General features: G+C 40.3%; 1 protein-coding gene and 3 long non-coding RNA genes across 4 annotated transcripts; 1 reads left to right on the plus strand and 3 right to left on the minus strand.

Annotated features, from left to right (window-relative positions):
- Positions 1–12,818: 12,818 nt before the first annotated feature.
- On the minus strand, positions 12,819–14,261 carry LOC131022679 (uncharacterized). The gene is made up of 2 exons (XR_009101385.1): positions 13,505–14,261; positions 12,819–12,992 (listed from the first exon to the last, which is right to left on the minus strand). It is a non-coding gene; the product is annotated as an uncharacterized LOC131022679 (long non-coding RNA).
- A 9,079-nt stretch (positions 14,262–23,340) lies between these two features.
- Positions 23,341–24,592, plus strand: LOC131022680 (uncharacterized). Its single transcript, XM_057952194.1, has 2 exons — positions 23,341–23,894; positions 24,335–24,592. The coding sequence occupies exons 1-2, from the start codon at positions 23,463–23,465 to the stop codon at positions 24,407–24,409; spliced, it is 507 nt and encodes a 168-aa protein (XP_057808177.1). The 5' UTR covers positions 23,341–23,462; the 3' UTR covers positions 24,410–24,592.
- A 2,800-nt stretch (positions 24,593–27,392) lies between these two features.
- Positions 27,393–29,072, minus strand: LOC131022681 (uncharacterized). Its single transcript, XR_009101386.1, has 2 exons — positions 28,256–29,072; positions 27,393–27,658 (listed from the first exon to the last, which is right to left on the minus strand). It is a non-coding gene; the product is annotated as an uncharacterized LOC131022681 (long non-coding RNA).
- A 7,767-nt stretch (positions 29,073–36,839) lies between these two features.
- Positions 36,840–40,024, minus strand: LOC131022682 (uncharacterized). The gene is made up of 3 exons (XR_009101387.1): positions 39,527–40,024; positions 37,705–37,783; positions 36,840–37,107 (listed from the first exon to the last, which is right to left on the minus strand). It is a non-coding gene; the product is annotated as an uncharacterized LOC131022682 (long non-coding RNA).
- Positions 40,025–60,180: the final 20,156 nt, after the last annotated feature.

Genomic DNA, 60,180 nt, shown 5'->3' on the forward strand with positions numbered 1-60,180 from the left:
TGAGCATGGCACTGGCGAAAATATCATCATAACCTATACCTTCACACTGGGCATAACCTTTCGCCACCAGTCTAGCTTTAAAAGCTACGACCTTGCTCATTCGGACTTATCATTCTCTTGTATACTCACTTGCAACCTATGGCTTTACGGCATTCTGGTAGCAAGATTTTCTTAGTATACAACCATATTCTTAATTGATTGCTCCATTGAGGCGTGCCAGAAATCTACATTCTCGTCTTCCACTAATTCCAAGTAGATATCTGGGTCGATTCTCTTATATTCACTACCAGAGACCGAATCCAAAGATTCTCCCAAGAATATAAATCGATTGGGTTGTCCCCAACCCTCCCACTACAATGGATCTGTGGTGGCACATGTGTGTCAACAGTGCGTGCAGTGTCTTGTGGTACAAAAAACTCTTGCACACTTGGCTTGGGTGATGAAATCGCCTGTCTAATGTCTTCAATTTCTTGAAGCACACTACCTGACTTGGATTAGTAATTATTCCCATAGTCCACTTCTAAGAATCGTGTGTCATTGCTAATAACCACATTCTGATTCTTTAGGACTAATTGCAAAGATGCATAACTCATCATCGAACATATTTTTCCAAGAGTGACCTATTTCTTCTCTCCACCACACCATTTTATATAGGGATTACATGGTGTAGTAAACTGGGTTGGAATCCCAAACACTGACAATGAATCAGAAAAGATCATTCCTAACACATTATTGGCCCTTTATCCCCTTTGTCATGAATGACCTGGTCACCATCTTTTCCTCTATACAGGATTCGCAGGTTCGAAATAGTACAACCTGGATTGTATCCAATGTACTTATTTAGACACAAGCCTTTGGATCCTATTAAGATAGATGTGACCTATTTCTAGGGTATCAATATATGTGTAAGATCCTCATGAGAGATTAGCCTTAACTTTTCTCTTTCTTTTGTTCGATGATGTAAATGCAATATAATGTGTAGACAAGTTATAGTATGAAGAGAGATGTTCAAAATACCAGAATAGACAACTTTGTCATTTCTTATGATAGAAACACCACTATCAAAAATGACATAAGATCCATCTATTCAAAATTTTGGAACATGATAAGGAACTCTCAAAAACTAAACTATGTCTTTAGAACCTAAAGACAAGGCTTCAATTGCAACAACTGCGACTCTAGTCACGTTGCCTATGAAGACAATCATCTCATCACTTCTCAGCTTCCTTGTCAGCTTAAAAAGCCATGCAAGGTGTAACAATCATTATCAGTTTCTCTCGTTATCCACTACTCACAACTGAGTAGAAAAAGAGCTGATATGTCTCAGTTACTATAGCAAGTGAAGTACCTTAACCCTTTGCCTTGAGTATTGAAAGAAAAAATCTTCAATACTCAATCTTATCACACCACTACTCCCACTATTTCCCTTGTCTTTCTTGCCCCTTGGACCCTTCTTCTTCCCGTCATTCGACGAAGAAGATGGCTCTCCTTTGGCAATAACAAGTGCTTGCACATCTCTTTCCCACAACTTCCTTAGCCGTAACTAGAGCATTCAACAACTCAAAAGAAGTATTATCTTTCTTGCTCATAACAGCATTGAGGCGGAAGTTCTTAATTAAAAGACTTGGGAAGAGAGTTCAGGATAATATCGACTTTTGCCTCACCATCGATACTCCCACTGAGCAAGTCAAGTCTGTCAAAATTTGCATGACATACTTGTGCACTGAGCTGTGCTCACTCATAAAAATAACAAGATTACTCTCATCAAATTTAAATGAACAGCTCAGTCCGACTCTCCGAACACTTTCTTGAGATTCAGCATGATGCCAGCATCGTCCATGCCCTGATGTTGAAGCTACAAGGTTTGTGACATTATACTCATAATATAGCATATAGCCACATTATTCGTCTTATGCCACCTTTTATGTAATTCCTTTTTCTCATCAGTTGACTATTGTTCGGACCATAAGAACGTGGAGTAGTAAGCAACACAAAAATTGTGTTAGTTTGTGATAAAGATAAAAAACCAAAACTGCGTTTCCATTTTATATATGTGGACCGGTTAAAAGACTTTGTGCAAGAATAAAGAAACAGGAGACATAGACATATCTGAAAGTAACGAACATAAAGCACATAATTCGTAACAATAATATTGTAACCTTTTGATAAAAACAATATTAATGAAACCTCCAACTGCCCAAGAAATCTCACGAGTAAGCCACGTTAGGGTGGTCGTTTACACATGAATTCCTCAACCAGACTATTTACCTAGTCGTTTAATTTCCATCCATGTCAACTTGACCTTTTGACAAAGGAAATTAATTGTTGGACTTAAACCAGACCATATCATATTCAAGAAGGGACTCCGTTGGGGAGTTGTACATTGTACTTGAAATGATATCTAAACAATAACCACAATTTAACCTTGATGATTAAATTCTTGAAATTAGCATACTCACTAGGACCATACCGCTTTCAATTTAATCTCTTGGCTATCTTATTTAAAATCCATCCTCTAAAGTACTTATGAAAATCATACGAGTAAGTCACGTTAGGGTGGTCGTTTACCGCATAACTCCCACTACTTAAATGGATTTAAATATTTTTAATAGAAATCTCAACTTAACAAACTTGTGAAATCAAATATGAAGTAAGCCACGTTAGGGTGGTCGTTTACTCATATTCTCAAACACTTTGTCTTGAGACCGCATGTGGAGGTCTACATAATTTTAAGAATAAAAATTATTTAGTAATAACCACAATCTAACTTTGAAATTAAATTCTTGAATTTGACATACTCACTAGGACCATGCCGCATTCAATTTAATTTCTTAGTTATCTTATTTAAAATCCATCCTCTAAAGTACTTATGAAAATCATACGAGTAAGCCACGTTAGGGTGGTCGTTTACCGCATAACTCTCATTACTTAAATGGATTTAAATATTTTTAATAGAAATCTCAACTTAACAAACTTGTGAAAACAAATATGAAGTAAGCCACGTTAGGGTGGTCGTTTACTCATATTCTCAATCACTCTGTCTTGAGACCGTTTGTGGAAATTTAAATAATTTTTAATCATCTATAAAATTATCAACAGCTTAGTCTTTTTAATTCAAAAGGTTTGATCATGCTCAACACATAATCCTAAACATGCTCATCTAGAACGCAACATGTAAAACATGCTCAGAATTCTAAAACATGCTTAAGAAAACGATAAACCTAGCATGCTTGTCTAAGCGCAGTTAATAAACACATATTAACAAGCAGAGACAAAAACAGCATGCAAAGAGCATAAAAGATTAACACCACGACATGCAAAGAACAGAATTAAAACAATAAAGTTCTTCGTGACCCATTCGTGGAACCCCATATTTCTAATCTATTACAAAGAACAGAAAAGAAATAAAAACAAAAACAAACAAAACTGGCCCGAACATCTCCTATCAAGCACGTGTAGGAAAATAGGGTTTGGGCCCCCTAGGGTTTGACGAAACTCGCGCCACCTAGGGTTTGGAATCCCCTAGGCGCCGCTGCCGCCCGCACCTTGACAGCAGCCGAACGGGCGCAGCAGCAGCAGTCCCAGCGCCGAAGCCCTCGGCGCGACAGCAACAGCCCGGCGCGGCTTCCCTCGGCACGGCAGCAGCCTCCTCGGCGTCCAGCAATAGCCCGCAGCGTCCAGCAACAGCAGCACAGCAGCAGCAGCGGCACGGCAACCTCAGCTTCTGGTCGCGGCAACCTTGGCAGATCCGGCGCGAGGACAGCAGCAACGGCAGCAGCGGCCGCGGCGCTCCTGCCGGGCGCGCAGCGCGCAAAACGCACACGCGCAGCCTTCGGCGCGCACAGCCCCTGCTCGCCGCCTATCCTCCCTAGCCCTACCTTACCTGACCAGCCTTGGTAGCCCACGGCGTGCAGCAGACAAAGGGCAGCAGCGGTGGCACGGCAACGCTCAACCGGGCGCGTAGCGATCAGCGCGCAAGAGCGTGCGCGCGCGCAGCCCTCGGCGTGCGCAGCCACCACCACTCCTTAGTCCAACCGCAGCCATCCAGCCCGGGAGTTTGTGCGCGTGCCGTGGCGCACGGGGCTCGCGGAGTGCGCAGCCCTTCGTGCCCTCGGCGCCCGCCGCCTCCCGGCACTCCAATCTCCGTTCATTCGATGTTGATTCGTCGTCGTCCTCGTCTCGTTCCTCAGTTTTTACAGATTTACAACGGAAAAACAAATACAATTGAAATCCTAATCTAACCGCGGATTTTCTCGCGGTGAAAAACGATTACAATGTCAAAACGACGTATCCCACGAATCAACAGACCACGAAGAACAACAGCAGTAAAAACAACGCACATTATTAATCGTACATAAATTAATAATAGAGCCAAGAAAATAATCCTGAGCTCTGATACCAATTGAAGGAATATTAAATTGAATTAACGTTCCGTTTGCCCGATGATCGTTTCTTGGTTATTATTAATTTACCATACAACGACTAAATCCTAATATGCTCATATGAATTTAACAGTTGCACGTTGGAGTTCAGAAATACCTGAAGAATTCAGAAGAATTCGTCAATCTGTCGCTGAACAGGTCAGCCAACTTCAACGCTCCGTTTGACCCCTCAAACGACCTCCAATCGTATTTTGTGCAGAAATACGACTTCTTCGTCTTCGAAAGAGCTTTCCGTGGCCGCCTGCTTCGTCTGAATCGGAGTTCTGTGGAGGAAGTTATGGCCGTTTTACGGAGACTGCCAGAACTTGGTTTCCTGCGAAAATCTGACTCCAGCTCTGATCTTCTCGACTGTATCCCGCTCAGCTTTCACCGTTGGATGGACAACGATCTATGAAAGTCCCAAGAGAGAAATAAGCCCCACACGTTTTTCTTCCCTGCGCCCCACAGTTCTCAAAACCCTAATATTTTATCAGTGTGTTTTCCTGAGAGCTGACAGCTGTATTTAATAGAATTAAATACGTAGGAGGCGCCAGAAATAATGTAGGAGGCGTGTTCTCTCTATACTAGGGCTAGGAGTCTTTGGGCCAGTCCAGGGACCAGATACAAGGAATAAAGATGGGCCTCAAATAAATTAATTTATCTATGGTCAGCCCAGACCATAATTAATTTATAAATATCAGTTCATTCCACTAGAGAACCGATACTGACTTACCCCTTTATTGCCGGTGATGAGTCGGGGGCTTGTATTTAGACTTATTAAATCTCCGTATTTAAAATATCCGACATCCATTAATTAATTAGAGCTCTGACAGCTTAAATTAATTAATCTCTTTATAAATCCTTAAGCAGTACCACTCAAACTTTATTATTACGCCTGAACTCAATCAACCTGCAGGGTTTAGCGTAATAAACCTTATTGAGCTCCTTAAGGGGATGTCATTATCCTATACCGGATACGGGTACTAATACAGATAATCAAATATCATATATTAACCGCTATCACCCAAGATACAGAGTACTCGAGTTAGTATATAACTTTCACCCATAGTAAGTCAAAGTGATATACGAATTAACGTATATATCTGAATACTTATTAGTATTAAGATCTTATAAGTCACCGAGATCTTGATTCTTCACTTAAGTCAGATAGAAGAATACATCGCAACTGTGGTCCTATCAATACGTAATGACGTACCAGTATAGACAAGTAGCCAAGACAAACTACTTCCATTTATACTGCAGCCTAAACCAATAACTTGTCCTAGAGTTATTTCGGCTGTGATCATATTATATCTCTTAAGGTTATTCCAATTATATGGTCTTCTGTGATCTACAACACACCATATAATCTACTTATATAGAGATAAAGAACATACATATGCAATCATGAACACAATCAGATAGGAGATTAGATAGTGAACTTAGGAAACATTGTATACAAGCATAAAACGTTCTTGCTTTCAGTATACAAATCCAACAATCTCCCACTTATACTAAAGCAAACTTTTAGTATACAATGCGTCTATTTACCAATCACCTAACACTTCTCCCACTTATACTTAAAGTTTCCTAAGTGGGTGGCATCAATCTGGCATCAATCGCATTCCCATCTTTCAATGACCATTTGCGATAAGCCTTTTGTGAAAAGATCAGTAGGTTTCTCCAAAATGTGAGAATTTATTCTTTGAGCACATAACCTCGATTTACGAATAATCGTATAACTTGGTACTTACTCTCCATGTGTTTGACCCCTTGTGGTTCTTGAATTCCTTAGAGTTTGCAACTGCACTTGAGGTACCACGAAGGTGATGCTCTCACGCAAACTAGGAATCACTCTTAGACCCTGGAGGTAGTGGTCAAACCAAAAGGTTTTACCTCCCAAGGAAAACACATAGCTCGAGGTAATTATTCTTTGTTCCGGTCAGCCTGGAAATCCGAAATCATACAATCCTTAACTAGGAATATACAGATATCTTACAATCATGCTAACTGCATAGCAAATATAAGATCTCGTACATAGTAATCCATACATGAAGCTATCTACTGCGGAAACGTAGAATACTGCCTTCATTTCCTCAACCTTAAAAGGCATCTTAAGACATAGTCTTTAGATTAAGGAACGCCATATCTAAAAGGTAGCAATCCCTTCTTGGCGGTATTCATACTAAAACGAGTATTCTCAGTATCAATGTAAGACACTCGAGATAAGCCCAACATCCTTTTCTAGTGATCCCTTATTACTTTGATCACAAAGATGTATACTGTACCTCCTTAGTCTTTCATATGAGATTGTTCGGATAACCATTACTTTATGTCTTAACAATAGCTCCATATTGTCGCCAATTAGGAGGATATTGTTTACATAAAATGCAAGATTAACCACATCACCGATGACACGAGAGCGATTGACACGAGATGTTTCTCTCCCTCCCTCACGTAACCTTGATGGTTTAAGTGAGCTGCTATGGGTAAAAAGATCCGAATGTTCTGAGCATGGCACTGGCGAAAATATCATCATAACCTATACCTTCACACTGGGCATAACCTTTCGCCACCAGTCTAGCTTTAAAAGCTACGACCTTGCTCATTCGGACTTATCATTCTCTTGTATACTCACTTGCAACCTATGGCTTTACGGCATTCTGGTAGCAAGATTTTCTTAGTATACAACCATATTCTTAATTGATTGCTCCATTGAGGCGTGCCAGAAATCTACATTCTCGTCTTCCACTAATTCCAAGTAGATATCTGGGTCGATTCTCTTATATTCACTACCAGAGACCGAATCCAAAGATTCTCCCAAGAATATAAATCGATTGGGTTGTCCCCAACCCTCCCACTACAATGGATCTGTGGTGGCACATGTGTGTCAACAGTGCGTGCAGTGTCTTGTGGTACAAAAAACTCTTGCACACTTGGCTTGGGTGATGAAATCGCCTGTCTAATGTCTTCAATTTCTTGAAGCACACTACCTGACTTGGATTAGTAATTATTCCCATAGTCCACTTCTAAGAATCGTGTGTCATTGCTAATAACCACATTCTGATTCTTTAGGACTAATTGCAAAGATGCATAACTCATCATCGAACATATTTTTCCAAGAGTGACCTATTTCTTCTCTCCACCACACCATTTTATATAGGGATTACATGGTGTAGTAAACTGGGTTGGAATCCCAAACACTGACAATGAATCAGAAAAGATCATTCCTAACACATTATTGGCCCTTTATCCCCTTTGTCATGAATGACCTGGTCTCCATCTTTTCCTCTATACAGGATTCGCAGGTTCGAAATAGTACAACCTGGATTGTATCCAATGTACTTATTTAGACACAAGCCTTTGGATCCTATTAAGATAGATGTGACCTATTTCTAGGGTATCAATATATGTGTAAGATCCTCATGAGAGATTAGCCTTAACTTTTCTCTTTCTTTTGTTCGATGATGTAAATGCAATATAATGTGTAGACAAGTTATAGTATGAAGAGAGATGTTCAAAATACCAGAATAGACAACTTTGTCATTTCTTATGATAGAAACACCACTATCAAAAATGACATAAGATCCATCTATTCAAAATTTTGGAACATGATAAGGAACTCTCAAAAACTAAACTATGTCTTTAGAACCTAAAGACAAGGCTTCAATTGCAACAACTGCGACTCTAGTCACGTTGCCTATGAAGACAATCATCTCATCACTTCTCAGCTTCCTTGTCAGCTTAAAAAGCCATGCAAGGTGTAACAATCATTATCAGTTTCTCTCGTTATCCACTACTCACAACTGAGTAGAAAAAGAGCTGATATGTCTCAGTTACTATAGCAAGTGAAGTACCTTAACCCTTTGCCTTGAGTATTGAAAGAAAAAATCTTCAATACTCAATCTTATCACACCACTACTCCCACTATTTCCCTTGTCTTTCTTGCCCCTTGGACCCTTCTTCTTCCCGTCATTCGACGAAGAAGATGGCTCTCCTTTGGCAATAACAAGTGCTTGCACATCTCTTTCCCACAACTTCCTTAGCCGTAACTAGAGCATTCAACAACTCAAAAGAAGTATTATCTTTCTTGCTCATAACAGCATTGAGGCGGAAGTTCTTAATTAAAAGACTTGGGAAGAGAGTTCAGGATAATATCGACTTTTGCCTCACCATCGATACTCCCACTGAGCAAGTCAAGTCTGTCAAAATTTGCATGACATACTTGTGCACTGAGCTGTGCTCACTCATAAAAATAACAAGATTACTCTCATCAAATTTAAATGAACAGCTCAGTCCGACTCTCCGAACACTTTCTTGAGATTCAGCATGATGCCAGCATCGTCCATGCCCTGATGTTGAAGCTACAAGGTTTGTGACATTATACTCATAATATAGCATATAGCCACATTATTCGTCTTATGCCACCTTTTATGTAATTCCTTTTTCTCATCAGTTGACTATTGTTCGGACCATAAGAACGTGGAGTAGTAAGCAACACAAAAATTGTGTTAGTTTGTGATAAAGATAAAAAACCAAAACTGCGTTTCCATTTTATATATGTGGACCGGTTAAAAGACTTTGTGCAAGAATAAAGAAACAGGAGACATAGACATATCTGAAAGTAACGAACATAAAGCACATAATTCGTAACAATAATATTGTAACCTTTTGATAAAAACAATATTAATGAAACCTCCAACTGCCCAAGAAATCTCACGAGTAAGCCACGTTAGGGTGGTCGTTTACACATGAATTCCTCAACCAGACTATTTACCTAGTCGTTTAATTTCCATCCATGTCAACTTGACCTTTTGACAAAGGAAATTAATTGTTGGACTTAAACCAGACCATATCATATTCAAGAAGGGACTCCGTTGGGGAGTTGTACATTGTACTTGAAATGATATCTAAACAATAACCACAATTTAACCTTGATGATTAAATTCTTGAAATTAGCATACTCACTAGGACCATACCGCTTTCAATTTAATCTCTTGGCTATCTTATTTAAAATCCATCCTCTAAAGTACTTATGAAAATCATACGAGTAAGCCACGTTAGGGTGGTCGTTTACCGCATAACTCCCACTACTTAAATGGATTTAAATATTTTTAATAGAAATCTCAACTTAACAAACTTGTGAAATCAAATATGAAGTAAGCCACGTTAGGGTGGTCGTTTACTCATATTCTCAAACACTTTGTCTTGAGACCGCATGTGGAGGTCTACATAATTTTAAGAATAAAAATTATTTAGTAATAACCACAATCTAACTTTGAAATTAAATTCTTGAATTTGACATACTCACTAGGACCATGCCGCATTCAATTTAATTTCTTAGTTATCTTATTTAAAATCCATCCTCTAAAGTACTTATGAAAATCATACGAGTAAGCCACGTTAGGGTGGTCGTTTACCGCATAACTCTCATTACTTAAATGGATTTAAATATTTTTAATAGAAATCTCAACTTAACAAACTTGTGAAAACAAATATGAAGTAAGCCACGTTAGGGTGGTCGTTTACTCATATTCTCAATCACTCTGTCTTGAGACCGTTTGTGGAAATTTAAATAATTTTTAATCATCTATAAAATTATCAACAGCTTAGTCTTTTTAATTCAAAAGGTTTGATCATGCTCAACACATAATCCTAAACATGCTCATCTAGAACGCAACATGTAAAACATGCTCAGAATTCTAAAACATGCTTAAGAAAACGATAAACCTAGCATGCTTGTCTAAGCGCAGTTAATAAACACATATTAACAAGCAGAGACAAAAACAGCATGCAAAGAGCATAAAAGATTAACACCACGACATGCAAAGAACAGAATTAAAACAATAAAGTTCTTCGTGACCCATTCGTGGAACCCCATATTTCTAATCTATTACAAAGAACAGAAAAGAAATAAAAACAAAAACAAACAAAACTGGCCCGAACATCTCCTATCAAGCCCGTGTAGGAAAATAGGGTTTGGGCCCCCTAGGGTTTGACGAAACTCGCGCCACCTAGGGTTTGGAATCCCCTAGGCGCCGCTGCCCGCCCGCACCTTGACAGCAGCCGAACGGGCGCAGCAGCAGCAGTCCCAGCGCCGAAGCCCTCGGCGCGACAGCAACAGCCCGGCGCGGCTTCCCTCGGCACGGCAGCAGCCTCCTCGGCGTCCAGCAATAGCCCGCAGCGTCCAGCAACAGCAGCACAGCAGCAGCAGCGGCACGGCAACCTCAGCTTCTGGTCGCGGCAACCTTGGCAGATCCGGCGCGAGGACAGCAGCAACGACAGCAGCGGCCGCGGCGCTCCTGCCGGGCGCGCAGCGCGCAAAACGCACACGCGCAGCCTTCGGCGCGCACAGCCCCTGCTCGCCGCCTATCCTCCCTAGCCCTACCTTACCTGACCAGCCTTGGTAGCCCACGGCGTGCAGCAGACAAAGGGCAGCAGCGGTGGCACGGCAACGCTCAACCGGGCGCGTAGCGATCAGCGCGCAAGAGCGTGCGCGCGCGCAGCCCTCGGCGTGCGCAGCCACCACCACTCCTTAGTCCAACCGCAGCCATCCAGCCCGGGAGTTTGTGCGCGTGCCGTGGCGCACGGGGCTCGCGGAGTGCGCAGCCCTTCGTGCCCTCGGCGCCCGCCGCCTCCCGGCACTCCAATCTCCGTTCATTCGATGTTGATTCGTCGTCGTCCTCGTCTCGTTCCTCAGTTTTTACAGATTTACAACGGAAAAACAAATACAATTGAAATCCTAATCTAACCGCGGATTTTCTCGCGGTGAAAAACGATTACAATGTCAAAACGACGTATCCCACGAATCAACAGACCACGAAGAACAACAGCAGTAAAAACAACGCACATTATTAATCGTACATAAATTAATAATAGAGCCAAGAAAATAATCCTGGGCTCTGATACCAATTGAAGGAATATTAAATTGAATTAACGTTCCGTTTGCCCGATGATCGTTTCTTGGTTATTATTAATTTACCATACAACGATTAAATCCTAATATGCTCCTATGAATTTAACAGTTGCACGTTGGAGTTCAGAAATACCTGAAGAATTCAGAAGAATTCGTCAATCTGTCGCTGAACAGGTCAGCCAACGTCAACGCTCCGTTTGACCCCTCAAACGACCTCCAATCGTATTTTGTGCAGAAATACGACTTCTTCGTCTTCGAAAGAGCTTTCCGTGGCCGCCTGATTCGTCTGAATCGGAGTTCTGTGGAGGAAGTTATGGCCGTTTTACGGAGACTGCCAGAACTTGGTTTCCTGCGAAAATCTGACTCCAGCTCTGATCTTCTCGACTGTATCCCGCTCAGCTTTCACCGTTGGATGGACAACGATCTATGAAAGTCCCAAGAGAGAAATAAGCCCCACACGTTTTTCTTCCCTGCGCCCCACAGTTCTCAAAACCCTAATATTTTATCAGTGTGTTTTCCTGAGAGCTGACAGCTGTATTTAATAGAATTAAATACGTAGGAGGCGCCAGAAATAATGTAGGAGGCGTGTTCTCTCTATACTAGGGCTAGGAGTCTTTGGGCCAGTCCAGGGACCAGATACAAGGAATAAAGATGGGCCTCAAATAAATTAATTTATCTATGGTCAGCCCAGACCATAATTAATTTATAAATATCAGTTCATTCCACTAGAGAACCGATACTGACTTACCCCTTTATTGCCGGTGATGAGTCGGGGGCTTGTATTTAGACTTATTAAATCTCCGTATTTAAAATATCCGACATCCATTAATTAATTAGAGCTCTGACAGCTTAAATTAATTAATCTCTTTATAAATCCTTAAGCAGTACCACTCAAACTTTATTATTACGCCTGAACTCAATCAACCTGCAGGGTTTAGCGTAATAAACCTTATTGAGCTCCTTAAGGGGATGTCATTATCCTATACCGGATACGGGTACTAATACAGATAATCAAATATCATATATTAACCGCTATCACCCAAGATACAGAGTACTCGAGTTAGTATATAACTTTCACCCATAGTAAGTCAAAGTGATATACGAATTAACGTATATATCTGAATACTTATTAGTATTAAGATCTTATAAGTCACCGAGATCTTGATTCTTCACTTAAGTCAGATAGAAGAATACATCTCAACTGTGGTCCTATCAATACGTAATGACGTACCAGTATAGACAAGTAGCCAAGACAAACTACTTCCATTTATACTGCAGCCTAAACCAATAACTTGTCCTAGAGTTAGGGATGTCAATCGGGCCAGCCCATCGGGTTTTCGGGCTAGCCCTATCGGGTTCCGGGTTAATCGGGTGCGGGCTAATCGGGTTGGAGGTTTTTTCGGGTTGTAAATCTCCAACCCTAACCCTAAACGTTCGGGTTTCGGGCTAGCCCATCGGGTTGGAGGTTTTAAAGGTGTAAAAATAAAATTATTATTTGTATTACATTATTCCTAATGATCTAATGTATAATGTATAAAATATACATAAATATTAAATATATAAAGTCTAAATGTTTGAGTAACACTCTTCTTCAACGTTAATAACATTCGGTGCTCCAACTTGATCCATGTTTTCTTGCTCATCATCTTCACCATCTATTAAAAGAAAATAATATAATTAAAGCATAATATAGTTCGTTTTCATGATAGGGATTTCAAAATGGTGAACAGACCTAAGTGGAATTACAGTTAACCTCTAGTTCCAACAGCATCACTTGAATTCAAATCTAAAGTAATCGAGATGACTAAGATGAGTTATAAACAAGCTGTACATGAGAGAAAATTGATGAAAGCAATCTACAACAGCCACATAGAAAACAGAGATGACATATATATTCCTAGTTTCTATGACCTTTTATGAAGCAGTTGATATTGGTGGACCTGAAACATACCATCCATACAAAATGATGGGCCAGAAACGAGGAGAAAGAGACAAAGCCACACAAAAAGAGAAACACTCAGTAAATTAAAACATCTGATTCCATTAAGTCCAAAGAATCTCTCTAAACCATTAAAACCAGAAGCAATAACCGTGTAACTAATCCCAGAAAAGCAGGTGCAGAATTCAAACAAGAAAAACACAATAGAACCAAAGGTAAAATTAGTACCCAGATCTACGAAATTCAAGGCAGCGATCCTCCAAATCTTTCACGAACACCAATTAAACGCAACCATGCTAAATCCCGGCTGCCAATTCGAAGCTGAGGAGCCCAAACTCGTCGGGAAAAATATCAAATTGAGTGGACAATGATGGATTATATAATTAGGCGGATTGCAAGCTATGCAATGAATGAAGACTGGAATTAAGGAGTAGTGAGCAGCAGTTGCCGCAGACTAGAAGCAGCAGACGGCGACGAGCCGGCGATGGCCGCTCAGCGCAGGTGGGAAGAGGCGCGGCGGTGGCAGAGGAGTGGAGGCGCGATGGCGCTGGGCTGGCTCAGGTTGGAAGCGGCGTGCTTCTCCGGTGGGAGACAGATTGGAATGGATGCGCCGGAGGGGGAGGCGCGGCGCGGCGACGTGGCTGGAAGTGGTGCGGCAGAGCAGTGGCTGAAGGAATGGAAGAGACGAAGAGAAGAGTGGAGGTGGTGCGGCAGAGCAGTTTCTATTTTCTAACTTTGAAATTGAAACAAACCCTAAAATTTAATATTTTTAATTTCGTTTTTTTTTTAAAAAAAATCATCAACCCGACGGGCTGGCCCGACAACCCGACGGGCTGGCCCGCTTCAACCCGCCAGCCCGAACGGGCTAGCCCGATAAGCCCGATTTGTTATCGGGTTGCAATTTTCCAGCCCTAACCCTCTACTTTTGTCGGGTTATTCGGGTCGGCCCACGGGTTTCGGGCTGGATTGACATCCCTACCTAGAGTTATTTCGGCTGTGATCATATTATATCTCTTAAGGTTATTCCAATTATATGGTCTTCTGTGATCTACAACACACCATATAATCTACTTATATAGAGATAAAGAACATACATATGCAATCATGAACACAATCAGATAGGAGATTAGATAGTGAACTTAGGAAACATTGTATACACGCATAAAACGTTCTTGCTTTCAGTATACAAATCCAACATACCGAACTAGCCCAAAGACAGCAACCGGAGAAGCGCCTTTCACCCTGGTATACGGATCCAATGCAGTAATACCAACGGAGGCCAGACTGGAGTCATACCGCATCACTACCTACGACACAGAGCGAAATTCCAAACTCCGAAGAATAGAACTTGACCTTATGGAAGCACAGAGGGACGAAGCTCAAGTCAGAGCAGCGAAGTACAAAAGCATCATCAAGGCGGGATACGACAAGCGGGTCAGAGCAAGGAAGCTAGCCAAGGGCGATCTAGTCCTCAAGAGGGCCGATGCACTGAAGCCAGTAGGCAAGTTCGAGCCTAATTGGGAGGGACCCTTCATCATCACTGAGGTCCTGGGCGGCGGAGCGTACACTTTGTCGGATCCAGACGGCAGAGCCCTCCCCAGACCATGGAATATCAATACTTTGAAAAAGTTCTATGTATAATGTTGATTCAATGACATGACAAATTGTAGACCGAATACTCTTTTTCCCCACAGGGGTTTTAACGAGGTTCGGGGCCATGATATCAATAAAATCGGATACGTGGTTCTAGGGAATTCTCTGGTGTTGACTCATTTACTTTAATTTATTGCTTTCCAAATTACATATTTCACTTAACATGTTCATGCAGAGCATTGCACATGTCACCAGAGGGGGGAGTAGGGTATATACCCACAATCCACAATTTACAAATTCAAATTGCTGCTTAGCAAGGTAAGGGATAAACAAAAATCAAATTGCTACTTAGCAAGATAAGGGAAAAACAAACAACAAAGGCAGGGTCGAGGGCAGAGCAGAGGAATCACTTGAATCGTAAGCCGTGAAAGTTGGTTGCACCCCCAGGGTCTTCCATGCTCCGCGCAGAGGGTTACTGTTGAATTGTAAGCCGCGAAAGTTGGTTGCACCCCCAGGGTCTTCCATGCTCCGCGCAGAGGGTTACTGTTGAATCGTAAGCCGCGAAAGTTGGTTGCACCCCCAGGGTCTTCCATGCTCCGCGCAGAGGGTTACTGTTGAATCGTAAGCCGCGAAAGTTGGTTGCACCCCCCGGGTCCTCCATACTCCGCGCAGAGGGCTACTACTTAACCGTAAGCCACGAAAGTTGGTTGCACCCCCCGGGTCTTCCATGCTCCGTGCAGGGTGTTCTTTTAATCGTAAGCCGCGAAAGTTGGTTGCACCCTCCGGGTCTTCCATGCTCCGCGCAGAGTGATCCAACTAGCGAGAAGGGAAGCAGCGAAGGGAAGCAGCGAGGGGAAGCAGCGAAGGAAAGCAGCAAAGAGAGCAGCGAAGGGATGGCTCAGAAGAAGGAGTCAGAAAAATCCTCGAAGCAGGAGTTAGAGAAACCCTCGAAGCAGGAGTCTTCCATGCTCCGCGTAGAGGGTTACTATTTAATCGTAAGCCACGAAAGTTGGTTGCACCCCCCGGGTCTTCCATGCTCCACGCAGAGTGTTCCAGTCGGCAAGGAGGGAAGCAGCAGAAGAATGCAGCAGAGGAATGACTTAAAGGGAAGCAGCAGAGAGAAATCTTCGAGAGAAGAGTCAGAGAAATCTCCGAATGAAAAGTCAGAGAAACCTCCGAATGAGAAGTCAGAGAAATCTTCGAAAGAAGAGTCAGAGAAATCTCCGAATAAGAAGTCAGAAAAATCCCCGTGGGAAGAATCAAAGAAACCATTAAGGAAAAGAGTCAGAGAAATCACGAACATTCCAGCAAAACAGAGCTACTAGCTTGGCCAGAGGCAGAAGAACCACTCAGAGAAATCATCAACACTTCAACAAAAGTAAAAAATTCTACTCTATACGACAAAAACATTTGTCACATCTCGAGGCTCCGGAATACAAGGCTACAACAACAATAATAACAGCAACATAACATGAAAGATGAACAGATGCATGCACAACCAGCACAGAAATTAAAAGGAGACAGAAGTCATGAAGAAAATTCACTAATAACGCCAAAGCGGCAAAAACTGTACATCAAGATCAAAATAACGCCAAGTATTTACAAATCCAAAATTACAAAAACTTTGACAAAGCAAGGAGGAAGATAGCAGGGCAGTCAGGAAGGGGGAGTAGGGACAGCAGATTCGGGAGCAGCCGAGACGGGAGGATTCGCAACAACCGGGATAGCGGCATCGACTTCAACAACAGCTTCAGAGGCCTCGCTGGAGGGCTTCCCTGCCTCAAGCACTGGCAACGTGCTAGAGTCCTTTATCGCGGGGAGACAGGCCTCCACATCCAACAACTTCAATGCCTCATGCGCATAGTTTGTTTCATCTTTGTACAGGGCATAGAGTTGATCCACCGCAGCAAAGAGGGAGGCCGGATTTTCAAAGGCTAAGGCCTGGAAGCCGGAGGGAAGAGGAGGCTCCATACTGAATCATGAGAACCCCAAAGAGCTATCACCAGCCTGACCCCTCAGCTGGTTCACAAACTTCACCAGAGAGGCGCAGAAGGGAGGCCGGTATACGGGAGCAGCAGGCGCCGGTTCAGAGCAGACCCCAAAGGCGAATTGGGGGAGGGCCTTCTCCAGAACAGGGTACCACCACTCGGGCTTCTTCGGGGACTCAGCAGTGATCCCCAGTAGCCTATTCAGGTCCTCGTCCTTAATATTGTCCATCAGGACATCCATGTCTAGAGCAGCGACTTGCTCCGGGGACGCACCCACCATCTCCGCCGCCTTCATCGCCGTTTGCTTTATCACGTGGGCGAAGATGGAGCCGAATCCCTCAAGGTAGTCCGGAGTCCGCTGAAAGGTCGCCAAGGTACCCTCCAGCATCATATCCAAGAATTGTTGGCCTTGGGGAGACAGGAAGAACTCCAGGCGCTGGTCCCGAGCCCCCAGAGCGTAGCCACGGTTCTGAGCACCTGTACAGGCTCTCCTCCAGCCACGCTTGGCTTCCTTATACTCCTCGTCGTACCTCGCCCAGAATTTGGCGAGGTTATCGTAGCCCTCCTTCTTGGTCCTCTCTAGCTCAGAGGCTAGAGAGGCTTTCTCCACCTCTGCTTGGGCAAGTTGGGCTTTCAGCTCAGCCACATCCGCCTCGGCTTTGCTGTACCGCTCCACGGTACTGGCGACCTCCTCGTCGCATTACGTCGTCCGCTGCTTCTCCGCCTCCAAATCATTCTCCAGTGCACCATAGTCATCGATGCACTGGATCACTTCCCCAACTCGGGACTCCAGCTGCAGAGAAATGATGGGAAAATGTCAGGGCAGAGAAATTGAGAGGTTAGTAGTAAAATCATTTAAACACGGTAAATAATGCAGGGTACCTGAAGAACCAATTGGCTGAGTTGGTTAGCCAACGTTGCCTTTTTTATTTTCTGCGTGGCCTCCCTATCCTTCGGATGGATATAGGAGAGCAGAGCGTGGACAAAATCCCGCCCCTTCAGAGCCGAGATGGGTTTGGAGCCAAAGGCCTCTGACTCCCCTGCGGGCAAGGCCAGTGCCTTGCCTCCCTCGGCATCCACGGAGGTCGCCTCCGCTTCACCTGCTGACCCAGCCTCAGGGTCCACAAACTTGCTGGCCTTTTGCAGGCTCTCCTTGCGTCTCTTTTCTGCAAGGGCCAGCGTGGCGGCTTTTCTCTTCCTTTGGACCAAGCGGGAATCGGGAGTGGGGATGTTGTGGAGTACTTGGGAGAGGGGCACATCGTCCTCAATATCCACCACTGGAATGGCGGATTTCCCTCCGATCTGGCCAGAGCCAGAGCCTCCTGCCCTCTGGAAGTCCGAACTAAATGTGGACAGCACCTCCATATCCTTCCCCTTGCCTGGGGGGAAGTGATGCACATGAGTGGTCCCCCCGGGAGCAACAGGTATCAATTGGGAGACGTCCACCCCGGGGTCCACGGACTGCCCAGAACCCTGGCCTTCCTCGCCAGAGGGACGGTCAGACGCGAGATCGGCTCTGCACTTACTCCTCCATGACATCCCTGCAAATAAATAGGGCTTTATCAACAAAGCCAAGGTAATAAGTAATTTTTACATATTTGCTAACGCTTATTTTTACCTATAGATCCGCTGGGATACAGGGGAAATAGGCCGGTGGCAGCTAAGGCCGAGTTATCTTCAGTTAACTTCTTATAAGGGAAGGGAGCATCTTTATTGAGGGAATTAAGGAAATCTATTATACTCAAGTTAATAGCGGAGGGCTTCCCCATAGCAGGAGGCTTATAAGCAGTCCGAGATTCATGCCATTGCAGCTCTTGGGCATCGTATTGACGCCAGGAGCCACGGTTGGTTTTCACATAGCAATAAAAGGACATGAAGCCCTTGTCGTTGGAGTTGAGGGAGTTGAGGAAGCTGGTGGGGTAGGATTTACGGGCGGCAAAACTATACAGAGGGTGGCCCTGAAATCTTAGGGTTTGGGTTTGAAGGAATAACTCGGCGGTGTCTTGAACGCCGTGGGCTGTGCAGAGAATATGGAAGGCAAATAACCTCCGAAGAGCGGAGGGGAGTACTTGGAAGAAAGGGATGCGAAAATGGTCGCAGGCGCGTAATAGGAGGGGAGGAGGTGGAAGCCTAAGGCCAGCATCTACTTGTGCTTGGAAGAGGGGGATTTTATTCATATGAAGTTTTGTAAAGGGCTCTGAAGCCTTGGAATAGGGCTCGAAGGTCAAGCCCTCCGGGCGTTTACATCTATCAAACATCCTCTGCATCGCCGCCACACCCAGGTGGGATGGAGGAATGGTCTTGGGGGATTTGGGAGTGGAAGGTTGAGGCTCGGACGATGTTGGGGAATCTTGGGGTGAACTAGGGTTGGAAGGAGGAGGAGAGTTAGTCGGAGAAGCTAGAGGAGAGGGAGAAGGGGAGGGGGAGAAGTCAGGCCGGGCAACGGAGGTAGATGCCATGATCATAAAAAACTTGAAAAACGCTAGGGTTTCACGCTCAGTCAGAGCACCAACAATTCCAAAAAAAAAAAAAAAACTATACACTAAAAACAAGTATCGGGAGGGGAGGATACGCGATTTACCTAAGACAAGAACTGGAGCGGAAAGGTTACAAGAAATACGCCGGAACAGGGAAAGGATCGCCGGAAAATCGAGAGAAAATCGTGAAGAGTAAAAAGGGAGAAGATGAGTAGTAAGGATTTGAATCGCCTAAGTATAACTTACGCGGGCAACCACCAACTAGCGGGATGGGCGACACGTGGCACTGAGAAGAAAATCGACGATCAAGGATTTTTACGGAGAAGTGAAGGGACGCAAAGGTTAAAAAATAACCTTGAAATACGGGAAAGTACACTGTGAAAGGACGGGCAGTTAATGCGAATGACGTCAGCCACGCGGGTGAACACTCTGACTAGATTACTCTGCTCCAGAGGGGGGAGTAGCTGATGAGGAGTAATATATGCAGAGCAGAGAAGTGGTATAAGCCAGATGAGCGAGCTTCATCAGAGAAACGGGCTTCCACAGAGAAGTCAGACGGATGGGCCTTGTCAGAGAAACGGTCTGCACCAGAGAAGCCATTCTTGCCAGTGAAATGGTCTTCGCCAGAGGAATCACCAAAAGAGCGGGAAAGTCTCCCGCTTGAGGGCAAATTTACTATTCTGCCCCCGACCACGCAAGACGCATGCTCCAGCAATGAAATTACCTTTTTACCCTTAACGTGTAATCTATAAATAGCCATGAGCTTGTACCTTGTATTGACACGCTATCTTCACTTGCAATACAGCAGCAATCGGATTTTTGTGCTTTCAACCTTACTTTTCTCTCTTGTTTCCCAAGCAACACTAGGTATAATTCGAAATTCAATGATAATACACCAATTAAATCTATACCCGTTCAATCATACTTCACCAGATTGCTTATTGTTCAATTAATATTAGGTTATATTCGATTTTGATTTGTATGTTCAGCTTATGAAATTATGCAGCAGTTTTACACCTTTTAAAATGTCGTTAGATGATTTATACAAATGACATTTAATATGTACGTAAAAATATTGAATTGTATTAAAAATATAAAAATTAAATCAGGAAGATGAATAAATATGTCGTGATAGCTGATTTTATAACTTTAATTACCAACCTATTACGACATGCTAAAGTGTCTTTAATGTTTGTTAAGGTTTTAGCTACAAAAGTACACACGACACAAAAAATTAATGTGGAGATAGATAATATGTTGCAATATCACTTCTATTAAGACACATTCAAACGCCTTTAAAAGCTTTTTTTCTTGTAGTGTGAATTGCTGAGTAACGAATTCGGCAGCGTTTCAGCTTGTGTAGTTGAATCAATGAAGATTGAAGTGATCCTCGAGCTCTATTTATAGGAGATGTCTTGAATAGATCCGTTAGCTGAAATGATCTTCAAGAATTCATCCGTTGGAGATAGATTTGAACTTTGTTGAGGCTTCAATCTTTGAGCTTCATGTGTTTGGTGAGAACGGCTACTTTGAGAGCAGGAGATACAACGTCTCTAAAAAGGTAATCACCAGAAAGGAAGGCTCTGCAGAGAAAGGACGATCCTTGAAATCTCTGCATTCAATGCGGCTGTACTTCTGGAGTGCGTGGCTTCCTTTAAGCTTTGGAGCTTCAGTCCGAGGATGAATGTTTAACTGATACTTGATTTTAGTATCAGTCCGCTGAATCCACGTGGCTCGATTAAGTAATCAATCGTAACTGATTCTTGGACTGGTCAGTCAAATATTAGTATTTGACTCTGCTTTTTATCGTTACATCAGTCGGCAACTTCAGTCTTCAGTCTTCAGAACATCAACTAAACTAGAAAAGGAACTCTAACAGTTGAGTTCGAGCAGTTCTAGTATATTACAATTAAAACCTAAGAATTTTGGTATCATCAAAACTAGGATTAGGATATTTCATTAAGTTCCCAAAAATATCTGCGCGAAGTGTCCCACGCAGAAGGAACCGGAGTTTGGAAAAGGCTTCATCCCGAAGCCTAACAAGAAGAAATTTCGGTCAGACGAACATAAGGAGTACACAACTCCACGAGGACGAGCACCTCGGGCACCAAAAAAGTAAAATGCCCTACAGGAAAAATGGAGTTATATGACTTGCAAAAGGGAATCCACTCACCAAAAAGGAGATGACAAGAGTGAGTGGAACGAAAATGACAGATCACCTCACCAAAAGTGGGGTAAAAATATAGGAAGGCCACTCAACCGACAAAATTGAGTGGAGAAAAAGTAGTTAGCCCTACCACAGTACAATTAAGCTGATAATGGAGTAGGGGACCCGGTCACATGTGAAAGCACTAAGAGGTGTCGGCAATAATGGTCGACAAAAGTAGGTGGCTTTCACCATCAAGAGGAGCTGGCCACAAGGAAGGGAATCTGAGGCCAACTACCAAGCAATTATAGAGGGCATCAGATCTCTATAAAACCCCAAGCTCTGGAGAGAAGAAGATCATCCGAAAATTCACAACACCTTCACCCAACACACACTCTCTCTAGAATTTATCTTTATAATTTTTTAATTTTCTGTTTTCAAAGTTTTTCAGTTCTAGTTTTAGTTTCTTTTATTTTATGTATACTAATATTAGCTACTAATGAGTAGCTAAATAAGTTTGTCTCCTCTCTTAGGGAGATTTTATGAAATATATTAAATATTTTATAATTCCTCTTTAAACGCTTTATTTTGTTCAACTTTCCGGTTTAGTATAAAAAATTCTTTTATTTTCCAATAAAATATTTTACGTCGGAACTTAGTGAAAGAGGAAGGTTGCAACCATCCCTTGTGAGCGCGTGGATGGACGAAGCATTGGGGCAGACGGTCCGTAAAATGCAACAGGAATTGACTCCTGAAGAAGATCATTCGACTAAAGGTATAAAGTTGGTTTATGTTTAGATTAATTTTAAAGTGATACGGAAGCATGTCGGACCCTTATTTTTTAATTGCTTTATAATTAAGGATAATTTTGTCTTAAATGATATCATGTTGGGGTTTTAAGAGCTTGAACTTATGTGGGGGTTTTTCTACAATTTGTATGAATGTAGAGTAGATTTGTAATTATCATGAAAATTGATATGGGGAGTTTGAACAATCTTGAAAGTATTTGATAATTTGTGAATTTTTTAAATTTTGTGGGGAGAATGGATTCTCTTCAAAGTTTGTGATATTACACGCAATTATCCCTTATTTTTTTAAAAGAGTGTAACAATCATGATTATTTTAAAAGAAATTATTAAACATATATTGATGCATTTACATAAAAGAAAAATTAATATTTTGATTTCTTATGTTTGTAAATAATTTTTTCTTTTACTGTGTAAAATAGGTTAAAATAGCTCGTTATCTTTTTCTTTTCTTTTCTTTTCGTAGTATGGAACATTACATCACAATATTAAAAAGAAATTTCGCTTAAAAAGAATTAATTATAACTATAGGCTGCGTTTATTTTGATAGATAAATTTATTCATGGAAAATGATGAATAACAAAAAATTATGTTTTTAAATATCTCTTTTCTTTTTTAATATTTGACACAAAAACATTTTTTCTTCCTTATTTTTACTTTAAGTATGAGTAATATTATCTACTCAAAAATGGAAGGATACTATTATTCATCTTTAAAGTGAAAATAAGGAAAAAAAATATTTTTATATCAAATATTAAAAAAGAAAAAAAAATATTTAAAATTATAAATTTTTATTATCCATCATTTTTAATAGATAAATTTATCCATGATGACGCAGCGAACTAATAAGACTCTTGTAAGAGAATACTTTTAGTCCCCATTTATAAAGGCGAAACTTAGGTGTAAAATGACTTTCCTTTCAAATTCCGTAGAATATGTTAAAACTCTCGAATTGGAGCACACGTGCACTCCACGTGTCAGCACCCCACCCTTCCCCCAACTTCTATAACGTTCCAACACATTCCACATGTCCCCACAAAATCAACACACATATATAAAACATCAACCTCATCATTTTTCTCTTCCACATCAATATCCTAATCCTAAATCAAACTCATCATCCCCTCCGAGAAAAACAAGAGAGAATAAAAAAAATTCAACCAAAGCAAGAAAAAAATGGCGAATTCAAGCGAGGAATTCCGGTTAGCGCTGCCGGGCGTGAGCCACGACGGACGATTGCCCCGCCAATACCTGGCGGAGGGACAGGGGGCGAAAAAAAATATTTCGCCCCCCGTTGAATGGTACAACGTGCCAGAGGGGGCCAAGAACCTGGCCCTCGTGGTGCGGGACATTGACGCGCCCGACCCTGAGGGCCCCCTCGTCCCGTTCAATATCTGGGTGGTGGCCGGCATCCCGCCGGCGATCAAGGGGCTGCCGGAGGGGTTTTCCGGCAAGGAGGAGGAGGCCGGCGGGGAGTATGCCGGGATCAAGGAAGGGACGAATGATCTCAAGAAGCATGGCTGGCAGACGCCGAAGATGCCCACCCCCGGCCACCGGATTGAGTTCAAGCTTCTTGCATTGGACCAGGAGTTGAATCTTGGCAATAAGGTCATGCTCATCCTTATTTATTTTTGCATATCAACTACAGATTTTATCTTTAGATATACGAAATTTTTAAATATTCAAACTTTCAATTATTTTGATTTTTCACATGATAGTTAATTTTAGATGAATCAATGCGATCATGTTTAGCTAAAGTGGTAAATTAATGTCTTCATAGTCTTGATTTTTACAATTGTTGATTTTCGATGAATCAATGCGATCTTGGTTAGTCCAAGTGGTAAATTAATGCCATTATAGTCTACTCGTTAAATCTCGTACATTAATTTGAGGACATTTGACGATGACAAATTAGAATAATTGAAAATTTGTCTATTTTGAAGTAGAAATAATTTGTTTAGACCTAAAATTTTAGGCGTTACTATTATTATTATTATTATTATTATTATTATTATTATCGGTAATGAGGGGAATTGATGGTTGTGCAGGTGACGGCGGACAAGTTATTGGAATCAAGTGAAGGGCATGTTCTCGGCGAGGCCGTTTTCATAGTTAAATCCTAACTTACTTTTTCTGTGCGAAGAAACATCTGTATTTGTAACGAATTCTGCACTTTCCTAAATATTTGTAGCTCGTATTATCATATGTCTATGAATATCGTAGAAGTTTGGGAATGTTTGAATCATAGAAGTTTGAATTTGTTTTCAGCAGAATTTATATGTGAAAATAAACTTGAGTTTGATCCAGATCATATCAGCTCATTGATTCCACTGTTTGGATTTGATTTAAATTAGAAGAGAATATAGATGGAATAGTAGCGTAAGATAAAAAAGTATCACGCATATATATCGGTAATAAAAGATTTTTTGTTACTTTCAGAAGCCTAGTTGGAAATTGCAATGAACCGATTCAGGTTAATTCAAGATATGTAGGGCCCAACGCCTAATTGGGCTGAATATAGCCCACACACTGCGGGCCATGTAAAGAAATCCAATTTGCATACTAGTCCAACTAGCATTGCACAATTTGCACCTATGCGATGCGATGTACTTTTATTAGAGTGATTATTCGCCTAAAAAAATATTAGAAGTATTATCAAAAATAGTTTGCAATTTGACCATATAATATGAATTTTTTTGCTCGAATTTATATATGCTAGGTCCGAATTTATATATGTTAGGTCCGGAGGGTCTCGAATAAGTGTATGGGGCGGGGGAATACACTTATAGGCTATTTTTATTAAATCAGAAGGATCTCAAGATAGAGATCAGAGCGAAACTTTACACACAAACTTAAACGCCTGTTTACTGAAAAGAGTTTTGACCAAACAGGGTTGACGACTAATACTGAAAGACTCTTCAGTAATGAGTTATCAGTTAAATCACTGGAGCTTAACTGATGCACGTAAGGCTTCAGTCGAGTTTGCTAAAACAGAGATGTTATAAATCTTCCTGACTATCATAGGATAGATCAGTCAGACTGATAACATACGCAGAGGAAATACTTTTGTTTCGCAATAGCCTTTGTTGAGCACGTTGTTAGTCTTAAGTTTCTCTTTGCAATTAATCAGTATTCAATTTATCAAAGTAAGAACACAAGTATGAAAGTAAAAATGAAAGCTGTAAATAACACAGAGATTTTTACGTGGTTCGGAAAATACTTCCTACATCCACGGTCGGTTGATCAGACCAACAACTTCACTCTGCAAGTGCTTACGGGTGCACTGCAAACCGATGCTTGTGCTTATGGGTGCACAGCAAATCGAATCCGTGTGCTTGGCCGGGTGCACACAACCGAATCAACTGAAGATCCAATCTTCAGTACCAACACTTCACTCGTGTTGGATTTCTCACTCCTAGCACGAACTGGCACTAGGATCTCACGGAGTCAGAGTACCTTCCTGAACTCCTTTTCAACTCAAACACTCGATTCTATCGGTCGAAGGGAGGTTTGAAATCTTGCCAACTAAACTTCAAAGAACAAGTTCTTTGGAGTTAGTTTTGACCTAGGCTCTGGGTAAACAGGGGTTTGCCTAAGGTCTAAGAGAATGTATGTAATCAGCAGTGACTGATTTTTGGCTTTGGTATTCTCTTCTTCGATTCAAGCTTTGGAGAGGTTAAGCTTTGGCTGAGAAACAATTTTGGCAGAGTTTCAGCTTATGTCGTTGAATCGGTGAAGATTGAAGTGATCCTCGAGCGCTATTTATTGGAGAGGTCTTGAATAGATCCGTTGGCAGAGAAGGTCTTCGAGAATTCTTCCGTTGGAGAGCAATTTGAATTTGGGCTGAGGCTTCAATCTTCGAGGTTCCTTGTTTGGTGAGAACGGCTATGTTGAAGAGCAGGAGATGCAACGTCTCTGATAAAGTAGCCACCAAATAGGAATGACCTCTGCAGAGAAAGGAGGATCCTGAGATCTCTGCATTTAATGCGGCTGTACTTCTGGAGTACGTGGCTTCCTTTGAACGTTGGAAGTTCAGTCCGAGGAGCAATGTTTAACTGATACTTGACTTTAGTATCAGTCCGTTGTTTCCTCGTGGCACGCATTAAGTAATCAGTTCATGACTGATTCTTCAACTGATACTTCAGTTGGCTACTACAGTCTTCAGTCTTCAGTCATCCGTTCTTCAGTCTTTAGTTTTCAGAACAACAACTAAACTAGAAAAGAACTCTAACACTTGAGTTCGAACAGTTCTTGTCTATTACAATCAAAGCCTATGAATTTTGGTATCATCAAAACAAGGATTAAGATATTCCATTAAGTTCCCAACAATAGAATATAAACTAAGTACTTTAGCTATAGTTATGTTTATAGTTATAATAAATAAAGTTTTTTTATATCAGAATTATGCACATTTGAATTTGATATGTAAATAGCGATTTTATTGCTCGTTTTCATCACAAAAATGTATAGTAATATGTGTTAATTATCCATACATTTTAAAATTAATTTATAGTTATAATTTGTCATAATAATTGGTTATTGAGACTCGAATATTACAAAATAAATATTAATATACACAAATAAGAGAGTAATAAAATAGAAAAAAATAAATCATGTAGGCATGTTGATAAATGTTCGTACCTGTCAAGAATATATATGTTACTCATACCCAACTAATTCAAATAACAAAACACTTGAAATTAGAGAAATTTTCACGAAGACGTGTCAATAAATATTTGTACCTATCTAAAATGTATGTATTCGTATTCGTCCCAAGTTTGATTGATTACATGAACCCTTTTAATTTTATATATATAAGTTGTTACAAATTTATATACTTGTTCCCCGTTTATAATTTATATGCTCATATTAATCTCAAATTCAATTTAAAAGTAATATATTTACCTATAATAATAATAATAATAATAATAATAATAATAATAATAGTAATAATAATAATAATAATAATAATAATAATAATAATAATAATAATAATAATAATAATAATAATTGTCACAGCCCACTATCCCAATGACGGGTTAACAGGGGTTATGACTTGGGTGAACAATAAGAAATGGAAATGGACAATTACTTAACATTAAAGTATATGAAAATGTCACTTATAGATAAAAAGCTAGGATCATATATGATCATTTGGATACTTATAAAACATACACATAAAAGAGAACTGATTAAGGTGGGTTACCCAATAACACGTGTAACAACTTCATAACATAGAGTTATCCTAATCAAAGTGTTTTGCAGCGAAAACGTGTGAGATATACATATGAAGATGTATACTCAAGGTTACATTTCTTGAAATGTCAAAGGAACACCCGCTCAACATCATTCCATTCCATCAACTGCTCAACCTGCACATTTAGAAATACATGCAGGGCTGAGTATAAAAATACTCAGTGGACATAGCCGAAAATACATTCATGCATACATATATAAATTGAACTGCCATAACAGTAACACACATGGGTTTTCTTAAATGACATGTGCTTACTAAAATATTTCTTTCATTTTCATAAAGTCGATCGGCCGATCATTTTCCTCCATATGATCCATATCTGTTCCTTTCTGTCACGCGCCGGGAAGGAGGCCTCCTTACCACGGACGCCAAGACCGGTCGCAAGCGACTCGCGGTCTCCATAAGTGTACACGTTAACCCTAGCTAGCGACCTTTGTCTAGCATAGGATCCCAATTGGATTTCCTTTAAAGTTGGCGAACCAACACAGATAGGATACATATAAAAACATAAACATTTTTGGCAGTCAATCATTTCATAAACATTTCATTTCATTTCATAAACATTTCATTTTTATTTCATAAGAGTCATTTATCATTTGGGCATAATAATAAACTGAAATTAACAGTTAAAATCATCTCATGCATATATTCGTATAAGAGGCCTACGACACGCAGGGGATCTCTATATACGTATAGTAAAAGTAATGCCCACCTGGATAGGCAAAGCCTGAAGATCATAATCACATAACCTGTCTTGGGAAAGCAGTGCTAATCCCCTTGATGCTCAAAGCCTACAAGAAATCTATTCTCAATAGGTCTCCTTGAATCTAATCTTAAGTCATGGTGTAGTGCGTAAAATTCTATGATTCACTTAGCCGGGTTTTCAAAATTTAATGAATAAATAATGAAAATAATTCTCTTGAGTTAAGAACACCAACAATATCCTTACTCATCTTTCTTTAATAATTGGATTTATAATTAAAACCAATTAAATACTTTTATTGCAAAATAAATGCAATTTCATGTCATGCTTAGCATATAATAAGTAATTTACTTAAAATATGCACATAATAATAATTTAATATTATTATGAAAACTAGTCTTTGAAAATAATTAATTAAACTAATTAATAGTTCAATTAATTAAAATAGAGCAGCCCAATTAATTAATTAATCAAGACAGCTCAAAGTTTTAAAATAAAACTGACCCAATTAGGATTTAAAATAAGGCCCAGCTGAATTAAACTAATCAGCCCAACTGATAAATAAAATAAAGGCCCAACTGTTAATAAAATAAAAACCGGCCCAACCACTTAATAGAATACTGCAGCCCATCTTTTAAATAAAAGAGACCCAACTAAAAATAAAGCAAGGCCCATCAGCCAATTAAATCAAAATCGGCCCAGCTCCTCATCACAGCCCAACTCTCAAACCCTAGCCCATCACTCCACCCTTCTTCTCCTTCCTCCCTAGCTGCGCCCCCTCTCCCCCATTTCGTCTCTCTCTCTCTATTTCACGCCGCGCCATCCCCCCCCATCTCTTCACTCTCACACTCACAGTCACTCCCACGTACACAGACGCACGCACACACATATATCAGTCATCTTCCTCTCTCAATACTCAACTGCAAGTCCCTCTCTCTCTCTCTCGGACTTCACGGCCGCTGGAGCTCGCCGGAGCAAGCGGACAGGCTCCAGCTCCCTTCTCTCTTCTCCCTTCTCGGCGACTGCAACAACAAAAGCTGCCGCCGACCGTGACTCGGACTCCCTCCCTCAGATCTCCGGCGACGACAACAGCGATGAGCTGCTGCAGCGCCTGAACCCTAGTGACCTCAATCCAGTCGCCCTCAGCCTCCTCCAGTGACTGCACGGCTCCTCCTCCGGCGACGAACGCCGCCATCAAAGCGGTGCGCCGCCGCCGCCTCCGTCGTCTTCCTCCTTGGAAACGGCGAGATCGCCGCTCCCTCCCTCACTGAACTCCGGCTGCCACGACCAGCAGCTGGTCGCCGCCGCCGACGCTCCTCCCTCTCCTCTGCTCAACCTTGGCCGATGGCACCGCCATCGCCGCCCTCAAATTCCCAGCGAGTAGCAGCCACCAAGCTGCCACCACCGCCGCCCATTTCCCTTCTGTTCTTACTCAGACGGCAGCAACGAGCCACCGCCGACTCTACCCGATTCTGACTCCGGCGAGCAGCAGCAAAGGGCCGCCGCTGCCATCGCCATTACTCCCCCGCCAGACTCGACACTTACAACCACACAGTCCACACCCGACAAAGCTCAAAACTCAAGTTTGAAGCATGCTTGTTTATCAATATCTATCTCATTGCTTTATTCTCAATTGTAAAAACATTTGATACTTTTGCTTAAACACATATATGGGAAGATATACAAAGATATATGCATATGTAAAGTTCATTTCTTTATTCAGTCCAGTGGATGAGTTGTTGTGGTGCCTTTGTCTAAAACAAGTCATGAAAGAGGTACATGAAAGTGTAATCCGTAATTTGAAACAACTTAGAATTTGGAGAGTAAAAACCTTGATCGAGAGGGATGCTCAATTGTGTGTGCTGAAAATAGGTGAAGGAGATGAGCTTGATGTACATTCTGAAAAAGCTTGCTCCTGAAGTTGAGTTTCCATTCGTTTTTGCGAGGGATTTGTGAGAAGTGGGTGGGAGATTGAGTAGAAGTGGAAGGGGATGGGTGAAGTATATCAGTGGGTGTGCTACTGCATGATTTTTGCAGGGAGTTGGTGGTGGGAGTGGGTAGTGATGATAACTTTTCAAAAAGGAGGGAGTAGGTGGAAGAGTAGGTAGATGTGGGAAATTTGGTGGAGAAATTAAATATAATAAAATAAAGTCTTCCGGGTTATACTATGAAAACTGTAATAATTCTTCAGGGTTTGCTGACTAAATGCTCGCAAAAATGCTTTGAATGCTAAATTAAATAAATATGCGACGCACATAAATTTAATAACTAAATTTACAAATGTTTTTGTAAATTATTTTTGTTGGAATTAAAAATAAATTTATTTTCTTTATATCCGGCGTGAATCATCTTGACTTCTAAGTTCAAAATAAATTCTAAATTTATCTCGGGGAAACGGGGTATTACATCCCTCCCTCCTTATAAAAATTCCGTCCTCGGAATTGCATATCTGGTATTCTATCTTGTGATACTAGTCATTCGTTTCATTCATGTCTTTTGTGGCCTTTTCCATCCTGTGATGGTTCCACTACATGACGAGAACAATATTATTGCCTCATAAAACTTGAATCTTGCGATCAAGTATCTGGACTGATTTCTCATCACAACTTAGGTCCTGGCTAGGACTACTTTATCTTGCTTAATCACATGCTTTCTTAATTGCGAGGTGCTATACGTATTGTATACATCCACAATGCTTGGTGGCAGAGCCAACTTATAGGCTACAAAGGCCTAACTTATCTAGGATCTCAAAAGGTCCTATATAACGGGGTCGTAACTTGCTCCTCTTTCCAAAACGTATAACTCCCTTTGAGGGAGAGACTTTGAGGAAAATTCGATTCCCAACATTAAATTCTAATTCCGATTGGCGTTTATCGGCGTAAGACTTTTGTCTATCTTGAGTTTCTTTGATTCTTTGCTTGATATGGTCGACTTTTTCAATCATCTGTTGGACCAGTTCAGGACCTAACAACATTCTTTCACCTACTTCATCTTAGTAAAGTGGCGAACTACCTTAATTGTTTCCTTCGTCCTAAATCACCTTCTCAGATTTGACTAGGGAATTCTAACATCAAACTTTTCTCATCATCTTGGTAACTTTCACTTAAAGATTAATGGCACTCCCTTCTGCCATGTAAACTCATTTTCTCATTTCCAAATGATTATTTAATGGGGTTTCTAAGTTTCCATTGTGGTGGCGTTCCAACTTTATTCTTGCTGTAGCTTCTGGCACTTTAGCCAAAGCATTCACTCTCTTAGCTTGAGCCTACTAGCCTTGGGGTTGGGTTATACCTTAAGTTTAGTTCTAGTGTTTTCCTTCCATTTCCTTTTTTTTTTTTTTTTTTTTACCTCCATCTTGAGGTGGTGTACATATCTTGTTTGTGCGTGAACTTTTTCCTTCTCCAATTGTTGTAGTGACTCGGTGGTGAGAGTCTCGTTCATTGCTTGTTCCTTCATAATATCTCCCTAGTTTACTAGGGAAATTGAAAGTCTCATGCCGCGATTCATTTACGAACTCCTTTACGCATTTCTCATTATTCATTTATAAATGACTTAAATAAGCGTTTTAAACTCTATTAAAAAAAAGAATTGATTTAAAACATTTTAATTCTTTTAAAAATCCATACTCATAAAGCCTTAACTCATGCTCTATCTCATATTCTATCTCTTTACTCGACTCTATATAAACTCTCCACTCATCTCAAATCCTTAAGTTCAAGGATAGGTTTCAAGAAAATCATGGTACTAAGTCTCGATTTATCTCTCATATAAGGCTCGTCTAATCTCATTCAACACATAGACAACACAATCACATAAGGCACATAAGAAAACACAATCAAACATTATCAAACATGCTCTGTTTTTACACTGACTCAACTTTCAAATCTAACCTGTTCTTACTCCAACACCTCCTGGACTCGAGACTCATACCAAAAGAAAGGTCATCGAGTCTATTTTCATATAAAAAAAAGTAGAGTCAAAAACTCCAAGTATTGTAGGAGATATGACTGTTTTACTACAGTCTACCATATTCGGCAGTTTTGAGCAATCGAAAACTTGGATTTTTGAAAAATAGTAAATGTTGTCAAACTGAGCTCAAATTTTGTGGATATCTAGCTAACACAATAAGGTTAATACCATAAAATTTTGGAAAGCTAGATCACACAGGAAGATACTGAAATGAATGACGCTTTCCCCTGCTCTCTGAAACTCTCGGTAGTAATATGCAATTTCAGTTTTGTATTTTATAAAAATAGTAAACGAAGTCCAAATGACTTGAAATTTTACCTATGTTCTCAAGACTCATGTAGAGACTTGGTATAAAATTTTCAAATCTTTTTGACATTGAAAAACCGTCGATCACAGTAGGTCAGTAGGCCTACGAAATTCACCAAAATCTCATCTCAAACTCTTAAAATACTCAACTCAACATTCCTTCAAGGAAACTCATCAAAGCTCATTTTAAACACATATAACACTCACAAACATTCAGGCACATTATAATGCTCATCATACTCAAATCTTGACTCTCTTCTTACATCATAACCTCAAATCTCTAGTAAAACGTTTCAATGAACGCATCATTAAAATTCTCTTTTCATTTTCATGCACAAAATTACTCAATTATTCAAACATGATCTCATTCATCATATAAATCATTATACACATATAGATTCCCTTTTATCATGTACTAAACTCTAATGAAACTTCATGTATCATCATAAAACTCTTAATAAAACATGACAAACTTTCACATAATGGTCATAAAGCAATTAAACCTCATTTTATCAATCATCGACTTCTCAAAATATGAAAACTCAAAAACTCATATAAACTAAACTAAGTCAAAAATTTTCTTAGCCAACAAAAGACTTACTCAAACATAATTATACACTAATATCATGCTCAAATACATATATCTTAAGCCAAAATAACTTAAATAACACATAGGCAAAAAGTCCTAATTTTTATTAAACTAAACTCTTTTGAAAATATCACTAATCATGTATAACCTATTGATCAAGTCATAGATCTAACATCATAGGTTACCAATTAGCACAAATCAACATCATAAAACAAGATCACATATAGATACACATGTATGTCATCTTCTTCCTCAAACTAACACTTTTCATTTTTCACTTCTCAACCTCAAGCTTCAATCTCATCCATTATTAATCATCTAGATCATCTCATAAACTCAAATCCATCATCAATACATCAATTGATCCATAGGATCCCAACATCCCAAGTTTAAGTAAACTAACCTAATAGAAAAATCTATATCTCATGGCTAATCATCAAGATATTCATATATATTAACTCAATAATCACCAATCATCATATAACTCAAGCCAATTCAAGAAAAACAAACAACAAAATTTCGTAGGGTTTCAAGCCCCTAATTTTTGAAAATTTCATAGAAATAAGTTGGGTGATTTTCTTGCTCAATCATGATCATATACTCACATATAACATCATACAATCTAGATCTATAAAAATAAGAATCACTTACCCAAAATTAAACAAAGATCAAAGTTTTCCTTTCTCACTCTTCAAACCAAACCCCACGGTCCTCTTGAAATCTTCAAGAATTGAAAGGTGTTTATGTTGATTTGGTGGAGGATTTGATCTTGATGTGAACTTGGAAGCTTTGTTGATTCATCTATGGTGATCTTTTGGAGCAAAAATCGGAAGAGAGGGATAGAAATTGAGAATGGCCGAATGGTGAAGAAAATGAGGGAAATGAAGTGAATTTATTTTGCTTAGGAAGGATGATTGGAGATCAAACACTATTCACCATTTAATACTTGTCCCCCCCTAAACCTACACATTAATCCCTTCCCTTCATCTTCATACCACACGTCCACTTCAAGTAAGGCTAAGGAAATTAATCACATGCTTATTAGATTAAATTAATCATGTGTGTGTAAGGTTGTGTAGTCTAGAATAAATCATGTGTTAAGCTACATAAAATCATAAAAGACTAATTACTAATTAATGCAATGCTATAACACAAAACTCTTGTGACCAATATTTAAAATAAATATGGTACTAATATTAGTGCACTCACTCAATTATAATATTCCTCATCATAGGAAAAATAATTTGAAAATATTTTGTTTGGAAAAAGTTTCATAAACCGGCATTCTTTGATTTCTCGGTAAAAATAAACTGCACTTGCTTTGAAAACTTAATTAAAATTCCAAGTGCTAAAGTCATCAAATAAAAATCATAATAATTTGCTCACAATGATATACGTAACAAAACTCACATAATCAATCAGTCACGTAATTTCACATAATATCACGTCAAAGCAGTCGGCAAACACAGACAAACTAGACGTCTCTCCGACCGATTTTTTTTTATCAAGGTTTTTCACTCTTTCTTTCTCGACTCTATTTCCAACTCATTATTCCTATTTTCTTAATAGGACAGTCAATCTCTCTGACATCTCAGTACTCTCAATAGTGTTAAGACACTATCTCACAACATAGGGAAAAGTACGGGGTGTTACATGTACTATCAAATTTAGATAAAATTCATGACTTCATGCATAATTTAAAATTCATGTGGCTCATATAAATACACTTAACTCACCAATTATAACTTATGCACCACATTTATAAAAATTTTCTTTAACTAAGCACATTAAAACACATATATAACGATCAAATCACATCAGATAAATCAAACCAGTTTTTATCATAAATGGATGCTGAATCCTAATTATTAATAATTAAGCCCTTAATCAGGGATTAAAAGTCGGGGTATGACATACTATTCCCCTTAAAAGAAATTTCGTCACGAAATTTGTACCACAGAAAATAATTCTGGGTACTTCTCCTTCATGCTAGAATCGAGTTCCCACATCGCCTTTTCTTGATCATGGTGCTTCCAAAGAATTATTACTAAGGGTATCGACTTATTCCTTAGTACTTTATCTTTCCGATCTAGAATAGATTCGGGTCTCTCCTCATATCAATTGGATTCCTAATTCCAATTTATATACATGAGATTTACTTGAGAATAAGTTCCCTCGTCCTTTTGCGGCGGTTCATTACTCCTACCTCATTCCTAGGGCTCATCTACGGAGTATCCTATTTTCCAAAGACCAAAATGGTCATCAACCCATTTCTTGTTACCTACACATGTACAACACTTTCCTATGAATCTATCTTAAAACTATCATAGACCAATTAACTTAAGTCCTCGTACTCGAACACTATATTACGGTCTTAGCTTGAACTCTGAATTTCTATCATAATGAGTGGTCGATATCATTTATAGGACAAAGACTAATAATCTCAACTAATTACAATGAGACACAATTATACGAAGCCATAATTTGGGTAGTATACTACATCGGTAGACTAACACTTCTTGGTCTTATCAAACAAGGGGATCTATTATGACAACTCACGAGTTGCAAGGCTCAAACTCAACACAACATCAAGACAAGGTGTTGTAGAAATTGTTCAAGAGAATCAAAAGATTGACCAGAGGGTATGAAATGATTAACTACTAGGTCGAACAAAATGACCTCGAGTAAGAACCCATCTGGTTTTTCATCCGAAAGTTGAAACACATGGGTTTTCAACCCAAAAGACGTCTACTGAGATTTGGATCATGTGGACTGGCCAGGTCCAACATCATCACCTCCCAGTCACACGGGAAACATCGTCCCGAACTTGGAGAGCCATGAACATACTATACATAACAAAGCATAAGTTCATCATGACAACTAAACTTATCTTAAGGTTCCTTATCCTATTGATCTCAAACCCCAAACCTCTCTTAAGACATATACACACAGACATACGTACACAGGCAAAACACACTATTCTTAAAATCTATCGTGTAGCAAAAGTCGATTCGATGTTCCGTCGCACTTGAACATTCGAACGTAGAGACTATGGTTCAACCTTTGATGCAACGTTTACCTTGAATTCGTCTCGTATTTTCATTCTGTGCTTTTCCTTTACCTCGTACATATCTTTTCATTCCTCTTTGTAGTTCAAAAGAACCATCATTTTCTTAAGGGAGCTGAGACGTTCTAAGTTCTCTTTCATTCTTCTAAATCATTACCTTAAGAATCTAGATTGTAGAGATATCCTACTAATCTAGTAGTCTATGTTCTTTTGAAATTGTGATCATGCATCTTATAGCAATCTATGTTCTCTGGGAAAACATATGTCACTTTTCTATCATTCATCTGATCATAACATCATAGACTGCGAAAATATGCCTTGAAAGGCAAAACATTCAACATTTCATCATAACATGCTCTTCACATAAACATATTCATGAAGCATTTTAGAACATTAACATCTTTAAAACGTTGAAACTGCAGTTACCTTCTTTCCTTGATTGAGCACGATGCAATGGAGTGTTGAGCGGTGCCATATGAACCCATGTAAGTATAAAGAATCAAACTAGACTCGACTCTTTAGAATAAGGTTTCTAGGGCCAGAGCGAACGAACCGCTCTGATACCACTCTGTCACAGCCCACTATCCCAATGACGGGTTAACAGGGGTTATGACTTGGGTGAACAATAAGAAATGGAAATGGACAATTACTTAACATTAAAGTATATGAAAATGTCACTTATAGATAAAAAGCTAGGATCATATATGATCATTTGGATACTTATAAAACATACACATAAAAGAGAACTGATTAAGGTGGGTTACCCAATAACACGTGTAACAACTTCATAACATAGAGTTATCCTAATCAAAGTGTTTTGCAGCGAAAACGTGTGAGATATACATATGAAGATGTATACTCAAGGTTACATTTCTTGAAATGTCAAAGGAACACCCGCTCAACATCATTCCATTCCATCAACTGCTCAACCTGCACATTTAGAAATACATGCAGGGCTGAGTATAAAAATACTCAGTGGACATAGCCGAAAATACATTCATGCATACATATATAAATTGAACTGCCATAACAGTAACACACATGGGTTTTCTTAAATGACATGTGCTTACTAAAATATTTCTTTCATTTTCATAAAGTCGATCGGCCGATCATTTTCCTCCATATGATCCATATCTGTTCCTTTCTGTCACGCGCCGGGAAGGAGGCCTCCTTACCACGGACGCCAAGACCGGTCGCAAGCGACTCGCGGTCTCCATAAGTGTACACGTTAACCCTAGCTAGCGACCTTTGTCTAGCATAGGATCCCAATTGGATTTCCTTTAAAGTTGGCGAACCAACACAGATAGGATACATATAAAAACATAAACATTTTTGGCAGTCAATCATTTCATAAACATTTCATTTCATTTCATAAACATTTCATTTTTATTTCATAAGAGTCATTTATCATTTGGGCATAATAATAAACTGAAATTAACAGTTAAAATCATCTCATGCATATATTCGTATAAGAGGCCTACGACACGCAGGGGATCTCTATATACGTATAGTAAAAGTAATGCCCACCTGGATAGGCAAAGCCTGAAGATCATAATCACATAACCTGTCTTGGGAAAGCAGTGCTAATCCCCTTGATGCTCAAAGCCTACAAGAAATCTATTCTCAATAGGTCTCCTTGAATCTAATCTTAAGTCATGGTGTAGTGCGTAAAATTCTATGATTCACTTAGCCGGGTTTTCAAAATTTAATGAATAAATAATGAAAATAATTCTCTTGAGTTAAGAACACCAACAATATCCTTACTCATCTTTCTTTAATAATTGGATTTATAATTAAAACCAATTAAATACTTTTATTGCAAAATAAATGCAATTTCATGTCATGCTTAGCATATAATAAGTAATTTACTTAAAATATGCACATAATAATAATTTAATATTATTATGAAAACTAGTCTTTGAAAATAATTAATTAAACTAATTAATAGTTCAATTAATTAAAATAGAGCAGCCCAATTAATTAATTAATCAAGACAGCTCAAAGTTTTAAAATAAAACTGACCCAATTAGGATTTAAAATAAGGCCCAGCTGAATTAAACTAATCAACCCAACTGATAAATAAAATAAAGGCCCAACTGTTAATAAAATAAAAACCGGCCCAACCACTTAATAGAATACTGCAGCCCATCTTTTAAATAAAAGAGACCCAACTAAAAATAAAGCAAGGCCCATCAGCCAATTAAATCAAAATCGGCCCAGCTCCTCATCACAGCCCAACTCTCAAACCCTAGCCCATCACTCCACCCTTCTTCTCCTTCCTCCCTAGCTGCGCCCCCTCTCCCCCATTTCGTCTCTCTCTCTCTATTTCACGCCGCGCCATCCCCCCCCATCTCTTCACTCTCACACTCACAGTCACTCCCACGTACACAGACGCACGCACACACACATATCAGTCATCTTCCTCTCTCAATACTCAACTGCAAGTCCCTCTCTCTCTCTCTCGGACTTCACGGCCGCTGGAGCTCGCCGGAGCAAGCGGACAGGCTCCAGCTCCCTTCTCTCTTCTCCCTTCTCGGCGACTGCAACAACAAAAGCTGCCGCCGACCGTGACTCGGACTCCCTCCCTCAGATCTCCGGCGACGACAACAGCGATGAGCTGCTGCAGCGCCTGAACCCTAGTGACCTCAATCCAGTCGCCCTCAGCCTCCTCCAGTGACTGTACGGCTCCTCCTCCGGCGACGAACGCCGCCATCAAAGCGGTGCGCCGCCGCCGCCTCCGTCGTCTTCCTCCTTGGAAACGGCGAGATCGCCGCTCCCTCCCTCACTGAACTCCGGCTGCCACGACCAGCAGCTGGTCGCCGCCGCCGACGCTCCTCCCTCTCCTCTGCTCAACCTTGGCCGATGGCACCGCCATCGCCGCCCTCAAATTCCCAGCGAGTAGCAGCCACCAAGCTGCCACCACCGCCGCCCATTTCCCTTCTGTTCTTACTCAGACGGCAGCAACGAGCCACCGCCGACTCTACCCGATTCTGACTCCGGCGAGCAGCAGCAAAGGGCCGCCGCTGCCATCGCCATTACTCCCCCGCCAGACTCGACACTTACAACCACACAGTCCACACCCGACAAAGCTCAAAACTCAAGTTTGAAGCATGCTTGTTTATCAATATCTATCTCATTGCTTTATTCTCAATTGTAAAAACATTTGATACTTTTGCTTAAACACATATATGGGAAGATATACAAAGATATATGCATATGTAAAGTTCATTTCTTTATTCAGTCCAGTGGATGGGTTGTTGTGGTGCCTTTGTCTAAAACAAGTCATGAAAGAGGTACATGAAAGTGTAATCCGTAATTTGAAACAACTTAGAATTTGGAGAGTAAAAACCTTGATCGAGAGGGATGCTCAATTGTGTGTGCTGAAAATAGGTGAGGGAGATGAGCTTGATGTACATTCTGAAAAAGCTTGCTCCTGAAGTTGAGTTTCCATTCGTTTTTGCGAGGGATTTGTGAGAAGTGGGTGGGAGATTGAGTAGAAGTGGAAGGGGATGGGTGAAGTATATCAGTGGGTGTGCTACTGCATGATTTTTGCAGGGAGTTGGTGGTGGGAGTGGGTAGTGATGATAACTTTTCAAAAAGGAGGGAGTAGGTGGAAGAGTAGGTAGATGTGGGAAATTTGGTGGAGAAATTAAATATAATAAAATAAAGTCTTCCGGGTTATACTATGAAAACTGTAATAATTCTTCAGGGTTTGCTGACTAAATGCTCGCAAAAATGCTTTGAATGCTAAATTAAATAAATATGCGACGCACATAAATTTAATAACTAAATTTACAAATGTTTTTGTAAATTATTTTTGTTGGAATTAAAAATAAATTTATTTTCTTTATATCCGGCGTGAATCATCTTGACTTCTAAGTTCAAAATAAATTCTAAATTTATCTCGGGGAAACGGGGTATTACAATAATAATAATAATAATAATAATAATAATAATAATATAATAATAATAATAATAATAATAATAATAATAATAACAATAATAATAGTGAGCAGAGAAAAATATTTTATTTACATATTATATATCAAATTAAAGCTCTCGTCATGAGGTTTAATTTTATATGTATATTGAATATTTTATTATTAATTAAAAAGTGTGTTTTTTAAGAAAAAGAAAAGACAAAATTGAGAATAAAAAAAATAAAGAAATGAAGAAAATATTAATTTATGAAAAAAATCTTATGTTTAGTTTCAGATTTCCATACCGAGAGAGATTTTCATATTAAAATTTATGCAAAGAGATATAGGATTGCAGGAAAATAAAATAAAAATTTCACATAAATCCACATAGAGCTATGAATCAATGAGAGACAAAGAATCACTAATCGTTCATAGTGCTGAAATGAATGAAATGATACTATTAATTTATAATTAAAAAAAATCTTAAGAAATTTTGTGATACTATACCCTTCAATAAAATAAAAAGAACCAAAAATATCAATCAATGAAAAGAGTAAAGAGGAAAGAATATATGCAAATAAATAATAATAATAATAATAATAATAATAATAATAATAATAATAATAATAATAATAATAATAATAATAATAATAATAATAATAATAATAATAATAATAATAATAATAATAATAATAATAATAATAATAATAAAGAGGAGAGAAAATTATTTTATTTTGAAACCTCTAACTTGTATAGCTATTTTTATTTTAAATTTATTATTTATATATTATATATCAAAATAAAGCTCTCTTCACGATTTTTAATTTGATATATATATTGAATATTTTATTATTAATTAAAAGTACCCCCTTCGTCCTGTAAAAATAGTCCTAGGAGGGAGTGACACATGTTTTAATAAAATTGGTTAAGTTTGTTATGAGTGAAGAAATGATCCCACCATAAAGATACTGTTAATAATGATAATTAATTGTCTTGTGAGTGGAGAGAGTGTCCCACCATGTGGTAGAATAAGTAAATAAGTTGATATATGGAGGGTAATATGTATATTGTGGGGTAAAATCCATAAATGGATTAGGACTATTTTTTGTGGACACCCCAAAAAAGAGAAAAAAATAAAAGAAAAAGAAATAAAGAAAATATTATTTTATGAAAATTTTCTATGCTTATTTTGAGATTTTCATACTGAGAGAGATTTACATGTTTAAATTTATAGTCCTATTTTGAGATAGCCATTTTGAACAATAAAACACAATATTTGGCCATCCATCTGAAAAACACAAATTTTGGCCATTTTTTATGTTTTAAGACTGTTTTGCCCTTAATCAGGGAGGATTGGATTCGGATTTGCGTGCGGGTTAGGTACACTTGACACTATTAGTACCAAAAGTACCAATAGAAAAAAAAAACTTGAGTAAATTAATACTTTTGGCACAAATGACAATATTAGTGCCAAAAATACCAACATAAATTAAAAAAACCAAGTAAATGATAATATTAGGGTCAAAAGTATCATTCGATGATTAAACTCTAAATGAGGAATCTAAAACCTAAATGGGGAATCTAAACCCTGAATGAGGAATTTAAACTCTAAATGGAGAATCTAAACTCTACGGGAAAGTGTTCAAAATGGCTAGATAACTGCATTCATTTATATAAGACTAGTATCAACACAAGTATGTGGCACTATTGGCACTAATAGAACTAAGTTTACCAATTTACTTGTTTTTTTTTTCCTATTGGTACTTTTGGCACCAATAATGGCAAGTGTACCTAACCCGCAAACCCGAATCTGGTCAGCTCTAAAAAATGGTCAAATTTTGTGTTTTTCAAATTAATGGCCAAAATTTGTGTTTCCTTCTTCAAAATGGTCACACGGATGTATTGTTTCTTAAATTTATGTGAAGAGCTCTAGAATTGTAGGACAATAAAATAAAAATTCCACGTTAATCCACGTAGGACCATGAATTAGGAGAGACCAATAATCTCTAATCGTACGTATTATATAATACTCCCTCCGTCCACCAATTCGTGTCTTAGGGGAAGGGTTATTTATCACTTCCCCTAGGACCCGAATTGCTGGATGGAGGGAGTAATAATGTAGCATGTATTTATTTTTGTTGTTCATTTTATAGTTCAAGTCATAATTTCAATTAATTAAGACAAACATGTTTCATCGTTTCTGGTGCGTCGTTTTACACCAAAAATATCCGGCAGTCAGCCGGTATGCCCACACTGCGCAGACAGCAGTAAGCAAGATCGTCTCCCAAGGGACTGGCGAGAATTTCTCTAATTAAAGCCTGCAAGTAACCCACGAAATTTTGAGAAGAAAATATAGAAAATACTAAACTTAAAATTAAATAAATAAAATCCGAATAACCAATTTTTATAATTAACCAAAAGATGAATAAAAATTCCAACAATTAATAAAAGAATTCCAGCAATCAATTAAGTCCACCCTAGCTCAATTATTCCGATCATCGATGCAAAAATAACTTTAAATTATGCAAACAAACCAGTTATAACCACCGAAGACGCTTCTGACGTGATCTTATTTCTCCTTAATTATTCGGTAACCAGGAAGACGCTTCACTAATTACTACCATAATCGACTGACAACCGTAAGAGACGCTCTATAGGTTTAATGAGCCGACAGCATTAATATCTAGAGAAACCCGATTCAAACCAATAAACTCTGACGCAAGATTATTGAATTAAGACTGCTTTTCCCTTGACCCTGATGTGTCAATTTACCACTAATCAAACCTAAACCACAATTACGGATGGCCGGTTCAATTGGCTATATAATTAATTCTAACCCAATAAATATTTGCAACTATCTAATGGATTAAAACAATTAATATCATTAAATATGGAGAATTGCAGATGCAAGCATAAAATAAAGTATAAGAACAATTAGATCTCACAGAATAATTTTGCTAGTGCTTCCCTAATCGTTGCCGGAATAAACGAATTTAGCTAGAAAACATAATAATTAAACAAAATAAATAAATAAATAAATTGCAAAGAATGATGAAAGAAATAAAAGAAACTTGAATTAAACTCCAAAATAGGCGTCCAGAATCCTGCTCTCAAAAGTTGCGTGAATTGTGAGGATGTTCTCTCAAAAACAAACTCACTCCTAATATATATGTAACTAAGGAAATAAACCTAATTCTACTAAAAAAGCCATTAATTCAAAACAACTAACCTAATCTAACTAAAGTTGGCGCATGGCCCAAACTAACAAAATAAAGAAACAATGAGTGGTGCATGGCCCATTTAGCAATAAGCTAACAAAATCAAAGTAGCATGCAGCTCACTAAATCTCGCTCATTTAGCCTTCAATCCATGCAGTTCAGATCGCAACCATCATTCTCTACCACTTCAAGCTTTAAAATTCTTCTCAAAACCAAGTATTTTCTTCAAAAACTATCAAATACCATCAAAATTCATATAAGATCATAATCATATCCAAAAGATGATATTTAACACAAATTAAGCATAGAAATCATACTAAAATCTTCCAAATAAATGCGTATAAATACGCCCAATCAGTTTCATTTAATGATGCAGCCCAAGGTTCGTTAGTACAAGATCCAGTGCATGTTCCTGTTGGTCCAGTTACAAGAGCTCGAGCCAAGAAGTTCAAGGAGAGCTTGATGATCTTAGTTGAAGAAGTTTGGAAGCAAGAGTTGATCAAGAAGCCAATTGGAGATTGTGGAATTGGCGAATTGAGCCCGTGTTTGATTAATCTTATTACGTGCGAGTGGGCCGAAGTGTGAAAGACTTCAATTTTATTTATTTAGCTTTATTTCGCAGCCCATTAGTTTAAGGGCCCTTTTAATTTTCGGATTTTTAAAGTAAGGGCCTTGTTTGGCCTATTAGGGCTTGTTTTTAAGTTGTTTCCTTATTAGACTAGGTTTAGTTTTGCCTATATATATGGCTGCTACATGTTGGACGAAAATTAGCCTATTTTTATCAATAAACTTATGAGTTTTATTTCTCTCTTGAGAATTCCGAATTCCTCTTGATTATTCCAAGACGAATTCAATTATCGACGTAACGGCGAGTCAACCAACCCTCGTCGGGTGTCATTCAGCGTCCCCGAGTTGCTGCGTCAACTTCACGTTGGGGTTTAGGGATCCGTTCGCCTAAATCATTCCGTGGGTTAGATTCAGAGGTTTTGGGATTCCATCTTCTGTTCGTGTTTTCAAGTCTTCCGTTTGCGTGGTGTTCGATTGATCGGCAAGGATCATATCATTTGGCACCAGAGCCGCGTTTCGTATCCAGGTTTCGTTTTTCGTTTCTGTGTCAATGGTAGAATTTTAGGGTTTCCGTTTTCTGCGTTTTAGGGTTTCTCTACGTCCGAGTTTTCTGTTCCGTTTTCTGCGTCTGATTTTGTTCTGCTGTGATTTCAATACCATAATATCTGCGTGGTCTGAATTACTCATAAACATACACGCTTATACGCATCCATCATCATACGACTTACACACATCCATATAAATCCATACGTCATAATTTCGTTTGGTTCTTGATTTTTCTTTTTTTTCAGAACCTATAGTCTGTTAGGGTCCGAAAAAAAAAAAAAAAAAAAAAAGTGGAGCTTATGTTCGATTGCCACAACTATTCAGAGCTCAAGAATGTGAAGTTGGCAGCGATTGAGTTCTCAGATTATGAACTTGTTTGGTGGGATCAGATGGTGACGAGTAGGAGGAGAAACAATGAGCCACCTATTCAGACTTGGCAGGAGATGAAGGCTGTGATGAGGAAGCGTTTTGTGCCGAATCATTACTACCGCGATCTTTTCAATAAGTTGCAGACTTTGAGGCAAGGCAGTCGGAGTGTAGATGAGTATTATAAGGAGATGGAGGTTTCCATGATTCGAGCCAATGTGGTGGAGGAGCGAGAGGCGACCATGGCGAGATTCTTAGCTGGTTTGCATTGGGATATTCGTGATAAGGTGGAGTTGCAGCACTACGTTGAGTTGGAGGACATGGTTCACATGGCCATAAAGATCGAGACTCAACTCAAGAGGAGGGGCAACAACAGCAGCAACCAGCGCCAGAATCAGGGCAATTGGAGGCAATCACAACAAGTTTCTAGTGGTTCCTCGTCAAAAGGGAATCAATGGAAAAAGGAGGCACCGCCGAGAGAGGAGAAGAAGCCGTTCGTTAGGTCCCGACATAAGGGATTCGGAGCAGCAAATCAGGGCATTCCGGCCGTTTCCGATGGCCGAAATCGAGATAAGAAGTGCTTCAAGTGCCAAGGCTTCGGGCATATTATGAGTGACTGCCCGAACAGGAGAATCATGATCATGAGAGATGACGGCGAAGTCGTGACGGATGGTGATGAGACCGATCCTGATATGCCAAGATTGGAGGATATAGATGGTACCGATGATGAGGAGGAGTGTGAGGAGATTTTCGCGCCCAATGGACAGCTTTTTGTAGCTAGGAGAGCCTTGAGTGTCCAAACTCAACCCGATGAGCGAGAGCAGCGGGAGAACCTCTTTCACACGAGATGTCTTATTCAAGACAAGGTATGTAGTGTGATCATTGATGGCGGCAGTTGCACGAATGTGGCTAGTAGAGCCATGGTTGAGAGATTGGGGCTGACCACGGAAAAGCATTCCAAGCCGTATCGTTTGCAGTGGCTGAATGAGACAGGCGTCATCAAAGTGACGAAGCAAGTGAAGGTTCCGTTTCGCATTGGGAAGTATGAGGATGAGGTTGTGTGTGATGTGATCCCTATGCAAGCGAGCCATATTCTGTTGGGGCGACCGTGGCAGTTTGATCGCCGTGTTATTCATGATGGCTTCACCAACAAATATTCATTTGAATACAAGCAGAAAAAGGTGTCGCTTGTTCCTCTTACTCCTAAACAAGTTTATGAGGATCAAGTGCAATTGCAAAAGGAGGCGGACAAGGTGAAGTCAAAGGAGCAGCCCGTGGAGAAGAAGGAGAATGGGTTGATTCATAAGTCCTTTCTTGCTAGGGCTAGTGATTTGAAGTGGTGTGTACAGGAGGAGAGGCCGATCATGCTGTTGCGATATCAGGAGAACTTGGTTATTAATAACGATCTCTCTTCTCTACCCCCTTCTATTCGTTCTGTTTTGCAGGAGTTTGATGATGTTTTTCCCGAATATACACCTGCCGGTTTACCACCAATTCAAGGGATTGAGCATCAGATTGACTTTGTGCCCGGCGCTACACTGCCGAACCGACCAGCTTACCGAACCAATCCGGCGCTACACTGCCGAACCGACCAGCTTAAAGGAGTTGAAGAGGCAAATTGGCGAGTTATTGGCTAAAGGGCATGTGAGGGAGAGTTTGAGTCCTTGTGCGGTACCCGTTCTACTTGTACCAAAGAAGGACTCGTCTTTGAGGATGTGCTGTGATTGCCGAGCCATCAATAACATCACGGTAAAGTATCGCCATCCTATCCCTCGTTTAGATGATATGCTAGATGAGTTACATGGTTCTTGTGTCTTTTCTAAGATCGATTTGCGTAGTGGATACCATCAGATTAGGATTAAGGAAGGTGATGAATGGAAAACTGCTTTTAAGACAAAACTTGGTTTGTATGAGTGGTTAGTTATGCCTTTTGGTTTGACTAATGCACCTAGTACGTTCATGCGTCTTATGAATCATGTTTTGCGTGCTTTCATTGGCAGATTTGTTGTTGTCTACTTTGATGATATCCTCATTTATAGCCAGAATCATGATGAGCATGTTGAACATTTGAGGTCTGTTATGGATGTGCTTCGAAAGGAAAAGTTGTTTGCTAACCTTAAGAAGTGCACTTTCGGTACGGACAAGCTTGTGTTTCTTAGTTTTGTTGTTAGTGCACAGGGTGTACAGGTTGATGAGGAGAAGATACGAGCTATCCAGGAGTGGCCAACGCCGACGAACGTGGCAGCAGTTCGAAGCTTTCATGGACTTGCTAGCTTCTACAGGCGATTCGTACCTCATTTTAGCAGTGTTGCAGCACCGTTGACGGAAGTCATCAAGAAGAAGGTGGAGTTTAAGTGGGGCAAGGCGCAAGAGGATGCGTTTCAGCAGTTGAAATACAAATTGACCCACGCCCCGGTATTATCTCTTCCTAATTTTTCCAAATCTTTTGAGATTGAATGTGATGCTTCTGGTGTTGGTATTGGTGCAGTGTTGATGCAAGAGAGACGACCCATTGCGTACTTCAGCGAGAAGCTAAACAGGGCGACGTTGAGTTATCCCACGTATGATAAGGAGCTGTACGCATTGGTGAGAGCTTTGCAAACGTGGCAGCATACTTGTGGCCCAATGAGTTCGTTATTCACACGGATCATGAGTCGTTGAAACACTTGAAGGGGCAGCACAAGTTGAACAAGCGGCATGCGAGGTGGATGGAGTTCATTGAGATGTTTCCCTACGTCATCAAATACAAGCAAGGTAAAGAGAATGTTGTGGCTGACGCACTTTCTCGGAGGTATGCCTTGATCTCTACCTTAGATGCTAAGTTGCTTGGTTTTGAGTGTATCAAGAGTTTGTATGAGCATGATGGTGATTTTGGTGAGATTTATCTAGCATGTGCGAGAGCTGCTAGTGGAGAGTATTTTAGGCATGATGACTATCTTTTTAGGAAGAATAAGTTATGTGTTCCTAAATGTTCTTTACGTGAATTGTTATTGCTTGAGTCTCATGGTGGGGGTTTGATGGGACATTTTGGCATTGCTAAGACTTTAGCTGTTCTGCATGAGCATTTCTTTTGGCCTCATATGAAACGTGATGTTGAGAGAATTTGTGGTCGATGTGTTACATGTAAACAAGCTAAGTCTAGGGTGAGTTCCCATGGATTGTATACACCATTGCCTATTCCTACAGCACCTTGGATTGATATTTCTATGGATTTTGTGTTAGGTTTGCCTAGGACTAAGCGTGGTCGAGATTCCATCTTTGTGGTTGTTGATCGATTTTCTAAGATGACACATTTTATTCCATGTCATAAATCTGATGATGCATCTCATGTAGCTGATCTATTCTTTAGAGAGATTGTTAGATTGCATGGCATGCCTAGGACTATTGTTTCTGATAGGGATTCGAAGTTCTTGAGCTACTTTTGGAAGACTTTGTGGTGTAAGTTGGGTACTAAACTTTTGTTTTCTACTACTTGTCATCCACAAACTGATGGTCAAACAGAGGTAGTGAATCGGACTTTGTCTACTTTGCTTAGAGCTATTATCAAGAAGAACATTAAGTCTTGGGAAGATTGTTTGCCTCATGTTGAGTTTGCTTATAATCGTTCTGTTCATTCTGCTACTCAATTTTCGCCATTTGAGATTGTGTATGGATTTAATCCTTTGACTCCATTGGATTTATCTCCCTTACCTGAGCATGAGTACACTAACCTTGATGGCAAGAAAAAGGCTGATTTTGTGAAGCAGATTCATGAGAAGGCAAGGATGAATATTGAGAGGCGCACGAAGCAGTATGCCGAGCGAGCCAACCAAGGACGTCGCAAAGTAGTGTTTGCGCCCGGTGATTGGGTATGGCTGCACATGCGCAAGGAAAGGTTTCCATTGCAGCGGAGATCCAAGTTACTTATTACAAGATCCAGTGCATGATGCAGCCCAAGGTTCGTTAGTACAAGATCCAGTGCATGTTCCTGTTGGTCCAGTTACAAGAGCTCGAGCCAAGAAGTTCAAGGAGAGCTTGATGATCTTAGTTGAAGAAGTTTGGAAGCAAGAGTTGATCAAGAAGCCAATTGGAGATTGTGGAGTTGGCGAATTGAGCCCGTGTTTGATTAATCTTATTACGTGCGAGTGGGCCGAAGTGTGAAAGACTTCAATTTTATTTATTTAACTTTATTTCGCAGCCCATTAGTTTAAGGGCCCTTTTAATTTTCGGATTTTTAAAGTAAGGGCCTTGTTTGGCCTATTAGGGCTTGTTTTTAAGTTGTTTCCTTATTAGACTAGGTTTAGTTTTGCCTATATATATGGCTGCTACATGTTGGACGAAAATTAGCCTATTTTTATCAATAAACTTGTGAGTTTTATTTCTCTCTTGAGAATTCCGAATTCCTCTTGATTATTCCAAGACGAATTCAATTATCGACGTAACGGCGAGTCAACCAACCCCCGTCGGGTGTCATTCAGCGTCCCCGAGTTGCTGCGTCAACTTCACGTTGGGGTTTAGGGATCCGTTCGCCTAAATCATTCCGTGGGTTAGATTCAAAGGTTTTGGGATTCCATCTTCTGTTCGTGTTTTCAAGTCTTCCGTTTGCGTGGTGTTCGATTGATCGGCAAGGATCATATCATTTAATACTTGCGAAAATTTGTTAAGAGCTTCACAATCGTCATTCTAAAAAAGAACTCTGCAAAAAGAATTGCAACTCTAAACAAATTTTCGAAAGTGTTAAATGAAGATGACGTTTCAAATGTCGGTTGGAATAGTGATTTTTGGATATAATTTGATGAGTAATTATGCATCAGTGTTGATTATTTATTTATTTACAAAATGAGCAAATAAAGATATGGGGAACAAAATATTGATAATCAGAATTGGAAGACTCTTAAAATTAATAATGTTACGTGAGAGCAATCAGAGCTGACAATGATGAATAAAATCAGAGAATATATTAGAGGTGACGATGAAGAGGTTTAAAGGCAGTGACTAGGGCTGAAGAAAGCTACTTATAATGAAGAAGTGGGAGCTCAAAATGCAAGTAAAAGCAACTGAAGTTAGAGGAGAAAAACGAAGACCCGACAACAAGCCTTGACAAAGTATCTGACAAAGATTGTTAGTCAGTTATTGACAATATCTGCAGTGAAAATAATAATGAGTGGCACATTGCCATGCAGTGTACGTGAGTCTGAGAAGTTTACAATATTGCCCATGTGTAATTCTTTATAAGTAATAAACTTGTATCATTTGTAAGGTTTACTCTATTTCTGAATATAAGAAATTTACTTTTGTTGCTTCTTGTTCTTAATAACAAATTGGTATCCTAATTATTTTAACTAATTATTTATTAAAAGTTATTTAACTAATTAATAATTTAATACAGATGGATCAAAAATCACAACAAATCATAATAACCAAATAATAAACTCAATTGGCATTACATTTTACCCATTAAAAACATTACAATCAGCATAAGTATTGTGGCTTCAAAAATAAAATAAAATAATGTATAATACATAGTACTAATACAACAAGAAAAGTAAATAGAAACAGCAAAACCCTAGACTCTTCTCATTTTTCACGCAAGTTCCACTCAAGTCCTCATCTTCTCTAGGCAAAAAATAAAAAATTATATAGAATTAGTTTCGATTAGCTCCTCTATCGAATTTTGTTCTGGTGCCGGTTGGTGGCTTAACAACCACCAATTCATCGACGACAGTGGTACATGGGTGTGTTGAGTGGACATAGAAATTTCATTTTTCTGTGATCTTCAACGGATGAGTGAACGCCCATCAACAATTTATGTTAGCAATTTAAAAAAAAAATCAAGAATCATGTAAACATGTATATGTATTTGAAATTTAAGAAAGTGCTCAATCAAAAAAAATATAAAAGCGAGATACATATTTTTAGTGCAAATAAAAATATATACATGACATGGAGAGTTTAACCCCAAAAGAATTAAAGATACTACAATGCCATTGTATAAAAGAATACAATTATCATTGTAGAGGCTAAAATCTACAATTGAAGTTGACGTCTGCACGTCCGGATAGATTGGGCACTAGCAACCTGTCAACACAAGAACACGTAAGAGCCCTAGGTTGAGCACCGGGTGGGGGTGTCGACCGTAGAGCCTCCGACGCTCAAGTCAGTAGCGGAACAGCAAAATAGAATGATAAGCGAATTGAAATAGAGAGAAAGGCAGGCTGGAGTGTGCGGTTATTCCAGGCTGTAAGCGGCGTCGGAGGGTGGAAACGGTGATAGTGTGTTGTGATAATGGAATATGGGAAGCGGCGGTAAGCCAAGCTGGCTATTTCCGGTTTGGAAGAGAAATCAGCCTGGCGGCAGAGGAGAGAGAGAGTTCAAGGAGTAGAGAGCAAGTAGGATTTTTCCGTCCCCTTTGTAACCTAGTCAGTCTGTCTATATAAAGGGCAGCCAGCCGCTAGGGTTTTACAAGCTGACCTTATCCGTCCACGCTTTCCACTTCCAAGTTGTTGCGATTTGGACGGGATCATAAAGATTCATCCTTTCACTGTGTCAGTTTGGCGAAAGATATTTTTTAGGGTTGATGGCTAGGTCATGTGACTTCGTCAACAAGGTGGGCGGTAACCCTTGGGCCGGATGTGATACTTCCAGCCTGGTTATCGATTCAAGTTGATCTATAGCTTCTTGGGCTAGATGGACCAATATGCTTGACTGACTGGGCCTCTTAGGGTCGTGCCAGATTGGCGAGCTAACTTGATGGGTTTGGGCCAAGTGCGATTTATCCAACCGGACTATTGAGACAAGTTGGACTTGAAGTTTGTCGGGCTGGATTGACCGGGCTGTTTAGCTCATTGGTCCAACTTGAAAGATTAATTGGGTTGGATTGACCAGGTTGCTTGGCTTGCTGAGCCAGCCTGGAGTGCTGATTGGATACGGGTCATGTTGACGAATTTTGCCCACTACAGTTAGCCCCCCACTCTACAATTAGAATTTTCTAATTGGAGAGTCATTATAGCTATTCCGTAGAGGTGAATGTCTCGGAACGTCGGGTTGTCTCAGTTGGTATAACCAATCGGTTTGTAGAAAAATTCACGTCAGTCTTTTAAAATGATGTTTCACGTCAGTCTTTCAAAGTAGACGGCGTGGACAAGTTCGGATTTTTAAATGCCAGCTTGTAAATATGTGAGTCAAGTTGGATCGGTTTGCCAACGTGGGATTTGGTACTTCATAAGCTTGGAGTGATTGATCAATTTTGAAGTTTTTTTTTTTCTTCGAAATACAGCTTGTAGAGCTTTGGAGCGCTTCACCAGCTTGGGGGTTTCTTTTCCCCTTGTTCTATTGAAATTTGGAGCTTGATAATTTGAAATAGGTGAATATCTTCCAGCTTGGATTTTTTTTTTTTTAGACGGCCCCAGCTTGGCTCATTGTCGACATAACTATTTGCTCTAGCCTGTAAGCAATCCGTTGAATTCAATTTTCCAATGGGCTGATTCCATCTTGGCTCGCGAAAAGAGGAGGGACGATTCAAATAGGCTATGCTCCAGCCTGGCTCGTTTGTCAAAATGATTTGTTGCTTCAGCTTGGAGTTTCGAATTAGGCGAATTTTTAAACTACTCCAGCCTAACCCATTTGTCGAAATAATTAGTTGTTCCAGCCGGCTGTACTCAACATATTGAACCCAATTGATTAATAAACTCTTCCAACCTGGTTCGAAAAAAGAGGAAAGGAGTCATTTCGTTTGGTTTCAAAGAAGAGTGAAGGGGATATTTAATTTCTCTTTCCCAAATTTCTCTCCATCATATTCTTCCTCGCGCCTCTCTCTTCGTGTCTGGCTGAAGCATTCAAATCGCCAGATCAAGGGAGATCGAGCGGCGAGTGATGTCTAGTGTTTCTGTGGAGTAAGAGTCGGCCAGGAGGCGGCGCCCTCTGCTGGATACTTCGAAGGAGGCGAAATTTGGTGCGCCTTGGGATTTTCAGGCGCAGCCTGGGGCTGTTGGGTGAGTGGTGGTCGAAGGCAACGCCCCTCGTCGGGTAATCGAATGAGGAGAGGTCTGTACGTGATTTTGAAATTTGTGCTTGTTCGAGAGAGATTTGTGCGAGGTAGAAGGGAAGAGTGAGAAAGGGCAGCGATGGCTGCGATTTGGGGCCTAGGGCTCCCAGATGGCGTCGCGATGCTCGCGCGAATTAGGGATCCGGGGTTCAAAGTGGTGTCATCGCTCAATAGATGCTGATGGTGACTGAGGTTGAAAGGAGAGTCGAGAGGGAGGGGTGAGACCGGGCGGCGATTTCATCGAAGGTCGAAGCTTGAAAGGGCGGCTCCCTCTTTCTCTTTGAGTATTTTGCACGTGACGTTGCCAGAGTTTGGAAGGCAGATCGAGAAGGGAGGAACGAGAGCGGCGAGCCCGACGAGCAATGACGGCGGCGTTCGCCGCTGCTCGATCGAGAGGATGTAGGTGACGGCCGCGATTTGCGGCTGTCGCCGGAAGACAGAAGGAAGTGGCGGCGGTCACTTCTCGCCGTCGTCGAGGAGAGACAGTGGAGGTTGCCACCTGTGGATCTTAGGGCTCATGTGCGGTGCCTCCAACTTGGTTCTTTGACCAATTTTTTCCCATTTTTTCCAGAATTTAGAGATGAGTGTCATCGGATCTAGATTTCTCAACAGGTATGTTGCGGCAATGTGTAGTCATGGGTGGAGGGTGAGTCACACGGCGACGATGTGGTGTTGCTGGCCGCCATTCTTGATTTTCGAGGTGATAGAGACGAGCTGAGGAGCGGCGGAGGTCCAATCGGATTTTTGCCCTCTGCTGGAATTCTCACAGGCAGCGGCAGGGGTCGACGACTTGGTTTGTCGCATCTTCGCCGCGACTGTGTGCCTTGAATCATTTGCGGAGATAAAAGATTGTAAAAATATTTGATGGTGCATTTGGCAAATGCGCTGCATACATTTATTCCTTGACCAGAGTTCAAACACCTCTAGAGGCCTATTTTTAGAGTTTGAATTTGAGCTGAATGTTGGAGTTTTTGTAATTTGGGATAAGTTTGAGAGCTTTGATTCTTGTTGTTGGTGGATGGAAAGGCGAGGCGCGCGGCGGCGGCGTGGAGTTTGCCGAGCTAGGGGGTTGAATCCAGTGGTTCTTTGCTGTAATCTACAGAGGCTGGCGGCGGACAAGCATACAATTGACTTTGCTTGTTTTTACATTTCGTTGTTCATTTATTGGCACCGTGCCTTACCGAGGTCTCCAATTTATGTATGTAATTTGAAAATGGTGCAATAGTTGTGTAGCATCTGAATTTGCTGAAGTTGCAGCTATTTTCTTTTTCTTTTGTCTTCATTTTGTTGCACCAGCCTGGACCCAATGTTGGAAAATTTATTGTATTTGAACAAGGCCAGGCTGGACTTTGATTTCGTTTGGTTGTCCAAGTTGGAACCGACTGATATTAGCCAACTTGTCATTTGCGTTTGACTTGGGCGAGTTGTGTCCCACCTTGGAGTGCTAACTGATTATATAGTTTCATGCAACATGTCGACTTGGGAGTATTTTTACCAATCAAAATCTTCTAATTGTAGAGTTGTTGGCTCTGAATTGTCCAAACACAATAATTGAAGTCGAAGCAAGTTGGAATTCATTAGATTTGGGTCGTACTGATTTCTACCAATTGTGGCTATCTCGTTGATTGTTCCAAGCTAGGTGGTTCCTTTGACTGGATGGCTAGAGATCAAAGGTCTTGGACTCTATGTTGTGATGATGATTTCTTCCTTATATATCCAGGTTGACGTTGTCCGTGTAGGTGAGTCATCATTAGCGGCTTGTATCTCGCAGGCTGAGACATGTAGATTTGAGGTTGGTGGCTGCACTCCGGAGAGTTGCCTACATACCTCTTGCGAGGATCAAGCCAAATGTAGTTCTTGGGTCGGACTGAGCTCCGTAGAGCCATGCTCCGTAGAGTTGCCTACATACCCTTTGACGGGATCAAGTCCGATGTAGTTCCGACTTGGCCTGGGTAAAATTGTTAGTAACAGTGTGGAAAAAATTATAAACTTAACGAAAAAAATAAATAATCGAATGGAAAGTTTAGAAATGATAAGACCGAAGATGGATGGCGTTCCAGCTGTTGCTGATGTCGCGCCCATCTTTGTCCTGCAGCTTGTAAGCGCCATTGCCGAACACCTTGGTGATCAAGTATGGACCTTCCCAGGTTGGACTCAGCTTGCAAGCTCCGATCTCCTTGGTGTTTTGGAATACACGTCGGGGTAACCAATCGCCCAGCTTGAACGTCCGAGTGCGAACATACCGGTTGTAGTGTCTGGCGACACTCTGCTGGTAGGATGCAAGCCGTAGTCTTGCCGTATCTCTCTTTTCATCCAGTGTGTCTGCTTGGTGAAGATCGGTGATGGCTGTATTGATCTTCCTCCCACTTGATTTGTGCCCATGCCTTGGCGAGGACATCTTCCATTGTTCTACAAGGGTATTTGGTGAGGTCTTTGTAGAGGTCCGAGTCGGGCAAGAGACCCTTTCGAAAGGCAGTGATCGCTGTCTGGGTGCTGCAATTTGTAATGGACACCTTCTCCTTGTTAAATCGACCTATGTAGTCTCGAAGGGACTCGTCACGTCGTTGGATCACGGCGTAAAGATCCTCTGATATCTTTTCAAGTTTCCTGCTACTAGCATATTACTGCACAAATATATCGGTTAGTTGAGCAAAACTTGAAATAGAATAATTGGGAAGGTTAGTGTACCACTGGAGGGTCGATCCTGTCAAACTAGAACCGAACCCCTTACACATGCAGGCCTGCCTCAATTCACGAGGAATTGCTGCAGTGAACATCCGTTGCTTGTATTGAGCTATGTGGTCGGTCGGATCCGTTGTTCCATCAAACATTTGCATGATTGGAAAGTTGAACTTGATGGGCATTTCAACTAGAGCAATTTCATCCACAAACGGCGAGTCGGCGTAGCAATTCTCTGAGCTTTTGTGGATGGGTACCGGGACACCAGGAATTCGCTGGATCAGGGCCTCCATTTCGGCCAACTTTCTTGCCAGGACCTCGTCTCTGATTGCATACGGGCCGATCGTGGTTGGTTGGGCGAATTCATTCCCAAACAACTGTTCTTGGGCGATCTCCCTCTGACTGGGTCCGTCCGCCTGTTGATTGGGTTGGCTTGGCACGACCGCCAGGTTGGGCCCCAGTATAGTAGGTTGTGTGCCTCCTACGACGGCATTGCTCATTGCTATGCCCGGGGTGGTGAAGTTGGTTCGGGCGAGTTGTCCTCCGATGGTGGTTGTTCCATCCTGTCGGAGTGTTCCTGCATTCAAAGTAGCACGGCCTGGATCAGTCAGGTTACTAACGACATTGCGGTTTCTTACCGAAGATGACGGATCCATCATGAGATGGTTGGATCCGTCCTTGCGAGTGATCGGTGTATCTCCCAGGTGTTGCATGGAAGACACTTGGGCTCGGAAGCCGGGAGGTTCGATGATCTCGATAGGCTCCATGGCTTCGAGACGGTCATACAAGTTGGCGTTCTCCTTTTCCAACTTCTTGCACCTCTCTCGTTCCTGATTCATCTGTTCAGTCAGTGCGGCGATCTGGGCGGCTAGGTCAGCCTGAGTAGTTTGAGCAACCACGTGGGGTGCATCAGGAGTTTCAGATCCGTCGCGACCGTTAGACATGATTGATGCTTGTAGAGATATACGGAAAGTGCGTTGATTCGCTTGATTGCTAGGGCCCCACGGTGGGCGCCAAATTGTAGAGGCTAAAATCTACAATTGAAGTTGACGTCTGCACGTCCGGATAGATTGGGCACTAGCAACCTGTCAACACAAGAACACGTAAGAGCCCTAGGTTGAGCACCGGGTGGGGGTGTCGACCGTAGAGCCTCCGACGCTCAAGTCAGTAGCGGGACAGCAAAATAGAATGATAAGCGAATTGAAATAGAGAGAAAGGCAGGCTGGAGTGTGCGGTTATTCCAGGCTGTAAGCGGCGTCGGAGGGTGGAAACGATGATAGTGTGTTGTGATAATGGAATATGGGAAGCGGCGGTAAGCCAAGCTGGCTATTTCCGGTTTGGAAGAGAAATCAGCCTGGCGGCAGAAGAGAGAGAGAGTTCAAGGAGTAGAGAGCAAGTAGGATTTTTCCATCCCCTTTGTAACCTAGTCAGTCTGTCTATATAAAGGGCAGCCAGCCGCTAGGGTTTTACAAGCTGACCTTATCCGTCCACGCTTTCCACTTCCAAGTTGTTGCGATTTGGACGGGATCATAAAGATTCATCCTTTCACTGTGTCAGTTTGGCGAAAGATATTTTTTAGGGTTGATGGCTAGGTCATGTGACTTCGTCAACAAGGTGGGCGGTAACCCTTGGGCCGGATGTGATACTTCCAGCCTGGTTATCGATTCAAGTTGATCTATAGCTTCTTGGGCTAGATGGACCAATATGCTTGACTGACTGGGCCTCTTAGGGTCGTGCCAGATTGGCGAGCTAACTTGATGGGTTTGGGCCAAGTGCGATTTATCCAACCGGACTATTGAGACAAGTTGGACTTGAAGTTTGTCGGGCTGGATTGACCGGGCTGTTTAGCTCATTGGTCCAACTTGAAAGATTAATTGGGTTGGATTGACCAGGTTGCTTGGCTTGCTGAGCCAGCCTGGAGTGCTGATTGGATACGGGTCATGTTGACGAATTTTGCCCACTACAATCATCAATATTATATAGAACAATCCTAACGACGACGCCAAAAAGTTGTTCAGTTTGAAATTCTAAATCAATTTATTATTTTTTAGCTTGCATATCAAGAATTAGCATTGGATGGACATCAAGAATTAGCGTTGGAGAGCTGTTGGACAATTAACTGTGATTCTTGGCAGAAAAATGGCATAAATGTAAATTTTGTGAATATTTGACTTTTATATATAGTATAGATTATCATCCTCTAATTTTCAGTCCAAAATAAATTACGTAAATTTATATTTCTACTTTATTTTTACGATTTTAAAAAAGTTATTGATCCAATATGATAATATGAAAAACAACATGAAATATTAGATTTCTAACCTACAGAAAACTGATTTAACACAATATGGACTGGTTTGTTTCATGTTAACTTTTTCTATATAAACAACATCATTTCAACATGATATATAACATCGTTCAAAGGGGTAATTTTATTCATGGCCCCCACATTTAAATATAGGGTAAAATATAAGATATTTTTTAATTATTATTTTAAATAGTGACTATAAAGAGTAAAATAGAGGCTATGAATAAAATCACCCCGTTCAAAATTATTGTGGCACATAAAATTTGATGTGGAATTTTCATGTTATTTTTCAGATAGTAACTTAAAATAATCAAATCAAGTATCAATTACTCTCTCGGTCCCATAATAATGACTTAAGTATTTTTTTCGTTTTTTGTATGTCTCATTATCGATAACTAGTTTTGCTCCCGTGCGATGCACGGTAATAGTTATTTAATTAAAATATTAAAAAATATAAGTAATCTATATTTTTTAAACCTAGATCTCTTTTTATATTATACAATTATACTAAAATTAGTAATATTTTCATAACTTAAAAGAAAACATTCGTAATATTTTTAACTTATATAAGATAGATCTCACTAATCATATAATTGTTCAAATAAAGGTGACTTTTATAGTTGTATGTGAGTTAAATCAATGACCATCTCAATCAACAACATATTTTTATCAACGCTCATTATTAGCTAGTTAAAATGTCCATCAAAATACCCATCTATTTTTTTTTTTTTAAGTTTCTATTAAGCTGAAATAGAAAGTTTATTAAAAAGGAATAAAGAGGTTCAAGAGATAAAACAAAAACAGGCGAAAGCACCCGCGAGAAGCCACGGGTAACCGAAAAATAACCAAGACTATGAGAACATTTTTAGAGGATCGTCCTCGTCGAAAGAGTCTTCGTCGTCCAGCATATCTCCCCATCTTTTAGAAACCACAACTGATATAGCTCAGGCTGCGTCTGAAGAAGAAGAGTGAACCACAAAATTTTGCATAAGCGCTCCTCCAGACTGAGCATTGTGCACTTTATTCAAGAACTCCACTGGCGACGGAGTGTCAAGAACGGCGCCCTGCAAAACGGTACCAGTACCACGACCTGCTACTTTTTAAAAATCCGAAGACATACCATTCTTAATTATGAGCTGGAGTCTGTGCTTGATAGAGGAGTCATGGACCCTCCCCTTCTTGGTAGACCCTTTCAGACGCCCTCGGCGAGTTACGGAGGGATCCATCGTCTCCTTTCCTGGCGTCACAATCAAAGCCATATCTGTACTGACAGAATCAATCTGTGTATCAGAGACAATAGTAATATTCGTCGGTTGTCGGGTCTCCATACCAACCGATGGGTCCACCATGTCACCAATCGACAGACCCTCCACATCTTCCGTGACTCCCTCTTGAATATGAAAGTCCGGAAGGGAAGCAGAAGAAAGCCCAGTTGCGGCGTGCATAACAATTTGTCTCTCCTTGTCTGGGATATGGTCCATGTCATCATCCCAGAGAGATTCCTCGGCCATTAGAGCTTCCGTGGAAGAATTAGCAGGAGGCGCGGGGGCTAGAGTAGACTGTCGTCCCCCATTTATTTGAGGAATGTCCGACCCAACTCGGCGCCAGCTGTTGTTAGGTTTACGTCTTCCTTTGACAGTCACAAAATCCTCACCATCTTGATGAGGATTGGTCTCACTAGTTTCCTTAGTTTTAGACACAGGCTCCTCAGAGACGCTAGATGACTTCCTGCAATCATTAATGCTATGTCCAACAGTGTGACAAAAATTACAGAAAAAAGGAAGATTCTCATACCCAAAGACGAGTTCAAAAATATGATCCCGACATTTGGCGTCCAAAGATTCAGGTATTGGACCGGCGACGTCCATCTCGATCAGAACTCGAGCAAAATGACCAACGTCAGCTGTGGCCGATTGCCAATCCACCTTAATGGGCATACCCACGTGCTTGGCAATACCCGAGATGAGCTCGGGATGCCAATACTCATGAGGTAAGTGAAAGATACACAGCCAAACCTGAGAAAGGGAGGCCAATACCCATTTAAGTTTCTATTAAGCAAGAAAGATTTTCTAAATTTTTTTTATGCATATTAGCAAAAAAGATTTTCTAGAACTTTTATTCTTTGATGCATATTATACGATTCCGAAATTTTTCAAAATACTTCATTCGTCCCAATTATATAGGTTGATTGAATTCTACACAAGGATTAAGAAAATCAGTAGAAAAGAAAATTATACAAGTAACTTCCTAATATGCTCATAGTTATTATTTGACAATACATTAATGTTAGAGTTAATCAAATAATTAAATAGAGATATATTTGTAAATAATTTAAAAATGCATTATCTTTTATTAAAATCGACCTATATTTTGGAA

This window comes from Salvia miltiorrhiza, chromosome 4 (genome assembly GCF_028751815.1).
Source record: "Salvia miltiorrhiza cultivar Shanhuang (shh) chromosome 4, IMPLAD_Smil_shh, whole genome shotgun sequence".
Classification (NCBI taxonomy): Eukaryota; Viridiplantae; Streptophyta; class Magnoliopsida; order Lamiales; family Lamiaceae; genus Salvia; species Salvia miltiorrhiza.

What these genes read in the sequence shown, in the direction of transcription:
- LOC131022680 (XM_057952194.1), top strand. Translation starts at nt 23,463, where the DNA reads ATGGCGAATTCAAGCGAGGAATTCCGGTTAGCGCTGCCGGGCGTGAGC. An exon ending in AGTTGAATCTTGGCAATAAG is followed by an intron (nt 23,895 to 24,334) that starts GTCATGCTCATC and finishes ATGGTTGTGCAG; the next exon opens with GTGACGGCGGACAAGTTATT.